Here is a 65,863-nt window from a genome sequence, read left to right as displayed (position 1 = left end):
GTCACCTTACTCTAGTGATTGCTTCCATGGAGAGCGTGGTTGGCTATGGGTTTTGTATCCCTAGCTTTGTTGTTTTGATGTTGACCTTTTTTTTGGCAGTTCTCTTGCTTTCTCTTTACCCAAACTATGGTGAGCCAGCATTGACGACATGTGTTTGAGGCTTGTGGTTGCGTTGATGGATGGTGGCGCAAGAGTATATTTGGAATGGACTCATAGCGCGGCCTCCCTAACGTTCTTTCAGCAATTTTTGAATACAGTATTTGAGAATTGGGACGAATAACTATTATGGTTTTCAGAAGCTAGTACGAGATCTGGGTTCGTTGAAATCTTGGTTGGCTATATTTTTATCATTGTTTACACTAATGGTATGATCAACGGTGACAGAAGACAACACAGTGTTGCCATGGTTATGATGGATGTGGTGGAGGTGAAGACTGCCAAATTTGATTGCTGACATGATATTTTCTGTTTTGGTTCTTATTTTTCTTAATGTATTTAGTAAATATGCCCATATGTTACAATAAAATATAGTGTACAACTTATTGCATCGTCTTCACAATAATTTCTGGCTCAGAGATTTAAACAATACATCATGAAATCAGAATTCATACAACGTTGCTAAACACGCGAAACGTGTAATTCTAACTTGTATGAGTAAAGTTATGAGTTTGGGTCACATATGGAGGGGCGTGAGGGTATTGAGGGAATTAAAACAAAATAGTTAAAAGACTCAATATCTCTTTTATATTAGGTATTTATAGATAGATTAGGTATGTTGTGATCTAACACTTAAATTGGATGATTTGTGCATTAAACTCACAAACACAATAATAGCTTTGACGGTGAAATCTTTATATATATCTAATATAAAGCTATGATCATAAGTTCAGTTTCTAATCTTTACATTAAAATTCTTATATTTTTCCTTTATTATAGAAAAGACATAGAGAAAAGAAAAACTAGAAAAAGAAGAGGAGAAAAAAAGGACAAGAGGATGAAAGAAATGAAAACAGACAAAGGGAGAAGGAAAATAGAAAAACCCGATAAAAAAGAGAAAAAAGGGCATACAACGAAAGAAATGAAAACAGACAAAGAGAAAGGAAAATAGAAAGACAACAGACAAAATGACGGTGACATAAAAATAGGAAATAAAATGATGCACATGGAAAATAAATAAAACAGAAATCTAACTAAACCCACAACATAAAAATGGTGCAGATGGAAATAAAACTTCACTTAAGCTTATCTGCCGAATCTGGTAGCCATTCAGCAGTATTTTTTGTCTTATAATAAATTAGTAAATAATACTTTCAGTCATAGTTTATTAGCCAAGTGAAGAGGATATGAACCCACAACATAAAAAATGATGCAATGAAAAATAAATAGTATGTAGGGCTGACAGATGTCCCATTGAACGTAAAAAATTATCCTATAGTTATAGGTTATAACTTCCAAAAGTAACCGTATGTTGTAAGAGGGAGAAATTATATTTTCCTCTTTCTATAATATTTAGTAAACTTGTCTTTGTATCTCTCTTTTTCTTCATGTTCGCGTGTCAATCAGAATTTAGCCACCACACTTTTCTTGTTTTTCTGCTGGTTTCTTCCATCGCTATGTCATCTCTTTGATAATTTTTGCAGTTGTTGTTACCTATCTTGTTGCAACACAAGTGACTATGGTTGTGCTCTACCAAGACATCAGAAAAGCGCACAATACGGCTAGAGCTATGGCCATGGGACATCCAGGGACTTGGGGTTGAGCGGCACGGTCCGTACCTTTAGTGCCACTAGCAAAGACATGCACAGGCCTATGAGTTCAGCGATTCAAGCCAGATAGCTCTAGCATCGCCATGTCCATGCCCGATAGTGCCTCAAACTCTCACTGCTTGTGTCTAGCGTGCGGACCGTTTTGGCACCTCGGACGAAGGTGATGGCCAACATGTGCCAACGAACAAGGGGTTCAGCACGATAGGCGCTCCTCCTCAGATCCCAGCCGTCCGAGCAATGTGCAGTAGCAGTGGTGCGAACAGTGGAGGTGGAGCTAGAGCTCACACGTGTCGGCGAAGTTGCTACACAGTATCTGGACTAGGCACTCGTGACAGCAGCGGGCCCCGTGGAGTATCTCAATTGATGAGACCTAACCATGGAATGATTCGGCGGTGAGATCCTCTTCCTCCTATTGAACCTGTAATGTAGCAACGGCCGCTGTAGCAAACAAATTTATTATGGAGTTGTAAGTATATGCGAGTTCAACTTTAGAAACATAAGCCAATCTTGTTTTGCATTTCAGACACAATTAGCCATTGTTTCTGAGTCAAAGAAAAATAATGGTGCAGAGGTTGTACTTGACTCATGTTCCTAAATAGATGTATTTGAGATTTAATCTTGGTTTAGAAGAAGTCTTACATCTTACATGTAATCTTGGTTTAGGAAAAGTCTTACATCTTACATGTAGATGAAAAAATCTTGACAAAAATTTTTGCCTCCTTATTATTAGGTATAGACAAATTGTTTAACTATATGCGAGAAAGAATTAATCCCATATAGAAAATTGATTGAAGATTAATTCAGCTTAATTAGATTATACTCCATTCGTCCACAAAAGAATGTAATTCTCACATTATGAGGAGTCAAACAATTCAAACTTTGACTCGAATTATATAAAAAAAGTACTAACATTTATGAAACACAATAAGTATCATTAGATTATTTATAGAATATATTTTTATAATAAATTTATTTAAAAATATAAATGCTAATATTTATTTTCTATAAACTTGATCAAACTTGAGTTAGTTTGACCGGCATGCTTTCTACAAATATGTTCTTTTATGAATGGAGGGAGTAGATGGCTATTGTGGGTAGTTACTGTGAGGTGGGGGAGAAAGGTGGAAGATGATCCACGAGCTCGTGTTGGGTGGTTCTCGCAGCTCCAAACGATTGAACCATATCAAGGGTGCAACGGACCGAGGGGAAGAAATTTTCGCTAAGAAAATATTAAATTAGAAAAAAAGATATTTGTTTGCTTTATATTCCAATCTTTTCTCGAAGATTGCATTAGAAAATAAAATCATCTAAAAAGTACGTGTGCAAATTTATCGGTTATCATATAATTTTCCTACACCACTAATGAAACCGATATCGACAAAGAAATGCCGCCTTCTGCGGTGACAAGATAATTTTAAATGCAAATCGAGACCGATCTCTCCCAACCTTCATCCGAAATGCTCCAGTTTTCTAGGTAGAGACCATCTGGTATTCACCTGTTCTCCGCGAACGAAACAACAAGGTGTCACTGCTACGAAGCCTTTGCTGAAGGAACAGCAGCACGGCCAGCAACGCTGCTCCGCACGGCACAACGATGTCCCATGCGACGCCAAACCGGTCGTCCAGAGGGCTCGCGTACACGTTCGACGGCTTCAAGCTCGGCACGTAACCCTGTCTCCTTATCACGTCGTAGACGTGGGGCATCGCGCGAACCACTGTGCCGCCGACGTAGAACCACGGCGAGACGGCTCTCACTTTGCCACCGGAGAACGCGTTCATGGCCACCTGAGGGAGAAGGAACCCGTCCAGCGCCAGCCCCGCGGACGAGGCGAGGTCCTCCCATAGCGTGGCCAGCTCTGGGCCGACGCGAACGGCGAGGGAATCCTCCTGTGCGGCGCGGCGGCTGTTCGCCATGTGGAGAACGACGGTCAGTGCCCCGCCGAGCAGGTACAACGGCAGGCATACCCAGAGCGCTCTCCTCTCGGCTGCCGCCGCCGCCGACGACGACGACGTCCCGTCCTTGCTCCGGCCGGCAGCTGAGCTCCGGGCAGACCAGGCTAGTTGAAGGAGGCGTAGCTGAAGCACGAACGCGATCAGCGTGGGCACCCTCAGCATCGCCTGCTTCAGCTCGTACGGCACTTTCCTCTGGAACGGCGCGTACTGAGTTCCCCTGCTCACGAACAGAGCCTCGGTGCTGATCACGAGTGGCGCAACGTAGCCCAGGGCCATGACGACGAGCATGGTGATGGACGTCGACGCGGACGCCTCGGTGCTCCTCTTGGCGTGGAGGATCTGCAGGGCCGTGAAGATGCACGGCAGCGTCGTGGAGGCCACCAGCATGACGCTCTCCAGGTCCATCCGCGAGATGGACGCGGACACCTGCTCGCGGTACCTCCCGAACAGAGCAATGTCCATCTTGCTGAAGAAGAGAGGGTCTGTCGTCTTGGCTCTCAGGCTGCCGATCACTCCCCTTCCACGGCCCTGCGCCTTGGCATCCAGCGAGGCGAAGTGCACGGTGATCAAGATCTGGCAGTCCGTTTCCGTGGAGCCTTCCAGCTCTTGGCAACCGATCATGCACAGGACACCCGTCTTCGGATCGTAAACACCCTCAGCTGTGATCAGGCGTTCTTCTATGGTAATTGGGGACGTCATGTTCATGAAATTCACACGTGGAGGAACATGGCGTGTGTATATGTCGTAGCTGACCTTCAGCAGCTCATGCTCCATGTCGACCTTGCCATGCCAGGAGCTGAAAGAACCGCCGGCTGGTAGCCTATCCCCGTCGACTATAGCTGAGCCAATCGTAACAGGATAGGCTTCTCCATGCTTCGACTGTGTGTTCATGTAGAAACGAAACTGGAAGTCATGGTAAGTGTAGTTGGCAGACGGGAACGGCCCCTTGTTAGCCTTGTTCTCATGGCTTCTCAGCACATCAGCGAAATAACGCTGCTTTGCCTCGTCGACCATGGTGTACGTGTAATTGACGTCTGAGAAGGTGTCTCTGTTGATGTCGAAGTCGATGCTCGACGCCGACACCGCACCTGCAGCGGCGGCGTTGCTTCCAGCAGTACCTTGGCTCGAATTCCAAAGCCTGCCGGCTACGATACTCCGGTCCCGAATCGTCCAGACGGCCGGGAACCAGAAGCTCATCCCGATGCTGCAGTCCTGCACCGCGACCGCAAGGGACGTCGGCCCCGAGCGCACCACCCGGCACGCCCTGAGGCAGAGCGTGCTCTGTGTCGAGTCCCAGCGCCCTTCGGCGACGACCGCTGCCTCCTTGACCACGAAGCCTGGCCGCAGGTACCGCACGCCCCACAGGTTCGTGTTGTTGGAGAAGGTCGCGTACAGGCGCACGGCGCCGTCCGCGGTGCACTGCACCTGGCCGACGTGCATGCGCGGCTCCGGCAGCGCAGGAGAGGTGCTCGAGCTCGACGCGGGCACGCCGCTGCCGCCGTGCTGCAGCTTGTACGAGCTCACGAGCTGCTCTCTGAGACGCGCGCACGAGAAGCGCGCCTGGAGCGCGCCTCTCACGGCTGGAGACGGCGGGCAGGACGCGATCTGGCCGTACTCGTAGGTGTCACCTTCGGCGTACGAGACGAGGGTGATGGCATCAAAGCCGGCGCCCTTGAGCTCGCCGGTGACGAAGGGGTCCTTGAGGGTAGGCGAGCTGGGGACGCGGAGGCGGAGGACGACGTCCGGAAGGTGCTTGGGCCAGCCGTCGCCCATAGAGTAGGTGCCGGAGCCGAGCATGCAAAGCTCCTCGGAGGTGGAGGAGTAGTAGCCGTCGAGGTGGAAGGAGACGGAGTGGGGACCATCCGCGAAGGGATCTCGCCGATGGGCCGCCACGGTGTGGAACGCGCGCGCGCGGCGGCCGGAGAGGGTTAACGTGGCGCCGACGTGCATGACGGTGGAATTGGTGGTGCTCTGGACTTGGAGTGGCAGTAAGGTGAACGAGGGGGGAAGATGCAACAGGCTGTCGTCGCTCTTATCGTCTTTAGCAAAGTGGATGTCTTCGCCGCCGAAGAAGTAGCCGGAGCTGAGCTGGAAGGAGTGGATGAGTGGCAGTGTGTCCTTGCCGGCGGACACATGGCCGGGCGCGGGGGAGGGGATGCTGCACAGGGGAGCGTCCGTGGCAGAGACGACTGATGAGGAGAGCGTGGCCATGGAGAGGAGGAGGAAGCAAAGCCGATAAGCGGCCGGGTGGCTGTGATTCTTGGCTGCCGCCATTTTGGTTGCGAGGAAGACCGTGGCGACGAGGTATCTCATCGGGATTCAGAGCAGCACCCGTGTCAGCGGTTTTTATAGAGAGACCGTGAAGAGGCGGACGGAATGTGTGCTGCACTGCTGCCGCCGCGCCGCCTGCTACTCAGATTGCGTACTACTCCCAAAACAGATGTTGTTCTTACTTCACGAGAAATCAGTTTTCTTTACTTTGATTAATTATATATAAAATAATATTAATATTTATAATATATAATAAATATTGTTAATAGATCATCAAATATATTTTTATAATAAACTTATTTAGAGATATAAATATTGTACGTATTTTTTTACAAATCTAGTCAAGTTAACAATTTTGATCTACACGCATCCCGTATTTACTTCTATTACGTGAGGGAAGAAGTACGTGGCTCTCGAGTCACATATTGAGATAAGCGATATTTATCTCGGTCTCTGTGTACCTTCTCCAGTATAATATAGAGTGTACTAGTCTGCCCAGGAATGAAAATAGTATGGATATTTTTCGATCGTATTCGAGACTAAATTCATTTAGTGAGGTTTTGATCTGTTCGTATTCGAGTCTGAATATTCAATATCCGATAGCGTATCCGTATCTGAATATTTAAATCGTATATTTATGATGTCGACATCTAATCGTATTTTATGCGACATGATTGACATTATCCGTATTCGAATCCGAATTCGACTATAAATATAAAAAAAATATGATATCGGTGATATCCGTCCGTATCTGATGTGTTTTTATTCCTAAGTCTGCCGATGACCCTTGACCACCTATAGGTTGTAGCCACTAATTTCTATCCACACGCTCTCCATGAATCTTCCTATCCGATTTCCCATCACCTGATGGACCTATGGCACGAGGAAATCCATGTATAGTAGATAAATTAAACGGCGTTGAAACTAAACCTGGTTTGGTCCAAACCAAATTTACTGGCTTGGTTGTGAACTGATCATAAATCTCCTTGTGGTGGAACCCGGGTTTAGGTCTTTGACTTGACAAGGGTGCTTGTATTTTTATAGATTTATTCTAGGATGTAACGACGCTATATTTTTAATGGTAGACAACGTGTCCATCGACAACGAGGTGCTTGTGATGACTTCGTCAATCTCGGGATTTGCTGGTCCAACTCGGTTTTTCCAGAGGTGCTTATAGGGGTAGGTGTGTGTGTTTACTGGGGTGAGTGCGTGCTTGTATTTGTGAACATCTGCGTCTGTAACTAGATCTCGTAAAAAAAGAATTTACTGGCTTGGTTTTATATTTGGGTTTGCATGGTTTAGGTGGAAATAGATTGAAAAGGCTAATGGTTTGATTCGGTTTAGGTAGTATATATATGTGAAGGAGATTGTAGATGTCATATTCTAACAAGAAGGAAAACTATAAATAATAAGGTAGGGCACATGATCCGGCTTTTGGACCATGCACCTTAGTCATCCTAACAGTTCAATAAGCTTATTAGTTTGTTTGAAAAGTTATAGTTAAAAATACTACTATTTATTAATTTGACGTAAAAAAATATTACTTAAATAATTAATAGATTTAATAAATAAACTTAAGGAAACAGATTATAAAATTATTACAAAAATTGAGGAAGCAGACAAAAAATGTTAGCCACACGAGGTCATGGCATGGGAACGACGCTTGCGGCAAGCAACGCAAAACCAGTCACATCAAAAACTCATGGATTGACTGACTTTGTTTAGTTTTCAGAAAATTTTACAAAACTTTTCACATTCTTTTTCACATTAATCTTGCAACACATACATAAAATATTAAATATAGATAAAAAATAACTAATTACACAGTTTGTCTGTAATTTACGAGACAAATCTTTTGAGCCTATTTAATCTATGATTGGACAATATTTATCACATACAAACAAAAGTGTTACGGTACCTATTTTTCAAAATATTTTGGAACTCCGTATATACCTACAAGGTTCAGAGAATTTATAGTGGCTGTGGTAGGAGGACGAGCAAAGTCATGGTCTACGGTACTCTCTACAAAAGAATGTAATTATGGAAAAAATATCAGCTAAACTAGCTTAACTTTAACCAAATTTATAGTAAATAATATTAGTATTTATGCCTTGAAACAAAATTATAATAAAAATATATCCTATAACTAATTTAATGATACTCATTTTGTTTCATAAGTGTTAGTATATTTTTATATAACTTTAGACAAAGTTGAATCTGTTTAACTTCTCAAAATGAAAGAATAGTATTTTTTTATGAAAGAGAGTATGATCTCTAATGTGGAACTAATCACATCAACAAAGTCATGGATTGACTGAGATAGATGTACTCCCATGCGCCTGCGGAGTACAAGGACTAAAGAGACCTATTCGTTTGACTATAATCCATAACTCAAAATATTATTCGTTGATTTATTATGAGAGAAAAGGACACGGAACGGACAAGTTTATGTGACTACAATTAACTAAATTCATTCACTAAACTAGAAAAGGAGAGAAAAATACAATAAAATCTATCTAGAACCACTATATTTGCTGAGATTGTCTAGAACTTAACAATAACTAGAAAATAAAAGGACCCACTGTACCATTAGATCTTATAATGGTTTAGATTAGAACAAATAATTCATGTCTATCATGTCTAATACTTCCCCTATTCTTAACTATAAGATCTTTTAACTTTTCTAGATACATTACTTTTGCTATAAATCTAGATATAGTGTATATCCAAATACATAGCAAAAGTTATCTACTTACAAAAGCCAAAATGACTTTTACAAGAGGACCTAAAAACTATGATATTAATTAGGAAAAGAAATAAAGCTTACAAAATTAGATCTTTTTATGATTTTTTATCTCTTATGATCCAAGTAGCCTAGATTACAGCAAAGAGTCCATGCCTAATACAATTAAGAATTATCACATTAATTAGGTTAAACCAAAGAATTCATGCCTAATTTAATTAAAACATCATAAATTCAAATAGTAAATTAAATAAAAATAGTAAATTGATTTTCATACGAGTTGGGAACAAAATATAAATATAGATTCCATATAAAATACATTAGTGAAAGAAATATTTGAACGGAAACTATAAGAGTTATATTTTGAGAAGAGAAAATATCTTCATAAATAGTCCGTTAAATCATCATTATTCTGAAGTAGCTCATTTCAAAATTTAAAATTACTTCGCCATGTTTGGACAACATCTAAATATAAATTAAGTGTAAAAAAGCCATCCTTTTCACCGCTACTACCGGTGCTATTTGTATACAACACCTCGCTGGTTTTTGAATGATTGCGATTCATCATGCATCACATCAAAACAAATTGGAGGAGAACATCAGCCATACATTTCAGACGCACCATATATATTGCTAACCTATGCCACGGTACTGGGTATCTAAGCTCAAATCAAACAAACCATTTTGGGTATTCAGTAAAACGAAAAACCATTTTGGTTCGTCCAAAGCAGAGTACCTGGCACACGAGTATTCAATCTAGCATAACGGCACACTGGAAACCATCCTGTACGCGCCTGACCTCCTCTTTGATGATGACGAGCACACGAACGCGCCCCGAAGCCGAACTCGCTGCTGCAGGAACAGCAGCACGGCCAGCAACGCCACCCCGAAGAGGACGCCGACGTCCAACGCGACGCCGCCGAAGAGATTACCGCGTGGACCCGCGTACACGTCGTACGCGTGAGGCGCCGCACGGATCACGGTGCCGCCGACGTAGAACCACGCCGAGAGCGCCCTCGCTTTGGAGCCCGAGAACGCGTTCGAGATCACCGGAAGTGCAGGAGCAAGCATGCCTGGAGTGCTTTCCTCTCGGCGGCGGCGGCGGATGGACCGTCGCCACCGCGTCCTGCTGGTTCCATTGGTCTCCTCCCCGACAAGGCCAGCTACCATTCCTGTCCTTGCTCAACACAGGTCACAGGCTGGGAAGCCTTCTGAGCTGAGCACATGCTGCCCGTCACGCACGGGCGTGACAGCGGTGGGCAGGAGGAGAAAGTCTCTGCAGTGCCTATGTCGGGATGGGAGTCGTCCCCGTACGTAGGCGACGAGGATGATGGCACCAAAGCCGGCGCCCTCGAGGTCGAGGCGGCCGGGAGAGGTTCGAAGGGTGAGGTAGGTGGAGACGGAGTCCATTAGTCCAACGTTCTGACAAGAGGACGTCAGTATCAGTGCCATCGTCTCTTAGGCCTTGTTTAGAATTCACCCTGAAAACCAAAAAGTTTTCAAAATTCTCCGTCACATTAAATCTTGTGGCATATGTATATATATATATATAGATGAAAACAAAAACTAATTACACAGTTTGTCTGTAAATCGCGAGATGAATCTTTTGATTCTTGATAATATTTGCCACAAACAAACGAAATTGCTACAGTAGCGAAATCCAAAAAAATTTCACATCTAAACAAGACCCATAAGAACCGGAGCCGATCATGCATAGCTCAGCGAAGGAAGTGGCAGTGGCAGTGGAGTAGTAGCCTTCGAGTTCAAAGGTGACTGAGTGGTGGTGTTCCCGACTCCTGCGACGCAAGGCGCGCGACGCCAAATCCCTCGAGGGCGAGCGTGCCAACGAGGCGAACGACGGTGGGATCAGTGGACAGTGGTAAGGGCCGAGTGGCGGGGAATGAAGGAGAAGGAGCGGAGGGCGTAGGATCGCTCAGGGGCGAAGAGAAGGTTGTCACCACCGGAGAAGTGCCCGGTTGAGATCCTCCGGAAGAGATTATTGCTCGTTGTCACTGTACTATGGGAGTGGTTGCCATTGTGGAGGTCAGGGGACGGGACGGGGAAGTGGCATAGCGAGGAGTACGACGAATATGATATGGCTGCGGCGGCCTAGTAGATGGTGACGAGGAGAAGGCAGAGGTGAGTGGAAGATTTAAAAATCTTGGGCCACACCATGGCGAAACTGCCGAAACAGGAATGCACGATATGCTTGCTAATGCTAGGTGCGGGGACGAGGGGGGGGGGGGGGGGGGGGGGGGGGGGTTGGTTGTCTGTCTGAGTGTTTATAGATGATCCAGCGCCGGTGTTGGCAAGCTGACAAAGAAGACTGATATACCAAGTAAGAAACATAATTTCAGAATGTGACAAGCAACATTGTTGTTTAACGGCTCAGATGCAATATGACAAGAGCAATGGCGACTGGGCCGGCACACATAATGTAGAGGGCAACACCAAATGAAAGGTTAATACTTAACTTGATAAGACAACTAAAAAACATTACAAATTTATTACTCAAACAAGGGAACAGATAGGTAGAGTATATAATTCATCCAGCCAAACTATACGTGCCGGCACAGCCGGAGTAGAGAACATACCACGATCCAGTATGTGGTATGTACCATCGTATTAGTATGGGTAATCGCAGACTAATACACATATAATTATGCTCTTCTCTCTCTCTCTCTCTGGGTGTGGATGTTCATTCCGTTCACTGCATTTGAATTGAGCGAACAATCATATGCTCCCATGACTTTCTTTATTTGGAAAAAACTAATATCTATAACTTTCCATTTTTAGAAAGTAACTAAGTTATACATATATGTTACGAGACATAACTTATTTCTACAATTTATGACAATATAACATTTTGCATAACAAAAATTATCACCATAATTTTTTTCATTACTTTTTGATATAGTTTTTTACGTAATTTAATAGACGAACAAGTTATACTATATAGTTATTTTCATACATAGTTTTCATATACGTTATGATATTAGTTGTACGTTTAAGTTCTTGAATATAACTCGTACGGTCTAACTTTATATTTAAGTCATTCATCAAGTTATATATCTAAGTTCTACAAACAAGTTATACATAAAAGTATTGTGTATAATTTTTATAGCTTCCTAAGAAATTATGTTGATAAATTTGTATCACAAAATATTATACATAAAAGTTATGTGTATAACTTTGTCATATAGTAAGTTAATATGTATAACTTTGTCACGTTGAAGATATAGGTCGAAGTCATGTGTATAAGTTTTATGTATAAGTTATACGAAGTTTGTTCTACAAATTATACGTAAAAGTTATGCGTATAACTTTGTAACTTTCTAAAGTAAAAGTCATAGATTTTTTTTTGCCAAAAATAGAAAAATTTTGGAAAAAAGAAAGTTACTGAACTTATTTTTTTCCAGAAATAGATAGTCGCAAGGGCTATCTGATCGGTGAAAGGCTATCTGATCGGTGAACGTTCGCCGGACTAAGACGCGTGTACAAAGGACAGGAACAAGAGCAGTAATGACAATGACAATGAAACTCGTTACCGCTGCTACTTGTTATAGACTTACAGTCTTACAAACTAATCATTACAACCTCTTGTTCGGTTCAATGTATAGATGGAATTGCAACTAAAAAAATGATGCATCCCTTGTTCTGATCTAATTCTCTGCAACCCAATTTGATGTAAATTGTCAAAAATGATGCATCCCTTGTTCTGATCTAATTCTCTGCAATCCAATTTGATGTAAATTGTCTTCTTCCCCATAACCTTCTTGAAACTTCTCTTTCACTAAAACTCCCATTAAATCAAGGATACAACCCACAACTAGGGTTTAGACAAAGGATTTGGGTCAAAGGGAGAGGAGAGAGGGGGAAGGAAGAGGGAATGGGACGGGCCACCCACCACCCTTGTCAAGGACGCCATAGAAACACTTGGGTCTTGTTTAGTTCCAAAATTTTTGGCAAAATGAGCACTGTAGCATTTTTGTTTGTATTTGATAAATATTGTCCAATCATGGACTAACTAGGCTCAAAAGATTCGTCTCGCAAATTATAGGCAAATTGTTTGTAATTAGTTATTGTTTTTATCTATATTTAATGCTCTATGCATATGGCACAAGATTCGATGTGATGGGAAATCTGAAAATTTTTGCAAAATTTTTTAGGAACTAAACAAGGCCCAAGTCGTCCGTGGGTGGGGTTGTTGATGTTGAGAAATTGACATTGGAGCATAGAAGAGCCAAAGAAGAGAGCAGAGAGGGAGAGGAAGATGTGAAGGGGTGTTATGCACGATAATCAAATAATACTGGGAGAGCAGCAGTAACGTTGTTGCAAAGGTTTGTATCTATTAACGTGGGAGCCAACTCTAGCCCAACTCAACTAAACAAGAAGTAATAAAATCCTATAGCAGTGTGAATATAGCATCGTGAACTGATAACTGGTCAAAATTAAAAAACCTCAACCAAACAGCACCATCGTCTCTCCTGCTATGCACATATCACTGTGCAAATCTAACGGTAACAACAGGAGAGCATGTGCCCTCGAGAACAAAATTTACTTTCTTAGTAATTGTGGAGGCCATCTCGTACTCGCCTGAGCCCGACCGTCTACTCTTCAAACAGCACAAGAACGCGCTGCCAAGCCTTTGAAGTAGATGGAGATCATATGATTACTACAAAGTGTGGCTAAAGATTGAATGTGACGAGACACACCATTTGACCAAACTCAAAGTTTGTTTTAGATTGATTGTTACCTTCTTGGCATTTCATTCTTTGTTGGGCACACATAAGGGCTCGTTCGGTTCTAGGAGTATTTTGGCATGGAACAATTCCTGCCTGGTTTGCTTGCATAATTTTATATAAGTTTTGATCATCTGGATTGATTCTTAGTGGAATCTAGAGTAACAGAACATGCCTAAAGCTTTTGTTGGATGAGATTTCACAGAAGTTCTCGCTCCTTGAGCCATTCTAGATCAGGTACTATTAAATATTGCAAGTTGGTGATGCTTATATGACGAGGTGAATGCTTATATGTGCGGATGCAACCTGGCCAAGGAACTATGGCAGCGCCTTAACATGTCATCGATGCTTGCCGTGGACATGGGCTCTATCCACACCGTCACCCCTCATGGCGGCATACCCTTAGATGAATTCCCGGCCTTCTTAGCTCTTGTCTGCTGGCACCTTTGGAAGGCGAGAAATGCCATGGTCTTCAGACATGAACTGCACTCTCTTGACCACGTTCTGGCTGCATGCAAGCAGGCGGCTGAACAATGGAAGTACAGACTCTCAAGGAAAAAGAAGCACCTAGTAGATGCTTGGTGCCAGATCTTCACGATGGCGTGACAGGGGCAAGGCTGATGCTCGCTCTCTCACTCTCACTCTGTCTACATTCTGTAATCTGTAGTCGCTCAGACATGTAAACTCTCTGTAAAACATAAGCACGGGCTGTTTTTGGGCCAAGAAATATAATACATACAAAATCAGGTGGGGGTCGTCTCCCCCCGTTGACAGTAAAAAAACTTCAAATAGTGATTGTTTCAGCAAAAAAGTATGAGTTGTAGTATTGTAACAATATTCCGCCAATGGAAGCCATTTGTTACATTGTCTAGGACAAGGATGCACTGTACTCCATATGAATGTTTCGAGACATTGATTCAATCTCTCTCAGTTTGTTCTTTTGTTTGTGGACGATATGATAAACTCATGCATAGCTAAGTACTATCTTCATCTCCAAAAGTATGCAATTTTAGCACATTATCATGTTTTAGTATCTTATAAGTTTGACCACTTATAAATAAAAAAAGTATCCATATTTATGATACCAAATAGATACCATCAGATGAGTTGCGAAATATATTTTTATAATAAATTAATTTAAAGTCATAAATGTAAATATTATTCACTGAAAAATTTATCAAATATGAACCACTTTTTATGGCAGTAGTTGCATTCTTTTTAGATGGAGATAGTACTATCTATCAACTTGAACAACTCCCGTCACGATCCAGTATGCTGTACTTGTACCATCATACTAGTATGGGTAATCGCAGACTAATAACTGCTTCCAAAAAAAAAAAACAAATGGCACGACAGTTGCACAATTTGCCTTCTTAAGACTCACGGTTACTAGGAGCTAATCGTGGTCGTGGAGACCATCTCGTACTCGCCCGAGCCCGACCGTCTGCTCTTCGAACAGCACAAGAACGCGCCCCCAAGCCGCTGCTGCAGGAACAGAAGCGCGGCGAGCAACGTAGCCCCGCATGGTATGGCGACGTCCCACGCGACGCCGAAGAGGTCGTCGCGAGGGCTCGCGTACACGTACGCCGTCGGCTTCCAGTTCCAGCCCGGCAGCACGTAGTTGTGCTTCCTGAACACGTCGTAGACGTGCGGCGCCGCGCGGATCACGGTGCCGCCGGCGTAGAACCACGGCGAGAGGGCCGTCACCCTGGAGCCCGAGAGCGCGTTGGAGACGACCTGGGGCAGCAGGAACCCGTCCAGGATCAGCCCCGCGTAGGCCGCGAGGTCGTCCACCAACGCCGGTCCCGACGGGGTAGAAAAAGCAGAGAACGAACTCGCTCGTGGGCCGTGGTGGTGACCATCGCTCATGTGCACGATCCAGACCACGACCGCACCGAGGACGTACAGCGGCAGACATATCCAGAGCGTGCTCCTCTCGGCGTCGGACGACGACGACGACGAGACCTCCTGCTTGCTCCCGACTTGATCCGTGGACCTCCGCGACGACAGGGCAAGCTGGAGGAGGCGCAGCTGCAGAACCAGGGCCAGCATGGTGCTGGCCCTGAGCATGAACTCGTTCAGATCCAGCGACCCGGCGCTCGTCAGCTGGAGGATGTACCGCCGCCTCCGGGTGTCCGTGTACATGTCCTCGAGGTCGAGCACGAGGGGGGTCACGTAGCCAAGGGCCAGGACGACGAGCATGGTGACCGACATGGCCGGGAGTGCCTCGGGTTGCTTGTTCGCATGACGCAGCTGCAGGGCGGTGAAGACGCAGGACAGCGTCATGGAGACCACCAGCATGATGCTCTCCATGTCCATCCTGGAGCTGGACTCCTCTATTTGCCGCACGGTCATCCCGTACGAGACGAAGTCCATTGCTTCGAAGAACAGAGGATCACTCTGCTTTCTCAGGCTCTTGATCGTCCCAACGCCACGCTCTCCCTCCACGGGGCTCACCGGCGCGAACTGGAAGGTCACCAGGACGTCGCAGTCGGACGAACCGTTGGTCACTTGGCGGCAGGCCACCAGGCACAGGGAGCCTGTCGTGATGTCATAGACACCCTCCGCGGAGACGCGTTGCAACTGAGGGGACATCTTCAGCGGCGAGACATTCGCAGATAAATTCCCCGAGGCAACCTGGTATTCCAAACTGTAGCTGACATTCAGCAGCCTCTGCTTGTTCGCCTCTGCTGCTACATGCTGAGAGAAGGCCGTGTCAGCCATCATCTCGTCCCCTTCAACCATGGCGGATCCAATGGTGACCGGCCAGGCATACCCGGGCAGTCCCTGTTTCACCAGCAAGAACGGGAACGTGAAGTCCCGATACGAGTAGTTACCCGGGAACCTGCCCTTGCGCTCCTTGCTCAACGCCGGGATGGAGTCGTAGTGCTTCTTGGCCTCCTCCACCCGGGTGTAGTTGTAGCTGACGCCGGAGAGGCTCCCCATGTAGCTCCCGGTTGTTGACACCGAGATCACGCCTGCCGTGTTGCCGGCGTCGCTGTTCCCGGTCGCGTTCCAGATCATCCCAGCCGCGATGCTCCGGTCCCGGATGGACCACACGGCCGGGAGCCAGAATCTGACCCCGATCCCGCACTCGCGGACTTGTAGGTCCGCGGGGGACTTGCTGCCGGAACTCGCCACCCGGCACGCCCGCAGGCAGAGCTGGCTCCGCGACGGATCCCAGAACCCGTCGGCGACGAGCGCCTCGTCTCCGATCACGAAGGTACGCCTCCCCACTGCCGTGTAGTTGCTGGATGGCGAGGCTACCGACTGATTGGCGTAGAACACCATGTACGCGCGCACGGCGCCGTCGAAGCCACAGCGCATCTGGTTCACGTACATAATCCCGTGCCGCAGCCGCAGCGGGAAGCTGCTGCTGCTAGCACCACCGTCGTGGTCGTGCTCATTGGGCCTGTACTCCAGGCTGTAGGAGCTTCGGAGCAGCGCCCTGAGGTGGTGGCACGAGTAGTGCCCCGAGCGGAGCGCCGGTCGCGCGGCACCGGCACGCACTGGGACGGGCGGCGGCGGGCAGGAGCCGGCCTTTCCGTACGCGTAGGCATCCTCGGCATAGGCGAGGAGGGCGATGGGATCGAAGCCGGCGCCCTCGACGCTGCCGGTGACGAAGGGCCGGGAGAGGTTGGACGGCTGGGGCAGGTGGAGGCGGAGCACGACGTCAGGGAGGAGGACGACACCGAAGCCATCTTCCCTGGCGTAAGAGCCGGAGCCGACCATGCAGAGCTCCGCCTCCGCGGTGGAAGCGGCGGTGGTGTAGTTGTAGTAGTAGCCGTCGAGGTCGAAAGACACGGAGTGGGGGCGGCCACTGTCGCGGTCGCGCCGGCCGAAGCGGGCGCGGGTGCCCTCGAGGGTGAGCGTGGCAGAGAGATGTTTAACGGCGGGGTCGGAGGTGGCCCTGGCCGAGCTGCCGCGCGGGTGGAAGGACAGAGCGCGGGTGTAGGGACGGTCGCGGGCGAAGTGGAGATCGCGGCCGCCGGAGAAGTGGCCGGCGGTGATGGAAGAAGGGATAGCGCGGTGTGCGCCGTGGGAGTGCTGCAGGTCGCGCGGGGGAGTGGATCCGCAGAGCGTGGAGAACGACGCGGCGTTGGCGGAGGGAAGCAGCAGGAGGAGGCCGAGGAGGAGAAGGAAGTGGTGAGCGGAGTCATCGTGCCTCTGAGGCCGCGCCATTCCGGCAAGTAGAGGCAGCAGGTTTACTACCGAGCAGCGTTGGTGCAGTTGTTTTAGTAGGGAAGAAGGGAGACAATGGTAAAGTTTGGGGTAAAGTGGGTCTCTTTGGTACAGCTCACAACAGATTGAGCTGTTTTTTTTGCCAAACACTTATTTCAAAACAATTTTATAGGTGAAGCTATTTTTCTCCTCCTCTCACAAAGACATAAGTTGAGATGAAGCTGAAAAAGTAGCTTATTGCAGCTCTCTCTCTCTCATTTTTCTCTCTCAACTATGCATGAAGTAGTTTGTGAAGCTATTTTGCCAAACACTTTTTCCAAAACAGCTCAGCTTCATCTAGAAAGTCACTCATGAAGCTATTTTCTAAAAAAACAGCTTTACTAGTGAAGTTGAACTGTGCCAAACAAGCCCTTTATTTTGTACCAAAGGGTTTGCGCGCAACGAGGAAGATGGTTTTTTTTTTCTTAAAGGCACACCCTCGCTCTTCCACCTATTGAATTCGTTTTGAGAAGTGTATAAACACGTATCTCAAAGTAGTTTCGTAATGAAATGTGTGTTTGAATATTTATCAAAACGAATTTAATGAGTGAGAGAGTAAGGATACATGAGAGCAAAATAAACTTTACCGTGCAACGAGTCGTCGACCGACTTGGTGCCTTGGTGGATACAAATTGTATCATTGTATCTCTGAGCTGCCTTTATGCATATGTACAATGAATCAATGATACAATCTCCTGCTTCCTGCATCGTCCTCATTCACGAACGTATTGTATGTATGCATAAATGCAGCTAAGAGATACTAAGGCCTTGTTTAGTTTAAAAAAAAAATTAAGATTCTTCGTCACATCGAATCTTGCGGCATATACATAGAGTATTTAATTGAGACAAAAACAAAAACTAATTATACAGTTTGCTTGTAAATCGCAAGATAAATCTTTTGACCCTAATTAATCCATGATTAGATAATATTTGCCACAAACAAACGAAAGTGCTACAGTACCCAAAATCCAAATTTTTTGCCAACTAAACAAGGCCTAATACGATTGTATATATGGTTTAGAATTTTAAGGGAGAGTGGAAGACCAAGACCTCAGTAAAACGTCAATTCTTATGGTTCCGGGAAAAAAATATTATGCAACATCTCAAGACTGGCCCGACATGTGTCCCCTGTGGCTGGCTTTTCTGTTTTTTCCGCAATAAGCTGAATCAACCAGTCATTTAATAGTATTTTTGTTTTTGACACAAATCAACCAACAATATTTTCTGCCAAACAAGGCAACCTCTGAAATGAAGATTGCCTTTGTAGGATACGTATCTGGTTCTCATGGTGTGGCTTTGTTCCCACACGGAAAAAACGCAACAGATAAATATGGCCAGTCACAAGGTGTCGCACGCCAGCACCTATGCGGAGTGCGGTGGAATTCATCACAGTTTAATCATTAATAATCTCCACTGAAGAACGAAGATTGCACCACTTAAAGTCGTCACTAAAGATGCCGGTCAGCACGGGCTGGAACTCTAGTGTTGACAGCATGAGTGCGCAACTGAGTAAGAATGGAGAGGTCACCGTTAACCATCTCCAGTCTCCACGAAACAAGACGCACGTTTCATAGGCATCTGGTGACTGAGATCCCAGTTTTCTTCAGTCAGCCTTTATCTTTGAACATTGGTGAGGCTAGCGTAGTTAAGGGCCTGTTTAGGCCCTGTTTAGTTTCCCATCCAAAATTTTTTCGTCCATTCCATCGAATCTTTGGACACATGCATAAACATTAAATGTACATAAAAAATAAACTAATTACACATAGTTTGATTGAAAAACGTGAGACGAATCTTTTAAGCCTAGTTACTCCATGATTAGCTTTAAGTGCTACAGTAACTCACATGTGCTAATGATAGATTAATTATGCTTAATAGATTTGTCTTGTAGTTTCCTGATGAGCTATGTAATTTGTTTTTTTATTAGTTTTTAAAAACCCCTCACGACATCCTTCCGACACATCCGATGTGACACCAAAAAATTTTCATCTCTTGGAGATGAAAATTTTTTGGGTTGGAGATGAAAATTTTTTGGGTGTCACATCGGATGTGTCGGAAGGATGTCGGAAGAGGTTTTTAAAAACTAATAAAAAAACAAATTACATAGCTCGTCTGGAAACTGCAAGACAAATCTATTACTGTAGCACTTAAGGCTAATCATAGACTAACTAGACTTAAAAGATTCGTCTCGCAATTTTTTACCAAACTGTGTAATTAGTTTATTTTTTATCTACATTTAATATTCCATGCATGTGTCCAAAGTTTCGATGGGATGGAAGAAAAAATTTTGGATGGGGAACTAAACAGGGCCTAAGGCGATGATAGCAGGCCCAACGGTGAGCACAGGAAGCAAGGGTGCACACTGCAAAGTTTTTTTTTTTTGACTTAGGCCTTGTTTAGTTCCAACAAAATTCAAAATTTTCCATCACATCGAATTTTACGGCATATGTATAGAGTATTAAATATAAACAAAAATAAAAATTAATTACACAGTTTATTTGTAATTTGCGAGATAAATCTTTCGAGTCTAATTTGTTCATAATTGGACAATAATTATCAAATACAAATAAACATGCTTAGTACCTAAAATCCAAAAAATTTGCCAACTGAACAAGGTCTTACTTGCTTTGTATTAATCTCAGCCGGCTGAAGCCTCAGAGTACACAAGATCACTCACACACGCCGGAGTTACATGCCACCTCTCCAAGCAATGTGTACTAGTGACTGCTTAGCTAAAACATAGGCTATCTTATTACAATATCTATTAACAGGGGCGAAGCTATGTTGTAATTAAGGGGTGCAAATGCACCCCCAAAAAATTCTAAAAATAGTGAATAAATCTAAAATTTCATCATATATGTACCCTTGTAGAAAATGTCTATGCACCCACAAGTTAAATGCACTCACTCTAGTTTACTCTAGCTTCGCCACTATCTATTAACATAAGCTAAATAGAATTCATCAACAGCACGCTAAGATCTATCTCTTGTAGAACTGGGCCAACAGAAGAGCGTTGGTTCTCCTTTCTCCTCCACAGCTGGTGCACACTGCAAACTTGGGGTGTGTGTGTGCGCGCACGCGCGCGCGGAGAATAAGCCGATACCTAGGATCCAAGGAAGAAGACATCCACACGTCCATAGACCACGAGCCTTTAGATGCCCCAGATGGATGGTGCTTGGCGGCAACCACAGCATCGACTGAAGAAAAACAAATTCAGCCACCTGAGGGATCACGGATGCTGCTATCACCCGAACTTAACAATTTCTGAGGGTCTTCTGGTTGTGTCGAGTCGAGTGCGCTGTGGCTGGAAAATGTAACCGTGCAGAAGCAAACAACCAGTCTGAAACAGGCAGAGACACAAACGCCCGGCGCGATGGCTCATAGCCGAGCGCCCGAGCTAGCTCCACCGGCAACATCCATCCTTGCCGGCTTTACACCATCTCCACTGGTGCTCCGACACCATCCGGCACGCCCATCTTTTGGAGGCAGAGGACAGAACAACCTACTACATGACAGGCATAAGCTGACAGGGCTCGCTGAGATTGCCAAGAAGGGAACAAGGCAATGACCCAGGCGCGTTTGGATTCATTCAGCCTGTTGCTAAACCGGGCAGCCGGCCAAAATTCAGCCCGCTCCGATTTGGGCGCACAGAGGAAGAAAAACGAACAGCAAGTTGCCAGCACTAGCTGGATTGCTGCTGGAGCAAGCCAAAATGCCAAATAGTAGCAGCAAACCAAACGCAGCTCCTTCCCAGGGTCAACGACTGAAATTTGGATTTGCTGCTACCGGCGTCCAACGAAGGTTTGGGTGCATGTTTAACCATTTCGATCCACATGTGTTGGAGTGGATTAAAATAAAATTTAGTTTAATTTCTCCACCAATTCACTTCAACACATGTGGATGAGATAGACCAATTCACTTCAACACATGTGGATGAAATAGATACATGTGCACCCAAACAAGACCATGCCAGCGCCAGCCTGACAGAGAGCGTTGTCGCTGATCCGGCTCGTCTGTAAATGGCAAGAGCAATGCGGACACAAAACCGGCCGGCAGATAAAGGTGCACAGGAGTAACACCACGCAGAAGATACACATGGGTAACACCAGACGGATTGTAAATAAGTACTGTTTCTAGATAGAATAAGCCACGTGCAACTTGTGTCTAGAAAACAATGGCAGACTGGGAGGATTTATACAGAAACTAACGACCAAAAAAGCAAGGGGTCAGTTAGTTGCACATGGTTTATTGTGGGCCTTGTGCCCCCAAACACCCTTCTGGGGATAGAACCCAACTTTGCCCATCCCTAGAAGCAAAATCTGTCAATCCTCCTGTTGCGAAGCAAAATCTGTGAATTGTCAACCTCCCTACTTTTGAACTTCCATTGCTTGCTGTGCTATAACTTCAGTATGGTGTCTGCTTCAATGTTAGTACCTCCAGGATTCCGGAATTCATCACAGTTGACTCCTATATTGGTGAATTCCTTCAGTAGGTCCTCGAATAATGGCTTAAGTGAGGCCTTGAAGTTGTTGGAGCAACTTTTGTCACCCTCGTCAACATCCTGCACGCCGTCTCCGACAAGGCAACCAACTTGGGCACCAGCCATGTATGACTTGCATCCTTTCAGGATTTTGCGCCCATAATTGCGGAAATGGCCAATAATGAAGTCCTCAAAATGCTGAAAAGGGGAACACACTTCAGATTTGGAAGCATTAAGACGATGTTAACCCTTTTTCATATAAGGGCTCATTCTTAGGTTTCTCAATCTACTCAATGAAGTCCTCAAAATGCTGAAAAGGGGAACACACTTCAGATTTGGAAGCATTAAGACGATGTTAACCCTTTTTCATATAAAGGGCTCATTCTTAGGTTTCTCAATCTACTCCACAAAGGTGCAAACGTGTCAATAGCATGGTGGTACGTCCTCGGGTTGGGAGGCAGCCCGCAAGGGTTCAAATCCTAGGTTGCATGAAAATAAAAGTCCGTTGCTGTGTGACTGTTTACAGAGGTTTACGTGTTGTAGGTGCATCCTGGGCAGCCAGTTTTCAGGGCCTTTTGTTGACCTTGCAGTTCAAGGAAATTTCACTTCGGGGAGATCGCGGATCTAACATTCTAATATCTATCCGAGAGTTCTACATTGTTTGTGGAGAAAGAGTGGTTACTTAAGAAAACAGAGATAGATGTATCCAAAAAAAGTTGTACTCCCTCCATATAGGATTTAGAAGTCGTTTTGGACAAGGTTTGAGTCAAACATTGGGAATATAAATCATCAATAACTTTTAAATTATTGAGTTTGCAAATGTGAAAATTATATGAATAGATTTGTCTTAAAAAATACTTATATAAAAAAATTCTAAATATTTTTATAAAAATAAGAGTTGTGTTTTGGAGACCGTGTCACTGTCCTAAACGACTTCTAAATCCTGTACGGAGGGAGTATAGCAAGCAAAATCATAAACATGTCATGCATCTCCATACCTTTGGTGGATTCCGAAGAGAGTACTGCATTGTTCTGCAGGACAGCAGAAACGTTTCTTCATTGTACGCCATTGATTGCTTCTCGCCTTGAGAAGTGTTAGCATGCATTGCATACCCAGGTTCATTGAAATAAGGTTTGGAATTCAACACTAAGGCCTGAATAGAGACCAGGACTTGCAACATGGTTGAATTAGATGGGTTCCACATCTCGCATCCAGTACCAGACCAGGTGTTTAAGAGGCTAAGGCAGACTTTACCACACTCATAGAGATTTGGGTTAAGCCGCAATCCCCCAGATCGGTAATTCACTAGCTGAAAGAACAGTCGTATCTATTGTCAAGCATATTCTTATAAATGGAGAACAAAGGAAAAAGCTTCCATAGATACATAGGGCATCAAAATATTCCTCACCGGAGGTTTACTTGGATATCGAGAAGGGAAATAGACATCAAAGAAGAAAAGCCCATCATGATATGGAGTGCCTGCTGGTCCAACGATGACAGCTCTAAGCAAGTCCATTCTATCCTCATAAACTCGTACATATATTGTCTCTGTTCGATTTAGAAGAAAGTATCAGTAAGTACATTTAAATATTGCACTACGCATGAAAACAATTTGCATCCATGGCATTTTCTGATTAAAATTGAACTAGAAGTCATTTTAGACACACGTGAGAATTTTTAAAGATTGACACGTCTACTCAACTGTTGAGCATGTAGAAAAGAGTAAATGACAACATTATGTGATCAATCTGTATTTAACAAACCTGTAACATCTTAATAAAATTAGACCATGAATAAAAAACAATAGCCACTTACCTGGCAAATCCTTCTCTAAGACTTTCCACTCATGTTGAATCCGCTTCACCCAGGCCTTTGATGGCTGTTTATAAACCAACTTGATATTAAATTGTGAGGAAATAAAGTGAAGATAGAGCATGTCCAAAGTTTAAATAGCTACCTTCTTAACAGCATGAACATTCCTTTGGCCTGTCAATGCGTAGAAATTGTCACTGTAGTCACTAACAGTATCAAACTGTTTAAATGTCTTATACTTTTCATCAATTTCAGTATTGACAACCTTAGTTTGACTGGGCTGATGTGGCATCTCAGTTGAAGGCATGTACCCCCATGGTAAAACTGCTCCCGCACCAGGTGGAAGTGGAAGATCCATGTAATTATTCGCACCAGAGTTAAAGCTGCTACCACTTTCCATCAGTGAAGTGCTATAATTATAGTATTTATTACTGTGGTCCTCTCCAGGTGCCCCAACAAACTCATTAGAATAAATTGGGGGTGAATAAATTGGGGGTAACAGTGCACCTCCATGATACGCTCCTAGGCCATCCCAAGGATAAAAATTTGTGGCAGGAATAACACTTGGACCAGCAACATTGTTGTGATGACCTCCCTGCCATGGGAACGCATCTATGACAGGAATAACACTTGGGCCAGCCAAATTTGTAGACATACCGCTCTGTAGTTCCTGAACAGAAAAGGAAAAATAAATCACTGGCATAGTATATAACCAAGGGAATAAAAAACAAGTACACGAAATACAACACCGTTGTATGCTCTGGCCAATCCATATGAACAACTTCTTGCTCATTCTTCTGATTTGATATCTTCTCACCAATTATCATAACTCCATCAGGATCATCATCATCAAGTTCAATTATGTCAGAAGGAATAACCTATATGTCGGACATGTAACATATTTAGAACAGATAGGTTTTGTGGCACCATAACAACATGTTGGCACATTTAAAAAACCAAACTTAGATAATCAAGATTCATGTACCAATCATAAGCCTGAACAAAGCCAAAACCAAACTCATGAATAATCTCATTTCCAGAAACAAAGAACAGCTCATGGATACTATGTTAGTTTTGAAAGAAACAAGCTGTCTTTTCAAGTTTTCATAAGAAATTGATGCTCACATATTACCATGTACATCCAGAAAGTAAAAACAGAGAAATATAACAAGTTAAGAATCATTTTAGATTTGCAGTCTACAAAGAAAGGATTCACCAAAAGAAAAGTTGCAAACCCTGTTACAGCATAAGACAATCACATGAATTGTAAATAGAAATCTTACTAAAGGAAATAATAGTGTTGCAGTGGTCACAGTTATCTATAGAGGAAGAGAGAGGGGCACTGAAGAAGGGTGTCATCATTTGGAAATCATGGTGATCAAAGTCTTCGGAAAACCAGGATGGCGACAACAAAGAAGGATAGAGGCTTAAGTTTTCCTTAGTTTAGTGTCGGCTCCCTGTTGAGTGTTGCCTTTTGTTTGGGTTCCATTTTGCGGAGTTTGGTCTAAGAACCCAATAGTTGTATTGGATGGCTATACTCATTCACTCATGGATGTTGGTGGTAACCGGAATGCTTTTTATTCCTGAATCTAAGAAATAATAATAAGGTAGCCCCAAACATTCCGTAAATCGATCACTAAAATACAAACTGATTACTCCAATGTCGTTCGCAGTGGATAGAGGAAGGAAAATTCAATAACTGCATGACAACATGAAAATGCCATACCAATACTTGACATGCAGGTGACTGACATGTGGTACGTTTGCTTTGAAGGAATTTTTTTTGCTTTCAGGAGAGGATTTACAAAACTAGCATGCAGCTATGGTAAATAAATACTCTGCAGAAAGTAAAATGTGAGAAGCAGGACACTAAAAAATAAGTTGTCTATCCAGATTATCATAGACCGTGATGGGGCTGAGGTATATTCTGATCTCCCTTGATGTAGATACATAACTACATGCATGTCATCAGGCCTATCGCAGCTTTCCATTGATCATCCAAATGCTGACAAGGAAAGGCCTAGAACAGAACAGACCACGACCACAAGGAATTCCTCATAGTAATCACTACAACATCCAAATGGGCAGTAAACAACAGCAGACTGCAAGAACAGACACCTGCTTAAAGTTACAATATCAATAATGCAAACACGATTCAGATAACAAAAGGGTGCAGGACAAAACGCATCATAATCCAGCACCAGTAAGTTTAGATTAAATTCGTTCAATTCAAATCGCCCCGATACTAAACGCAGTTGCCAACCCAATTCAACCCCCCTCATATACTCACGTGAGCACTACCAAACCACGGGGCGCGCACCACTGATGAGCATACGGGACCCAAAAAGTTGTAAACCTTATTCTCACAAATCGCCACACCCCAGTCGCGCATTAGAACTTCTCTACCGAGCACCAAACAGCCCACGGACGCGGAATAAAAAAAACGATGGTTTGAAAACAGAGAGTGAGAGAAACGCGTTTCCAGTTTCCACCTGGGGCAGCTTCAGCTTCTTGCGACGGGAACGGGAAGAGCTCCATTCAACGGCAGTCTCCGCCGACACCTCGACGACGTCGGGGTCGTGGAGCACCAATCTCCACCCGTCCCCGGAGCCGGATGGGTAACCCCTGCAACCAGAACCAGCCACCAAACAAAACACGCGTGAGACATTCAAAACTCGCCCCCAAACCACCCCCCACAAAGGCGCGAAACGGCGCGCGAAAGGATCGCAGGAGGCCGGCGCGCTCACCTGGAAGAGCCCTCCGCCATCGACCCTGGAGTCGCGGGCGCCGCCAATGCGATCGCTCGCGGCGAGGCGACGGCGGAGCCCGTGGGGCGGTCCAGGGGTTTGGGTGCGGACTGAGGGGGAAATTGATTGTGCAGAAGAGTAGATGTGAGAGCGGAAAGGGGGGGCGAGAGAAGAAGCGAAAGCAAGGAAAGGGTCAAAAGGGTCTCCGAATTTTGGCGTTTGCTCAGTCTATCCTACTTCCGGGGCCAGATAGAGGGGCCCGCGTCTGACGCGGCTCTGGCTTCTGGCCTTCTGGGGATGTGGGGGCAGTGGAGTACACCTGTCGCTCACCGTAGAGCAGCGGTGTGGCTGGCACAGCGGCCAGGGGCACGGTGTGGTGGACGGCGGCTCTTTCCGTGATTTCCGTGGCTATTTTTTATTATTAAATAATATTACCAACTCTACATGATTTTGTAAATATCTGTATTTTTAGTATCCGTAGATTTCTCTAGTATTCCCTTCGTCCTTTTTAATTATTACTTGCGCTCCTTAAAAAACAAGTGTCGACAATTATATATTAAAAAATATTAATATTTATAATACATAATTAGTATCATTAGAAAGATTTTTGAATTTAGTTTTTTAACAAATTTATTTGAAGATATAAATATTATAGTATTTTCTGTAGATCGAGACAAACTTGTGGCACGCACATCAACGATGACAATTAAAAAGGGACAGAGAGAGTACTTTACTAGTTGTAAGAGTAGTGAATAATGTCAAGTCTAAGAGCGTGTTTGCTAGTGGGCGTGGAGGGTGACCCGAATTCCCCAACTGCAGCAGCCCGTGTTTGATGTCACTGGCCCAGCCTCGAAGTTCACCCCGTCCAAAGCTTAAAGCACTTAGGCCAGGTCCCAGAAAAACGAAAACGATGGGGGACATCATTTTTTCAAAGCCAGGCTAGATTGAGCGATTGTCTAGCCCAATGGATAGAGTAGGTGGCCTTCCTATCCTCTTACCTCCTATTTGGTCCAACAAACAAACACAGACGCTATTGGGTCGGGCTTACCACCAAACAAGGGGGCTTGCACCGCATTAGTCTGGCTATGGCTAGTCTAGGCCTAGCCACGGGGCCTGGCTGCCCTTCATGTAGTGCTGCAAACACGCCCTAGATTACTCTGTCCCTTCACCCTGCAATAAAGTGTATTGTGACTTCTAAAATTTGTATTGAAATACAATGCATTTATACGTAATGACTATGTTTTGATTTCGCAAGGTTTGTTAAAAAGAAAGTTATGATTTAAGAAGAAACTCTATAATTAGAATAATCTATGGGTACATAAGTTATTTGAGTTTTCCCTTAAATTGTGTTACCTTTTTTAAAACACTTTGCATTATAGGAAAAATGGAGTATTTTCTAGCTCTCTGTGTTCAACTATAGTAGTAATTAATGTTGCCAACTTTGAGATTTTTTGTCTGAAAATATTACATCATTGTATTACTCAGAGCGTGTTCGTTTGTCTAGAAAGCAATGGTTGAAAGTATTATTCGTTGATTTGTTATGAGAGAAAAACACTATTGACAGATTCTGCAGATAAGCTCAAGTGAACAGTTATACCTCACTATATATAGTAGCAGTAATTAATATTGCCAACTTAATTGATTTGTGAATCTCCACGCTCACTATCTGTAGTGGTAATTAAAAATACCAACTTTAGATGATTATTATGTAAATATTTGTCCTTAGTTTTTTCCTCTATCTTCTCTTTTTTCTTTTGACAATTTTAGAGAACAGTCGAAGTTTGAGGTAGCAGAATAAGTATTGTGTATCAGCTCCTTGTGGCCTTCTTTTAGAAGTTTACATTTTTCTCTCTATGCTTTAGAAAAAAATTGCTTCGTTTTATGAATACTATTGTTGCAACGTTAGGGAAGCAAGTCAAATGCACACAGGTTGCAAACCATGCATGAGTCGAATTGGAAAAATAATTTACCCTAACAATCCGGAGGCTCACGCTGGGCAGGCATTCAGGCCACGTCGCCGTAAATTTTCCTATTGGTTCATGTCAGCGACAGACCAGCTCCGCGTCCGCTCATTGGTAATATTGAACAAAGCTAAGCGATGTGTTCCAAAAATACAAGTCAATGACTCATCGAGGACATCGAAGTGATCTAAAATGTGACGATTTTACTGGTATTTGCTATGAAAATGTATTATTGCACAGAAAAATAACTATATAATATGAAACTACTTCTCATGATGAACCTAGCTAACGACCCATTTTTCAATCTACATAGATTTTTCTGTTCAAAGCTATAGAAAATTCTTTTGAACCATGATAGACAAGATAATATTGAATAGTTTAGACTTTACAGGGTGTGTTTATAGATTCCATTCCATTGGGTTCGATTTAAGATCTGCTTCCATAACCATCGTCTATAAGTGTAACACCCTAAAAAAATTGTTTTCTGGAAAATAGAGCTAAAATGATTTAATTATGAATTTTTGTGCTCATGAAACATAGGAAAATAATATTTTTCATTAAACTAAAATTCATCATAAGGCTAGCAACATGCTTTTACATTCATGCTGAGACATATTTTCTTTTGTGTTGATTTCTGTTGGTTAGAAATAATTTGTGCTTTCAAAATTCTATTTGGAAAGGATTTGGAAAAAAAAACAGAAAAGAAATAAAAAAAAAAGAAGAGAAAGCTCCTGGAATCCAAGCCGAGGCCCAACTCCCCGGCCCAACCGCGCGCGGCCCGCTTCCCTTCCCTCCCTTCTCCTATCGCTGACAGCACGGGCCCGCTTGGCAGCGACTCCTTTCCCCCTCCTTTCTTCTCCAACGTGACCGAGCCGGGTTTCTCGTTGGTCTCCAAACGGAAATCCCAGAATCTCGGGATTCCTTGCTACCCTTGCCAAATCCGCGCGGTATGCCCCTATAAGACTCCTAAATCAACCCCGCATGCCCCTTTTCGTCCCCAAGCTTTTTAATCCGAGCCCTAGACGCCTCTGTCACGTTCTTTCGGATCTCGCCGAGCTCAAATCCTAGCGCCACCGCGGCAAGCTCTCCTTGCTCCACCTCGGGCCGAACCAAGTGCATAGGTGAAGTCGCGGTGAGCTGCTCGTCATCCCAGAGTTTTTCTTTCGTGAAACGGTGCTCGGAATCGAGAAGCCCGTCGACGCCGACGAGCTCCTTCCGTCCGGCAATGGAATCCACCGTGCCGGAGTTTCTGTAGCTAGCCGGCTCTCTCCATCTCACCTCTCTGGTTTGATTCTGTGCCATCCGATCCTAAATCAATGGCCCAGATTAGAAGATACCTCTTCGTGGCAATTTTCCTAAAGAGTCCCTGCGATCTTTACAAATCAACCCGCGGTCCAAAGCGCATAGATGGAATACGCCTTTCAGTTTTGAAAACGTAAACTGCCTGGCTTGATTCAAAATACGCTTCCTGATATTTACAAGTTTGCCACTGATTTTATAATGCTCATAAAATAATCATTTTAACTCCGTTTTTGTCCATTCAAATTGCGTTAGGTTCGTAATTACATGCTCTACATGTTAGAAATATTAGTTTACTGTTTTGAAACTTTTTATTTCTGCAGTAGCATTTAATTAATTATTTACCTATAGGAAATCTTAGAAAATTCATATCTTACTCGTTTCAATTCCGATTTTCGTGAACTTTACGTTTGTGTGATCGTAGCGCTGCGTAGAATATTATCATAAACTTTTATATTTGTTTTACCACTGTTTGGTGTATTGTTCTAATTATATCTTGTTTGCTTCGTGTATGATTGTCTACATTGGATTGCGTGTTGTTGATTGATGATTGGAATTAGACGGTGAGCTGTACGTTGGTGATCAAGACCAAACTTTTGAAGACCAGCGGGCTCAGGAGAGCTTTGGTCAAGGCAAGTATAACTTGGGACCATCCTTGTTACCTATTCACTTATAACCACATATATATCATATGCATGCTTCCACCTTGTCGACCTTAGCAAAATCATAGATGATTGTTACCTGTATTCCTTGCCTACCTACTTGATGTGCATTTGTTGTAGATGTGCTAGTGCTTGATATAATCCATGATCTTGTAAGATGATTAATAGCTATGCAATGAACATAAAAGAATGACACATATAACTGTATGAGATCTTGTCTGTAAGTGATCACCGGGACAACAGTGCAACCATGAGGGCTATAATGGCTCTGGCTTTAGCTCAGTATGAAGCACTTTTCTAGCTTGTTAGAGGTTACTCGAAAGAGCAGAGGGGCTGAACCGTTTTGGGTATAGTGCGAGCCCCTGTCCCTATGTGTATAGGCTGCGCGTCATTGTGCCATTCGGAAGGGGGGTATCTATATCTGCGCGCAAAGGAAACCTTGCGGCCCTAACATGTTAGACGAACTTTTGAAAGGCTTCATAGTGATCCCTGCCGACCTCCCTAGGAAGGGGGTTAAGAGATTAGCTACCTCGGGCGAAAGGGTAAATCATGACTCATGGGTAAAGATGTACAACCTCTGCAGAGTGTAAAACTGGTATACTAGCCGTGCTCACGGTTATGAGCGGCCTTGGGGGTTCTTGCTGCGACGACGATGAGCTTATTAAGTTGTTATGTTCATTTGATTATCGTTTATGCTATGAGATTAATTATGCTTACACATGATTATGGGATTAATGGATTATTTATGCTTCCTTGACAATTGCTATTTAATTATGAACATGCTATCCACTATTAAAAGCTAAATACAGTCAAACCAGTGTCAGCTATTTGAGCCTCATGAACCCCTGGTTATACTTGTTGAGTACGATATGTGCTCACTCTTGCAATTTCCCCCACACTTCAGGAGATGTTAGGCTTGTGCTCAACCAGTCAGTTGGATCCTGTGGAGAGAAGTTAATACCCGAAGTTTGATGTTGTCTATCCGCTGTTTGCTATCAAAGGTTATATCTTTTATACTACGTTCGTTATATAATTTATGCATTGTCTTTTGATATTACCCCTTATTTTGTAGCTATATGTGAGATTTGGCTTTTAAAACTCACATATGGTGTATATCTGGTTTTGTCCTTAAAATCGGGTATTACAAAGTGGTATCAAAGCAATGCTGACTGTAGGACGCAAGCCTAGTTAGAAATTGGTCATCTTAAAGTTTTGGAATTGTCATAAAATCCTTGCTCTATAAACCTTGATATTTTCATCCATACTATATCCCTATCCTTGCTATTTCTCTACCTTGTTGCTTATTTTAAGAGTACTTGCTCTCACCTTCACTCCTTGCTTTGAATATGCTTTTAGAACCTTCTCTTACCACCTGCTTACATAGTTGAAAGAGAATTTTAGGAATCTTTGCCCTTAATAGGAAGAGAACGATAGTACCACAAGTTGAGTTAAATGCTTGAAGTGTGAACCTTTGATGCTTGGTTTGGTTTGTTATTATGCTTATGATTGATTTGGATCTTTGTAATGAGTGCAATGATCTTGTGGGTTTTCTCCACGATATCATTTAGTTTATAGGCCTAAGGCATAAGGAGTAGTGAAATAAGTAGTTGGGTTTGGTTATATCCTGTTTCTATCCTTTGCTGTTTTCTGAAGCAGACTGCAATAATTCTGGTGTATCTCAAGTTCTGATCATGCAACGTCTATCAAATTTTTCTGGGAACAACTAGACTTCAAGATATTTCTCTGACCGCAAGGATCACCCTCATATCTATTATGGTTTGGAAGTTACAAAAATCACAAGATGATACATATGTGCTGTCAGGAATCTGGATCAGTTCGGTTGCCTACTGTTCTAGACAAATATAACTATAGAATTTGGAAAAGTGTTCTATAGAAGAGTTGTAGACAATTTTCTAAGCTTTCCAACGGTGTAAGCTAGAACTTATTTGGATAAGTAGAACCTGAGATATGACAGATGCAATTGGATGTTTCTGTTCTATTTCAAAGTCTGGACAGTCCTAGTATTTCCTAATTTCAGCCAAATTAACTTCATAATCTGGGAAAAAGTTGTATACAAAAGTTTCAGAGGATTTCATAAGCTTTTCAACATTGTAAGGATCGTCATTATATGGTTTCTATGGCTCATGATATGACTGTTTCAAGATGCTGTGTCTGTGTTGTCAAACTTCCTGGACAGATTTTATGTTGGCTTATCAAACCTTATTTTAACGCCCGAATATGGGGAAGTGATCAACAAGAAAGTTGTGGAGAATTTGATAAGATTTCCAGCAGTGTAGACCATAACTCTATCAGGTTGACGGAACATTAGTTGTAGCTGGTTTACTAAGTTGTTGTTTTTCATCTTGCGAGGAATTTCTGATTTCTTGTTCTTGTCTATGTATATGAGTTCTCTTGGATATAAGAAGCTCTTTTATGGTAGTTAACCTACTCATAAGAATGTTCAAGCCATCCTTGGTATCCCCTAGCTGATCTCATCTTAAGGGGGGTAGCCAAGCTATAGAAGTTGCAAGACAAAGGTTTTATGTGTTCAAGTATTTTATTTGGAAGATCTGTTATTCCTTTGGTGGACAACTCCCTATCAACCACAAATATCTTTGCTCAAGAGTGGTTACTCTTTGCACCAATGAGTTCAGGTATTCGTCAAGATTGGTCTCCACATTGAGCTATTATCAAATGGAGGTTCAACTTCCAACATGCCCAAGACAAGATGACATTAATGATATTGGAAAGAGATATCGAACATCTACGGATGATTCTTCAGAGAGTTATGAAACCTTATTATTTCACCATGCATGGCTAGTAAGTTTTGAGTGAACTAAGTTCTCTAAATTGAATATGTTGTCTCTAGTGGTGGGATTATGGAGAAGTATATGTCGATGCCAAAGCTCTTATCATAAAGAGTGTGCTAGGAAAAGTTTGGACAACACCTAGATTTGAGGATTTGTGTGCGGAGGTTGAGTGATATTACTAACGCTACAAATTTGGAAATTAATAGGGCTCACTTTGGAAGAAGGAGAAGGATGATTGTGAAATGGGACGATGAAAGTAATAAGGAGAAAGTTGAGTATATCATGGTTGGAAATGCATCAGGTTTTAAATGGATGGGCAAGGAACATATACCCCAGATAAGCTATGAGTAAAAAAAAAACCTTATCTATACGAATTACATTGCTGAACTCTTGGGAACCATTGATGGAGATGTTCGGAGTGACAAAGGCCATAGAATGGTTACTAAGAAAGAGCTACTCAAGGAAGTGAACAAGGTTCAAAAGCGGAGTATCTACATCTCTTTGATCACCATCTTCCGAATCTCGAGGACGAGATTCATCTTAAGGGGGGTAGATTTGTAACACCCTAAAAAAATTGTTTTCTGGGAAATAGAGCTAAAATGATTTAATTATGAATTTTTGTGCTCATGAAACATAGGAAAATAATATTTTTCATTAAACTAAAATTCATCATAAGGCTAGCAACATGCTTTTGCATTCATGCTGAGACATATTTTCTTTTGTGTTGATTTCTGTTGGTTAGAAATAATTTGTGCTTTCAAAATTCTATTTGGAAAGGATTTGGAAAAAGAAACAGAAAAGAAATAAAAAAAAAAGAAGAGAAAGCTCCTGGAATCCAAGCCGAGGCCCAACTCCCCGGCCCAACCGCGCGCGGCCCGCTTCCCTTCCCTCCCTTCTCCTATCGGTGACAGCACGGGCCCGCTTGGCAGCGACTCCTTTCCCCCTCCTTTCTTCTCCAACGTGACCGAGCCGGGTTTCTCGTTGGTCTCCAAACGGAAATCCCAGAATCTCGGGATTCCTTGCTACCCTTGCCAAATCCGCGCGGTATGCCCCTATAAGACTCCTAAATCAACCCCGCATGCCCCTTTTCGTCCCCAAGCTTTTTAATCCGAGCCCTAGACGCCTCTGTCACGTTCTTTCGGATCTCGCCGAGCTCAAATCCTAGCGCCACCGCGGCAAGCTCTCCTTGCTCCACCTCGGGCCGAACCAAGTGCATAGGTGAAGTCGCGGTGAGCTGCTCGTCATCCCAGAGTTTTTCTTTCGCGAAACGGTGCTCGGAATCGAGAAGCCCGTCGACGCCGACGAGCTCCTTCCGTCCGGCAATGGAATCCACTGTGCCGGAGTTTCTGTAGCTAGCCGGCTCTCTCCATCTCACCTCTCTGGTTTGATTCTGTGCCATCCGATCCTAAATCAATGGCCCAGATTAGAAGATACCTCTTCGTGGCAATTTTCCTAAAGAGTCCCTGCGATCTTTACAAATCAACCCGCGGTCCAAAGCGCATAGATGGAATACGCCTTTCAGTTTTGAAAACGTAAACTGCCTGGCTTGATTCAAAATACGCTTCCTGATATTTACAAGTTTGCCACTGATTTTATAATGCTCATAAAATAATCATTTTAACTCCGTTTTTGTCCATTCAAATTGCGTTAGGTTCGTAATTACATGCTCTACATGTTAGAAATATTAGTTTACTGTTTTGAAACTTTTTATTTCTGCAGTAGCATTTAATTAATTATTTACCTATAGGAAATCTTAGAAAATTCATATCTTACTCGTTTCAATTCCGATTTTCGTGAACTTTACGTTTGTGTGATCGTAGCGCTGCGTAGAATATTATCATAAACTTTTATATTTGTTTTACCACTGTTTGGTGTATTGTTCTAATTATATCTTGTTTGCTTCGTGTATGATTGTCTACATTGGATTGCGTGTTGTTGATTGATGATTGGAATTAGACGGTGAGCTGTACGTTGGTGATCAAGACCAAGCTTTTGAAGACCAGCGGGCTCAGGAGAGCTTTGGTCAAGGCAAGTATAACTTGGGACCATCCTTGTTACCTATTCACTTATAACCACATATATATCATATGCATGCTTCCACCTTATCGACCTTAGCAAAATCATAGATGATTGTTACCTGTATTCCTTGCCTACCTACTTGATGTGCATTTGTTGTAGATGTGCTAGTGCTTGATATAATCCATGATCTTGTAAGATGATTAATAGCTATGCAATGAACATAAAAGAATGACACATATAACTGTATGAGATCTTGTCTGTAAGTGATCACCGGGACAACAGTGCAACCATGAGGGCTATAATGGCTCTGGCTTTAGCTCAGTATGAAGCACTTTTCTAGCTTGTTAGAGGTTACTCGAAAGAGCAGAGGGGCTGAACCGTTTTGGGTATAGTGCGAGCCCCTGTCCCTATGTGTATAGGCTGCGCGTCATTGTGCCATTCGAAAGGGGGGTATCTATATCTGCGCGCAAAGGAAACCTTGCGGCCCTAACATGTTAGACGAACTTTTGAAAGGCTTCATAGTGATCCCTGCCGACCTCCCTAGGAAGGGGGTTAAGAGATTAGCTACCTCGGGCGAAAGGGTAAATCATGACTCATGGGTAAAGATGTACAACCTCTGCAGAGTGTAAAACTGGTATACTAGCCGTGCTCACGGTTATGAGCGGCCTTGGGGGTTCTTGCTGCGACGACGATGAGCTTATTAAGTTGTTATGTTCATTTGATTATCGTTTATGCTATGAGATTAATTATGCTTACACATGATCATGGGATTAATGGATTATTTATGCTTCCTTGACAATTGCTATTTAATTATGAACATGCTATCCACTATTAAAAGCTAAATACAGTCAAACCAGTGTCAGCTATTTGAGCCTCATGAACCCCTGGTTATACTTGTTGAGTACGATATGTGCTCACTCTTGCAATTTCCCCCACACTTCAGGAGATGTTAGGCTTGTGCTCAACCAGTCAGTTGGATCCTGTGGAGAGAAGTTAATACCCGAAGTTTGATGTTGTCTATCCGCTGTTTGCTATCAAAGGTTATATCTTTTATACTACGTTCGTTATATAATTTATGCATTGTCTTTTGATATTACCCCTTATTTTGTAGCTATATGTGAGATTTGGCTTTTAAAACTCACATATGGTGTATATCTGGTTTTGTCCTTAAAATCGGGTATTACAATAAGGATGTCTTCCTCTCTAGCGAAAATATTGAGGCTTTAGGGTTGGAAGAATTTGTGGTCTCCATCTATAGGGTGCAGTGGTGGCTGATAGAGCCATGGAAGATCAAGCACTCTATGACGGAGGTCACAGTTGCAATAGAGATTGGATCTTTAGGTGAACTTCATTGGTGCCTAGGATGACTAAGACAAGGTGCTTGGATGTAGTGCATACGTCAAAATAGACTAGATGCGATTGCGATGGGAAATGGGATAAGGAACACAAAGTTGAAAGGGCTTGATGTTGATCCACATATATATAAGCAAGTAGCTACATCTAGGCCATTCATTTCCTATCTAGTGGTCATAAATTTAACAAAATGGAGGCCTCCAAATTTATCAACACATAACCATATTTTATTGAAACTTAACTTTATTTGCATGTCGTTTAGAGTGGTATAGGATATCGTGCCTCCTATCAAAAATTTCATTTTCATGGTACTATTTTGTTGGCACAATAAATCACTTAGATGATTGCGGTTGATAGCCCCTTTTTTTGATTAATCAAACTTAACAAGGAGTTATTTTTTTATTTTGGTTAATCCAATGGTGGCACTCACCAAAAAAACCTTTTTGGAGCTATTTTCTCTCAATATATTGATATTCAGTTGATAATATCAATAGCTTCAAGCAACAAAAGCAAGAAAATGTACATGCTATGATTTGATGCTTAAATATTCATGTGAATGAAATCAATGATCTAGGTCTAAAGCAAATTGGAGATGATGAGTATGTCTCAATGACCATTCAATCTCTTCGTAAGCCAAGAGTACAACTTGACAATCCCAATTCTCCATGAGAATAATCTTGATGAGATGATATATATACCCAACCAAGCTAGCAGCAAGGTAATCACCTATGAGCCGGCATGGGCATCATCACCAACTCTTGTTCACCTATACCATGTGTCAAGAGCTTAGCTGCCACAAGCAAGCATACATGTAAGAACAAGCCTCAGCCGCAAGAATGAGGCTCAAGTGAAGAAGAAAAGAGCAACGATGAAGCAAAAGTTGAATGCAACGTCATTCCCTTCTAGATATGTCAATCGTTGTGGAATTAGATAAACTCTTTAGATGGTTTTTTCTTTATAAGTGTATAAGAGCAACTCCAGCAGTGACACCCAAATCAGGGCTCCTACTTTTGATTTGGGTGTTGCCACCTATTTTTGTTGGCTCAGATTTTTTATTCCACTCCAACTGCGCCCCCCAAATTGAGGCCCCCAAACTTATTCCACTTGAGAATGATAGATGGGACCCACTTGTCATTGTCTCTTCTTCCTTTGTACAAAGAGCTCGCCGAAGATGGATTCGACTTGAGCTTGCAAGTCGCCTTGCGGAGTAGGGGCTCGTGCGGTAGGGGGCAGCGCGACGCGCAGCGAGGGGCGTCATGTCTGCGGGGCAGAGTAGGGGCTCCCATGGTGCGACAGCACGATTGCGGGCGAGGGGCGGTGCGACCGGTGAAGTCACGAGGAAGAGAGCTCGCTGGCCAAGGGAGGTGTGCTGCTGTGCCAGACGTGAAGCGGATGGCCACGCTCACCGGATAGGAGGGAGGCGCTCGCCGTAGGGGAGGGAGATAGCCCGAGCAGGGGAGGCCGTACAACAGAGGGAGGAACGAGCGGATGGGGGCCCGTCTGTTGGGCCAAGAAAAATTGGGGTCCCAACCAAATATAGGATCTTAAGTAGGGGCCTGCTGGAGCACGATTTTTGGCTTGGGCATCCATATTTAGCTATGGGGGCTCAAGTAGGGGCCCTACTGAAGTTGCTCTAAGATAAGATAAGATATAATGGCATGTTATTATTATATTCATTGTTTATGGTGACTATTAGGGGGTGTATCCAATGTGGATGAAAGGGGCTCATGCCCCCCTCCACTCATGTTCTCTCATTTCTTTTGGGGGTTTTGAATTTATAATTTTTAGTGGGACTAATTTTTTTTGAAAGCATTTATGTTTTTTTATTTGGTTATATGTTGTGGTACTTACATGTTTATAGTAACCTAACAGAATTTCTAATGCCACTATCATACTTGTGTTCTTAATTACTAGATCATGGATTCTTCTTGCAAGTTATAAGCCGCCCATGCCTTATGTCCAAGCTAGGCTAGGGCGTCCTAGATTGTCTTTTTTTGAAAGATCCGGCAACGCCAACATTGATTAATAAGAGGAGCAAGAGAACATCAACGTTTTACACGCGCGAGCTGCGCTACCTACACTGCCTAAGCCGTGTGGGGCTTATTACATAGCTGGCTACTTTCGCTAAGGGTTGAATCAACCATACGAGGCCTCAGGGCCTTACAACCTGCTAAAGACCACTACAACGTTGTTTTCTTTATCTCACAGCCACAGTCATCTGGGATGTCTTCGTGCTCCTTCTGAAAATTTTGTCATTTCTCTAGTTCCAGATACTCACTCCAGAGGGTTAAGATTACCAAGGTTTGACATTTCTTTTCATTGCTTCTGAAGGCTTGGCCACCAACCCAGCTGTTTGGGTTGAAAGTGATGCAAGCACTCCATGTGGCTACCAATTGCTAGATCATCTGCGAGCACGAGCATTTGAAAACAGGTGCAACGCTGTCTCCAAACTGCGTTCACAAAGAGCACAAAAATAGTTATTTTCCCACCCGTACAACTGTAGTTGCGCCGTCGTCCAAAGTCTGTTCTGGAGAAGCAACCAGGTGAAAAATTTGCACTTTGCCGGAGTCCACACCTTCCAGATCAGGGATGGATAGTTTGAAGAAATTTGACCTACAAACTGTGCTACATAGGTTGACTTTAGAGTATACTCCAGAGCTCTCAAGTGTCCAGGTTATCATGTTATCTCTGCTCTCATCATGATCAAAACCAACCTTCTTAATAGCTGCCCGTAGTCTAAAGTACTCACTTAGAAGATCATGATTTAGATCGTAGGCTACATCTCGGACCTAATTCTGGCTTGTGAGTGCATCTCTAACCGAACATTTTTTTCTCCTGCTATGTTTGTACAACAACAGGTAGAGTTTTGCAGGTGGTCGACCATCCAGCCAACTAGAGTGTCAGAAAGAAGTTTTAAGTCCATTCCGGACCGTAACCGTAGTGGCAGCTGCAAAGAGGGCCATATCCACTGAATCTACTGGCAATGTTGAGCCACTCCAAGATTGTTCTGGGTTCGTCCATTGGAACCACACCCGTCTGAGACGCAAAGCTCTACTAAACTTTTCTAGCTCAATGAGACCCGGTCCTCCAAAGTCAATTGGTTTGGCTACTGACGTGCATGCCACCTTGCACTTCCCCCGATGAGTTCCGTGTCGCCAGCCCACCTGGATTGGTTTTATGTAGCAGAAAAGATACGTTAAGAATGGAAGTGCGAATACCTAGGAGAGACTAAATAGAGAACTTGAGATCGATGAAATTATCAGACTCTTAAGATTGGAAGTGCAAGTACCTAGGAGAGACTAAACTGTTTATCATCATCATCAACCGGAAAGATGTTTATATTTGTAAACAGTTTGTCCACCCCCAAACTAACATATGCAACAATCCTGTCTTCGCGTCAGTCCAGGAACATCATCCTTCCAGTTGATCCTGTTTCCACTAATTGTCTGGCACATAAGATCGTCACGAGCCCATGATGCCCAATTAAGAAAGAAATAGAGTTTTATGTACAATGGCACCCATGGTGCCCAAGAACAGCAGTCAGAGGACCAAAACACAAAGGCCACTGCTCACTTGTTTTTTCAATCCAATTTATAAACCATTTTTTCCATTTCTATATATGTACATCTTTTCAGTATTTCCGAGGGGAAAACAAAAGTGTAAGATGCCAAAGGTGGTTCATTCATTCCTTTAAAAAAAAAAAGGTGGTTCATTCATTGTTGAAGCTGTGAACTCCGACAGTTCGTCCATGGATGTTGTCGATTCTTTCGCAAGAAATACTATCAAGTATTTCTCCGTCCAACTCAACTATTTTGCGTCAGCTTTGTAACGTGCCAGTTGGTCGATGGGATCTTCAGCAAGCTGGTTTCAGAACTACACCTGGCTGTCCCTATCCAACTGAAACTTTGAGGCTCTACCGGAAGGACAGGCCGTCGTTGCGCAAGGGTTCTGAACCAGCACCAGTAGCGGTTGCGCAGAACAGCCTGAACCACTCCTCTGCAAAATTGCAAGACATCAGATCGATATGCATTAGCGGTTGTGCATGAACTTTTTTTTTTGAGAGGTCACTTGTGCCCACCACTCCAACATGCCATTGATCCGAGACTAGACCTTTGAAATCGGCTGCGTTCATCTCCTGTTTCGTCAGGAAGAACAGAGTGAGATGTTTCAGTCTTTGATTGATGTGCAGACTGAGCTGTGCGAGTGCTAGGAGGAAACTTGATGAAATTAAACTTACCACACTGTAAATAGGAGGCATGGTGATCTCCCATGCTGATTTCATAAGGGGTATGGCAGGCAGATGAAGTGATGCTTCAGGGATTCTGAAGTTCCATCTGAAAAAGAAAAAAAAAAGTAACGAAACTGAATTTACATCCCTTTTTTGAACACAGGAGGTCGTTTTGCTTACTGTCAGCTCATGATCTTGACTCACCCAATGTACATGAAGATGCAGAACTGTACCCACTCACGCACTAACACGCGAAACCAGTAGTTATCTGGTGTGTCGTCGGCCCTCATGTAGACCTGGAACCACAATGTCAGAACTCAGAAGCACTTCCAAACCGAGCTGATCATACCACGGAACAGTGCTGTGTGCTACGTCTCGTACCATGATGAATGCCACTGCGGCCACCTGCATCGTTCCCTGAAATCTCCTGAAGAGAAACGAGAGCCGGAGCTTAACAACACAGCAATTCTAAGAGTTTTGGATCAGGAAAATGCTTTCAAGAGGCAATCAGAAATGAAACAGTTGGGCTTACTTGAACATTGTGTACTTTGTGTTCAGCGCGCCGTGCAACGAATGGATGTCTTCCTCTTCTATGAAACTGAGCTGCTCCTGTAAAACTATAAGGTTCTGGGATGTACGCCGGAATATGATGTAAAATGACGCGAAATAGTTGATCAGAAGAATGACCTGCATGTACCAAGTCACAGGAACATTAAAAAAAACAGCAACCGATCGAGCATTCCTCTACACAAGTTCAGACAAACTATTGCGATGTTACGGACATTAATTGCTTCAGGTTCAGTAAGCGCTTACTGTGAAATAAGGAACTGCAGCCTTGTAGCCGATGAGGCTGAGGTACAGAAGGCACCCGAGAGCGGCCGTGGTTCGTCTCTCCCGGATGGAGAGGCGCTCGCACATGATGCAGTAGCCGTGGGAGATGAGCACGAAGGAGACGAAGGAGGCCGTCTGGAAGAGGATCCCCGTCACGTACGCGCCGAACGACATCCACAGCGAGCATGTCTGAAGGTGCACGCACGAGTACCTGGGGCAGCGTATCGATTTAGAACTTGCTAAGATTTCGCGAAAAAGGACCTGGGCAACCAACCGCAGCTAACAGCGCCAGTTTACAGGTGTTCAGGGACAGATACATTGAGCACTGCTCACCAGAATAGGAACGAGAGTGCCATTTGGAGCGCTTTGATCAGCGGGACCAGGGACAGGATCCATTGTAGGTTATTCGCCTGCGCAGAGGAAACAAAGATTACTGCATGAGAACCGCACTATCACGTCCTGGCAACTAAGACTGACAGACACATTCCCAACGGGATTTCCACGGCATCAGACTCTTCCATTGTACTAGAGGTCACTTGCTTTCTTCAGAACCGAAATTTCAGAAATTTCGTAAGAACCAGCTAGTAATTGGCAAACCACAAACAAACAAATGAAATCATGTCAAATGAAAACTCTGGGTCGACGATGGCCTCTGCCCTCTGCTACTGCTAGTACCTGGTAATGGCGGTTCCTCCATGTGCTGAAGGCCCAGGAGAAACCAGAGGCCGCCCATATGGCCAGGAACCCCAGGTACAGCGACGGGAGCGGCTGGTAGCCGTTGCTCAGCGCCGGGAGCGGAGACGTCGCCTCCTGCTGCATCTTCCTCCTCCTTGCACAGGCACCGGAGACGCGCGAACAGGACAGGGCCCCCTGCCTCCTTGGTAACCGAAGGGGATGGGGGATCACAGTGCTGATGCGCCGAGAGCAGCCAGCGCCCACCGATCGATGCAGGAACACAAGATCATGGAGCGGTAGCGGTGACCATGCATATAAAGAGGATGGAGTCCGGTTCTTATTTTATCGCAAAATCTCGCGATTGAGCGATGGTTGTATTGGGTTTGGCATCTGCGGCCTGCTGGGAGGAGTACGTGCGCGGTGTGCCCCCTTTTTTTCTCACCAGAAGCGTTAGCGGAGTGTAGGAGTAGTTCGGGTTGGTTGCTTATTGGAGGGAAAATATATATGCTATGGCAACGGCTCCCTCTCCCTGTGTCCAGAATCACAGTTTCTTTACTTCAAACAAAATATATAATAATAACACTGGTAATCAGGGGGAGAAACCTGTCACTGTTCGTTTAATTTTCTCCCTGTGTTCGTTTTGACTCGTGCGCTCGTGCCTCTCACGTACGTACTATACATACATTACATATGTTTACATACGTCACGTCATGTTTATTACATGAATAACCCGACTAGTAGTTAGAGTATCTCTTTTATCAGTAAGTAACACAATGTATTAAGCCCGTGGTCAACGGAGGAAAATGTACAGTATGTCAGTACGCCACGGTCTGGGCGACGGATCGACGAGGAAGAGGAAGAAAGATCATGTCGCGGGTTTGCAGGGCTGAAATGTTTTAACGAAAAAAACTTGCAAGGCACGCGAAACCAATTGCTTAACAGTCTACTAGCACCGTGCTCTGCTACTGCGTACTCCTACATATATAGCTACGGATTAACCTAGTTCTAGTTAGTCCAGAAACCAATTGCATAGACGCATATCATGCAATTAGCTTAGATTAGGCCGAGTCAACACATAATTAAACTAGCCTCCTGTCCCTGCCTCCGGAAGCATCTCAACCTATCTAGAATTCTAGACTAAACACAGGACAGGAGTATAATAATTTTTGAGGAATCCAGGAGTATAATAATTAGTGAAGATTAATTGATTAATCACGCGTACTTGCACAATCGCAGCACGGAGCCTGACCTGGGTTAATACAAGCGCGGGAGATGCACGGAGTGAAGTGAATTGAGGGCAAGGAGGAGCAGTTGGTGCCGTGGTAGCTCACTGATTCCACATGCTTGTGCGTTCTCAAGAAGGCCGCTTTGACTGGAAGTCTGGAACAGGTGCACAGGGGGGAGGAGATTTTAGGTGCGCAAGGCCAGAGCATTAGGTAAACCAACCCTTCACACGGGAGTGGAATGGATGGATCCATCCCTCGTTAGTCGTTGCCATGCACCACGAAAAAAAAAGCATTCGACTACACGGGACAGGCGGCTATTATTCTGAACTGTTGTTCCTTTTAAGAGGAAATCAATATATCCATACTCAATTGCAGATTATATCGGATGATTAAAATCATTTATTACTTTCTACGAGGTAATAGGTTAAATAAAGAAAGTTTTAGATATAAAGATCATTTTTTGAATCTAATTGATGCACACATGATCTATTAGATATGGTGAATCTTTTTATTTTGAAACTTTGAATACAACATTAGAATAAACTACCTATTTTTTGATGCATTTGTAACTCAGGCACGCAACCAGATTTAAATGTGTGTGTATGCACACGTCGATTATGTACCGTGTTGGCGCGTAACATGTATTAAATTGCTAAAGTTCACAACTCAATTAATGTGCTAGATGTTGATATTTTTCATATATGTAACATATGTTTCTTAGTCCAGTATAAAACATGACCACACCTTTTAACATAACTTAATATTATAAAAAAAATGATCACTTTTAATTAAAGAAAATATTATGCACACGGAAGAATACAGCGAGAGTCATGAAAGGAAGAATACGGTCATGCACATGAGCAAGGAAAGGGTTTGGGTGCCCACCGGCGTCTCCGTGATTAGAGGGATTTGAGGATATTTTTTATTTTCTAGATTTATTATTCATTTAAAAATCTAAAAAATTAATGGCTTAGATTTATTTGAGATATTACCTCTTAATAAGTAATTAGTGTACTGTAGCATTGCCCTTAGAGGATACCTATTTATTAGGGCGTCATGGATCTTTAGGACTGCGAAAAGCCATATCCATACTTAATTGCAGATTACGCTTGTTCATGAGCTTTTAAGAAACAAAAATGCTGAAGACAAATGTCCTTTAAAGTTTGTAGGAAGACACACGTTTCTTATTTTTGCCTGAGTCGGTTAAAGAAACATTTCGGAGTCTAGGTGTTTTTAGATTAGGATGGCAATTGAACCAAGTTCTAGATAGATATTTGGTTGAGTGTTCATCCTCTAAAAATCCAATACCTAATACTGTGTAACATAGCACGCTAGAACACATCCAAAGGCAACCGATGTCCTAAGCACAATACCACAATAATGTTTCCTAATAGTCTTTGCATAATTTAGTTTCAGAGTTTGTTCTAGGTTAAGATCTTATTGCTGGTTTAGATCATGTTCTTTTATAGTTTCTTATATCAGCCCTCCATCCGTTGCCATCCTGTATCACAATCGCTTTGCATCTTATGTCCATATAAAACTCTGATTCAGAAGTGACGCCATTTTTCATCTGGTTCAGCCATCAATTAAACACTGCAAGGCAGTCTTTCGAAGGGAATTTGCTCAAGTTATACTTAGAGCAAAGCGAAGCTTAGCACCATTGTTTAGTCAATGGCTAGAAGTATTTGTAATCTTTCAGATTTTTTTTGTTTCTTGTCTCAGTCTTTCGAAGAGAATTTGCTCAAGTTATACTTAGAGCAAAGCGAAGCTTAGCACCATTGTTTAGTCAATGGCTAGAAGTATTTGTAATCTTTGAGATTTTTTTGTTTCTTGCCTCTTGATTATCGTTGTAAGGATTGTTCTCTTTTTTTAATAAAAACACAGTAGGTGGCGCATCCCTCTTGTTTCCTTAAAAAAAAACTTTTGCATCTAGACTCAAAATAGGAGAACTCTAGAAACTTTTAGATCTATTTCATCCATAGCTAGGTTCGTAAAAAATAAATTTGCAAAATTTGATCATATTTGATCTAGGTGGGCGAGGTTGATGCTTGTCGTGGAAACCTTTCGCACGTCATCCTCCGTACACCTCACGGACTTGCTGCCGCAGCTTGACCTCTAGGGAATTGACGTGTGGTTCTCCGAAGACGAGATCTACACAACTGTGAAGGAGTTACCGTCAGATCGGGCGCTGGGTCCTAACAGTTGCACCGGCCAGTTCTACAAGGTCGCTTGGTAGACAATCAAGGGCGACATAGTGTGTGCCTTCAACGCCATCTGGTCGCTAGACACGTGCAATTTCCATCTGCTAAACGATGTGGTGATGATACTTCTGCACAAAAAAGAGACCCCACGTAATTGAAGGACTATAGACCGATAAGTTTGATACACAGTTTCAGCAAACTGTTTGCTAAGTGTCTGTCAAGGAGATTGGCACCTAGGCTACAGGACATGGTCGCAATGAACCAGAGTGCGTTCATCAGAGGTAGATCGATTCACGACAACTATCTGGCTATACAACTGGCATGTCGTTGGATGCACTGTAAGCGTCTGTCCTCCTTGATGCTCAAGATCGACATTGCCAAAGCATTTGACTCGGTGTCCTGGCCTTTTCTCTTAGAAGACTTGCGCCATATTGGCTTCTTTGACAAATGGACGAATTAGATATCCATGTTGTTATGTATAGCTAACACCAAGATGTTGGTCAATGGCAGAACCGGAAGACAGATAGCTCTCGCGCGCGGCCTCAGGCAAGGAGATACAATCTCGCCGATGCTTTTCGTTCTAGTTATGGAGGTGCTCAACTCACTCATCAAAGAGGCTGATCGCCATAGAAATGTCCATGATTGGAGAGCTTAGTTACTTCCTTGGTCTTCAAATCAAGCAGATGAAGAATGGCACTTTTGTAAGTCAAGGAAAGTACATCAAGGACATGATCAAGAAGTTTGGGTTGCAAGAAGCTAAACCAATGAGCACACCTATGGGCACAAATGATCAATTAGGTAGTGATGCAAGTGGAAACATGGTAGATCAAAAGTTATACCGGTCCATGATTGGAAGTTTGCTCTATGTCACCGCATCAAGGCCGGATGTAATGTTTAGTGTGTGCAAATGTGTAAGATACCAAGCTTCACCTAGAGAGAGTCACTTGAAGGCAACCAAAAGAATATTGAGGTATCTCAAGGGCACTCATGATGTTGGATTATGGTATCCCAAGGGATCAAACTTTGAGTTGATTGGATATTCGGACTCCGACTATGGTGGATGCAAGATTGATAGAATGAGCACAAGTGGCACTTGTCAATTGCTAGGAAGGTCTCTAGTCTCATGGTCATCAAAGAAACAAAATAGTGTTGCACTATCAACCGCCGAGGCCGAATACATTAGTGCCGGTAGTTGTTGTGCACAATTGCTTTGGATGAAAGCTACTTTGAATGACTTTGGAATCAAATTCAAGAATGTGCCCTTGCTATGTGACAATGAGAGTGCAATCAAGATGACACAAAATCCGGTTCAACATTCAAGAACCAAGCACATTGACATAAGGCACCATTTCATAAGGGACCATCAACAAAAGGGTGATATTAGCATTGAAAGCATTGGCACCGAAGATCAACTAGCCGACATCTTCACAAAGCCACTTGATGAGAAAAGATTTTGCAAGCTGAGGAATGAATTGAACATACTTGACTTCTCCAACTTGAGATGAGTGCACCCCCACATTTATATATGACATGCCTCTCCTCCAACAAAGCAAGGTAAAGATTGGTTGACATAGCATTCATACTTTGCTAAGGACATGACTAGAACATATAGACATGCTTGCATGACAATAAGCTCATTCATGAAAATCAAAAGGATTTGATGTATGTATGGTACCACTATTGTTTCTATGGTTGATTGATCTAGTGGTAGCATATGACATGTTTGTGAGCTTGCAAACCTAGTGTTGAATCTAGAATATGAGCTTATGATGTGTAATTCAACATGGTCAAGATAACCCTTATACTTCATGAGGTGTGAAAAAGCTTGTCCTTGGATCAAACCGAATTACATATTCTAGGCAAGTGATCTAGATTAAACCATATTTTGACCCTCACATTGATTGACTTAATTCTCACTAAAATTTGAACCTTTGTGGTCATTGATGACAAAGGGGGAGAGAAACAAAGATAAAGTCAAAAAGAGGGAAGAGAAACAAAGATAGGGAGAGAAAACACCTTTAAACTTGAGCACACATTTAGGGGGAGCAAGCTCATGAACCATTTGTTGCATTTGAATGTGCACTAACATAATGATGTGTTGCTTTGCAAGGTTAAATTCACCACTCTTGTTTGTTTGGTGCTTGCTAGAAATAGAACTTGAATGATGCTTTGAATTCTAGCATAGAGTTTTATTTTCTTATGGTATCTAAACATATAGTGTGATCTCACAAGGTATCTTGAGTTTTTGATGTATGTCTAGCTACATTGATGCTAAGGATGGTATATTGGCAACTCCGATTGGTATCACGCTTCAAAGGTCCATTCTATATACCTTAGCATCATTTTGGTAGTAATAAATCTCTCAAAATTCCAATTCATGCATATGTGCAAACTTGAACCAAACTCATGGAAGCACATATGTAGGGGGAGCTAGTACTACCAAAACCAAAATTGAAATGTTTGTCCAACCTTGTCTCATGGTTAAAATGCTTTGGACAAGCAATTCAAGTTCATTATGATTTCATTTCATATCTTTGTGACGGTTGTCATCAATTACCAAAAAGGGGGAGATTGAAAGCCCAAGTTTGGTTTTGGTAATTAATGACACCAAGTTGCTAATGCCTTGTATCTAAGTGATTTGAGTTAGGCATAGCAACACATGTGATGAAGGTGCATGGTGGCATGGAAAGGTGGCCACATGATCACAAAGGGATGAAGCATGAAGTGAAGATCATGGTGATAGACGAGGAGCAAAGTTATCAAGGCAAAGGTATAAACATAGGGTTTTACTTTTGCCGGTCTAAGATGAGTAGAGAAGTGATTGACCGGGTTTAGGATAGATAGCTGACTATCAAGAGGGGAAATCACGGTCATCTCTCGAATCAAGTGCTACTAGGTCCATATCTTGAGCATATGCATTAGGATCTAGTAAAGTGCTAACTTAACTTCTTTGGTAAAAATGTTTGTGAAAAGCTAACACACATGCTCTTTGGCGGTGGACACTTGTTGGTGTTAGCACATTTACAAAGGAGGTGGTTTTCCTAGGGTTGAGAGGGGTGTGGGTTCCTCTCTCCCTCCCGCCGAGCTTGCGAGGCGGGATTTGGCGCTTTTGAGAAAAATAAATGTATATTTTCTATTGCGCCGGTGGGAAATTTGGAGAAGTCGCGGGAGTGTTTTCTCTCTGAGAAACACTCACCGGATGCTGAGTGCAGAGGCACCGGACGCTGGCCTCAGAGTCCGGTGTGCTTGACCCTACTAGGGTAGAGCACCGGACGCACTCTGAGAGCGTCCGGTGGTTAGCGTCCGGTGTGAGGGGTTTTTGTAACCCTCTCTGCGCACGAGTCCGGTGAGCACTGGACCGTCCGGTGCCTAGCGTCCGGTGAGGTCGCGAGTTTGACAAACTCTCTGCGCATGAGTCCGGTGTGCACCGGACGCGTCCGGTGTGGACTTGCAGAGCGTCCGGTGTGTTGCAGGTAGCCGTTAGAATCTGACACGCGAGATTCAAAGAGGACGCGTGGCCTATCCCTGAGCACCGGACGCTGGGGGTCGAGCGTCCGGTGATCACTTAGTAGCGTCCGGTGCCCCCGTTTTCAGCCCAGTGAAAACAGCCAACGGCTAGTTTCTTTGAGGGGCTTATAAATAGAAGGTGGCCGGCTTTGGGAGGTTCTCTCTTTGCACATTTGATTACTTGAGGCATACTTTGAGCTAGAGAACACTCCCTCCACTCATCTCCTTGCTTGATTGCTAATCCTAGTGAGATTGAGTGAGATTCAAGTGCATTGCTTTGAGAGTTGCATTCAGTGGCACTTGATTCTTGAGTTTGCTGCGGATTTCTTGTTACTCTTGGGTGTTTCCCGACGCCCTAGACGGCTTGGAGCAGCGGTGGTGTTGAGCTCGTGATTGGAGATTGTTTCGAGCCTCACCAAGTGATTTGTGAGGGGTTCTTGAGCCTTCCCCGCGGGAGATCGCAATTGGCTACTCTAGTGGATTGCTCGTGGCTTGGAGGATCCCCATCTTGTGAGTGGATGTGCGGCACCCGCTGAGGGTTTGGCTTTGGATTGCCAATTAGCTCGTGATCCATCAAGTGGGTGTATCGCCACAACGAGGACTAGCTTGCCGGGAAGCAAGTGAACCTCGGTAAAAAATCTTGTGTCATCTCTTGCCGAGGATTCTCTTATGATTGTGAGTGATTGATTGGATATATCTCTACTCTACAACGTTGGTATAAAAATCACTCTCCACTCCTTTACTTTCTTGTATATCTTGCTAGTTGCTTAGCTTGTTTAGGAGTGTAACAAGTTTGTAGTTGTGCTTTCTTGTTGTAACTTGTGTTTAGCTTTCTTGCTAGACTTGTGTAGGTGGCTTGCATAGCTTAGTCGTGCTAGTGCTAGAATAGCTTCGCCTTTTGTTTTACTAATCAACTTGTCTAGTTGAAGTTTGTAGAATTTTAAATAGGCTATTCACCCCCCCCCCTCTAGCCTTTTGGACCTTTCAGCTGGGAATGGCTACGTCGGACCAAACCGTAGCGATCTTGGGCCGGTCTTCCAGGGCACAGTGAGGGCACGATCAGGGCAATGGCGGACATCATCTTGTCCATTGTGCCCCGGGATGGAGCGTCGGCTATGTTCTGGACCGATGCCTGGTCACCGGTCAGACCTTTAAGGGCTTTTGTGCCGCACCTATTTGCAGTGATATCAAGAGAGGGTCGCCGTCGGACTTTGTTCAACGCCACACAGAACAACCGTTAGGTGAGGGACATTGTTGGTGCTACAACTGTACAGGTCATTTGCCAGTTCTTGTGAGTCTGGGAGCTAACTCGCCGCGTCGCGCTGGATCCCTTCCAAGCTGACCGCTTCATCTGGAAGTGGTCCACTGATGGGCGCTACTCGGCATCATCGACATATCGAGTATTCTTCTCTAGCTCCACCTCGCTGCTAGGAGCATGGGAGCTTTGGCGCGCGCGGGTGCCACCAAAGATAAAGTTCTTCGGCTGGCTAGCCTTGCACAACAAGCTATGGACCTCGGCTAGGCGCAAGCGAAATGGCCTGCAGGACATGGACGACTACGCCCTATGCGCGCAGGTGACGGAGTCCATCGGCCATTTGTTCCTGGGATGCACGCTTGCGAGGTAGCTTTGGCATGCGCTGGTTTCACCACTCGCCTTGGGAGCGCTGGTTCCTAAACAAGAGGACATAGCTGGATGGTGGCTGCGCCAGCACAAGAGGGTGGACAAGGGGTCAAGGCCTTCAGCAGACTCAATCTTCCTGCTCATTGCTTGGAATCTCTGGAAGTACAGGAACACCTTGGTTTTTGGTTGCCATTCCTCGCCGGATCTAGACAGACTACGTGACGACACCGTTCGTGAAGCAGAGGAGTGGGTGCAGGTCGGGTACTCATCACTAGCCGCTACCTCACACGCTTGGTCGTGTATTGGCGTTCCAATGTAATCAGTTGGTTATTTTTGCTTGCAAGTAGCTAGGTTGCTTTGGTCTATTGGCTGCTAGCCGGTAGCATAAAAACTCTGTAATACGTTGTTATACTCCTTTTAATGAAATATGGGTTAACTATCCGATCAAGAAAAAAATGTCTGCTGAGACAATTATATTCGCTTGTAACCGGTTGAAACACCCGTAATTTTAGTAGTTGAACCAACCATCCAAACAGTATTTTTCTAATTCTATCGTATAATTTTACAAATCTGAATTTTACAATGGTATTTAGGCCCAAACCAGCCATCTAAACATGCCCTTAGCGGTTGTTTTGTTTCCTAGATACGATGTACGATGGCAAATGCTGGTATAGGCAACGTAGTAGACAGTAGTACAGCCTACTGTAGCCGTACACCAGCACACACAATTTGCGAAAACCCGGCCACGGCAGTACACAGTGTGTCACGCTTTCTCCTGCCGGCCACGGTTGACGGGACTACGAGACCTCCTAGCTGCCCCCAACCCCGCCACGGGCGCGCACGCGCGCACTACGCCGCGGTCGTGTGCACGCGCGACCCCGAATTCCGGGTCCCGCGGCCGACGTGCAGGCCGGGCTTTGGTAAACACGAGCCGCTCTGTACTTTTCGCCGATCGGTCCCATGCACGCCTTCCACTAATCATCATCACAAGGATTGAGGAAGCTTAACTTTAACCACATTGGAACTTTGCCAAGAGAGAAATGGCGAACTCATCAGCCATTACAGCATGATGATGATCTTTCAGCCTGTCAGCATAGCAGAGAGTTTGCAGAGACCGACGATGCTAGTATTTGTTGGCCAAGGACAGCACGCAGTAGCAGCAGCAGTACATGAGCTCCTCTTCAATCTTCATGAACAAAGGATCATCATCAGTCAGGAAAAGAAAAAAATAAGAAGAAAAATAAGAGAAATGATCAGTTCAATATAACTTGATATGCACGTGTGACACGTGTCTGTTCGCCTTGCAGGTTAAGCGAGAACGGAACCGATTCTACCAAACACAGCGCCGAACGCTTTTGCTACGAAAGAGTGTCGCAACACCCTTTCAAAAAGAGTGTTTGTCTGGGCATTTGTGGTAGGGCCTAGTTTTGGCAATCCTGATCAAGCGGAAAGCCTCATGACGGGGAGCATGTTTGCCGGAAGCTAGGGGCAGTAGCATAGCATCCTGACACAACTTTTACCGGCCGGTTCGTCCAAAAGCGCTTTATTAGCGGGCCTTAACCTCAGTGTTTCATCAAGTTGTTGCATGCCACGCCGATCGAACATGCATGGCTAATTCTTGTTTATCTGCAAGTCAAATCATCACTTGCTTGACACTAGCACTAGCACTAGCATTAGCTCTATTTATAAGGGGCCAAGAAGGGGGGCTCTTAGCTTCGCATTACACACACCAGAGCACTCCACCTGTGATCTGTGATCCTCTGCACTGCACCCACACAAATCCAAGGTCCTACTAGACGCTGATAGACAGGTAATCACTTATCCTCTCCCCCATCATGATTTCCCCTTCTTAGCCGATAATCTTACTTCGCCCTGTTTTTTTATTATTATTATTTCACAGTAGAAGCTAGAAGAACAAAATAAGCTGACAAACCGGCTGCCTTCTACGTACTCTGTACAGCCGAACAGCGAACAGAGCAGCAGAAATGGAGCCCGCCGTGGTGCGGCTGCCGCCGCAGTACATCGTCTTCGACCTCTCCGGCGCGGGCCTCCGATGCTTCGGTCGTCCACCACCTCCGGCAGCCGAACACGTCGGCGTTCCGTTTGGCACCCAGGCCATGGGCTTGGAGGCGCTTCACCGGACACGGCTGTCTCGCGCGGACCTCGCGACGACGAGTGTTCACGCGGAGACCAGTGATCCGGACACCGTGTCTGACGCAGGCACGTCTGGTGTTCAGGTGGCCGAGGAGTCCGACGACGAAGTGGATAGCTTCGATGCGTTTCTCCGTCAAGAGACCTTTGCGAGAAAGATCGAGGCGCTGGCTGAGCTGGTTGGTATAAAGGGCGCCTACGAACCTGTGGCTGTCCTGGGTGAAGTTGTTAAGGTGATCCAATCGATCGATACGAAGAGGGAGTGTTCCCTACGAGCCACTGGGGGTGCATTTGATATAGGCCGTGTTTAGTTGGTGAGCTGAAAAATTTCGCGATATTGTAGCACTTTCGTTTGTATTTGACAGATATTGTCCAATCATAAACTAACTAGGCTCAAAAGATTCGTCTCGTCAATTCCGACCAAACTGTGCAATTACTTTTTATTTTCGTCTATATTTAATACTTCATGCATGTGTCTAAAGATTTGATGTAACGAAGAATCTGAAAAATTTTGCAAAACTTTTTGGTAACTAAACAAGGCCTAGACATTTTGCTTTCCGAAATGGAGTGCGCGCGCTGAAGTCGCAATGTTTTCCATTTTGTAACTTATATAGATGTAATTTCTTTTTTTTAATCCTATTCCCTCATAGACACTAGAGAATGTTAAAGTCACTTTTTTCCTAAAGAGAAGGGATTATATTAAGATTCGACATTGAACATCTCCAAATCACATATGAAAAAAAAATCTAAAATAAAAATTACATAATATTCTATCTAGATTTTTTCATCGTCTTCTTCCTCGATAGCTTTCCTTAATGCAAATGATGCTCTGGATGAATAAAGTTTTGTCGAATACTAGAGCTAAGTACGACCAATCTCAAAACATTTGATATGCCACAAGATCCAAAACGTATCTGAATCGATGAAAGAATATCGATAGTTATATTGTCAGGTGCAGCAAAGGATGCAGATTCGTCATCATCACCACTAATTCTTGATTTCCTCTCCTCAACAATTGACGATGAGATCAATGGCCCAAAGTACTTCCTTGTTGGGAGTGCCTAGGAGCACCCCTTACTTTGCAGATAATGGCCACAAATTGGTTATCTGTCAATATAATCGACGCATGCAAGGCTGCTACAATGATCTCGTTGTGGCAATCACCAAAGTCATCATAGGAAAAAAGATCCCGATCTAAAATCATATAATTTCGCTAGTTGATTTTTGTACTAAACGCAAACAACTAGATATAAAAATTGCGAAAAAGAGAGATAGGTCTCATCTCCTCCTTATCACCGGCAGACGCACCGAAGAGGAAAAAGAGAGGAGCCCTAGTGTGGGGGTATAAACCCCTATACCCTCATGGGCCTATATGGGCCGCACCATCAGAGGTGGCTCGACCCACAGGATGAAGACATGCGGCGCACAACTGATCGGCGTGCACCGCAAGGCTACAAGATATTGTACCAAATAGGATACTTTGCTTATAACTCTGTCCCTTCAGGATATATAAGGAGGGGCAGGGGTCCCCTAGAGGACAAGTCATATATCATATTCTCTCAACACAAATCAATACAACCAGACGCAGGACGTAGGTATTACGCCAACTCGGCGGCCGAACCTGGATAAAAAGCTTGTCCGTGTCTTGCGTCACCATCGAGTTCGTAGTTTGCGCACCGTCTACCGATAAACTACTACCGTGGGTATACCCCAAGGTAGACTGCCGACCAGCTTTCGTCGACAGTGGCGCGCCAGGTAGGGGGTGTGCGTACAGCTCTCCCGACGAACAAGATGGCCATCATCCCCGACTTCGCGGTCATGGCGGGCGGCTTCATGTTCACCGTCAGCTTCAACAGCTTCACCACCACGACCGCGAAGGAGGCGTAGATCCAATCTGTGCCGATCACTTCTTCACCGACGTCGGCTGCAGCTCCAACCACGCTGGCTACGACTTCGACCACACCAGCAACGTTTCCGACCACGCCGACAACGCGTCGCACGCTTCCCTGCTACAAAGGGAGGCAGATCGACAACACTGACCTGCTCGGGCCATCGACCAAATTGTTTGGCCTACTTGCTCTGACCACCAGTCGCAATAATAATCGCCGCGAAGAACGACCCTATGACAACAGCGACCACCGTCATGACAAGTCGAAAAGCTCGAGGGCCACACAATTCTGTCACCACCGACCAGACTTTCGTCCAAAGATAAGTACACTTCTAATATTTTATTTATTTTTGGCATAATATTTATTATTATTCTTCAAAACAACTTTTTTAGCCGACTAGTTTTTTCTCCTACACGAGCTTTCCAGAGCCGGTACTGTCTCCGACTCCTCCCTACACGTGCACGAGATCCGGCCTCTGCGTTCCGGGTGGTCGGCAGTACCTCTCTGACGTGGCTGACAATCCTACGCGTGCCTAGGTTCCGCACCTCATGCTGATTGTTGGCTAGACCAGAGCTGGTACAAGCTCTAGGATGAATTAACAACTCGTGCTAATTTTATAACAAAAAATCTAAAACTTATCTCAGTACTGATTTTTTATCTAAAGTTTATTTATACATCATGTACTACCTATTTTTTATATTTATGTTTCAGGAGTTTGGCCCAGTCGACAAGCTACGCTCGGGGACTCGTCGACTATTCCTTACGCTGTGCCCGGGGACTGCTCCGAGCACGTTTACGTTCCCAACCACGCTCGGGGACTTGTCGACTAGTCTCTATGTTGTGCTCGAAGACTGTGCCGACCACCGAGCACTATACGCTCGGGGACTGGTCGACCAGCTCACCAATTTGAGAGTTTGGGGATTGCACCGACCACCGAGCACTATACGCTCGGGGACTGGTCGACCAGCTCACCAATTTGAGAGTTTGGGGATTGCACCGACCACCGAGCACTATACGCTCGGGGACTGGTCGACCAGCCCACCAATTTGAGAATTCGGGGACTGTACCGACCACCGAGCGTTATATGCTCGGGGACTGGTCGATTAGTCTATTCAATTGCAGACGAGCATGATATGCTCGGGGACTGATAAATTCAATTTTTTAGACCATGCTACAAGGCTCATACTTCGCCTTCCAGCAAGCTCGGGGACTACATCGGTACGATGCATCTGTCGATGCATCTCAGTTTTAGAATTTCTATGATTTTCTTTTTAGACCCTGGCACCACGTGCCTACGTCACCTACTACCAGGCTCGGGGACTAAGTGGGCACACTTTACCTTGCGGTGAATATGCTTGCTTTTTTGAGGTCTATACTTTTCAGAAAAGTAAAGTGGGCACACTTCATCAGGAAAGAAATCTTTTTTAATTAAGAGCACCATGCATTCTTCGAACAACCTGCTTCTTCGATGTCAATGTTGATCAACTGTCTTTTGAGTTGGTCAAAATACCGTTGCAACTGTTTGGGCGACTTTCCTACTTATTGAAGACGTCAAGCCTCACTGATCGAAGAAGCTCAAGACGGCGTGTTACATCACAATACATGGTGCTCGGGGACTAGCTGTGGGGGTATAAACCCCTATACCCTCATGGGCCTATATGGGCCGCACCATCAGAGGTGGCTCGACCCACAGGATGAAGACATGCGGCGCACAACTGATCGGCGTGCACCGCAAGGCTACAAGATATTGTACCAAATAGGATACTTTGCTTGTAACTCTGTCCCTTCAGGATATATAAGGAGGGGCAGGGGTCCCCTAGAGGACAAGTCATATATCATATTCTCTCAACACAAATCAATACAACCAGACGCAGGACGTAGGTATTACGCCAACTCGGCGGCCGAACCTGGATAAAAAGCTTGTCCGTGTCTTGCGTCACCATCGAGTTCGTAGTTTGCGCACCGTCTACCGATAAACTACTACCGTGGGTATACCCCAAGGTAGACTGCCGACCAGCTTTCGTCGACACCTAGGCGGCAGCGCAGAGCATGAGCTACGGTGGGCGGCATTTTCCTGTTTCTTGGGTGCTGCTACTAATGCTAAAGTCACTATGCCTGTCTACTAGGCCGAAGACGACGAGGTAAGAGGCCCATGAAGGCAAGGCGAATTCACTAGCTTGGAGATCAAGACATTTCGAGGATATCCAACACCGCCATATCAAGGCGATAGAATAGAATGATTATGTTAACTACCCCGGACTATATAAGGAGGGTAGGGGCCCTCAATCGGGATCCCATCTCCCACATTCTAATGCATAGCTACACACAATAGCCCCTATAACTGAGCATATGGATACAGAGAAAAGCTATTTCAAACTGGATGTAGGGCACCACGTGCAACCAGTATAATCCCTATGTCTTATATGCTACCCATTTGATTCATCTTACACGAATAGCTGCTAGATGTTGCCGGAGCTAATTCTTTCGATACGGTCTATCTCTCTTCTTTCCATTAGATAATCTTTCAACGTAAAATATCAGCGTGCCAAAACAAAATGGTGCAAAGGAGGATTGTCTATAAATGGAAGGTAAATTTTCATAGATAACAAAAGAGTAGAAATTGGTACAACTTTTCCTAATCTACTAGAGCCCTCTAAACTCTCATAATGATAGTCTTTTGGTAGTCTGCTATCATGTAGTCGAAACTCCAAACCCTAACACTCAATAAAAAAACTCATATGGAAGACAAATGATTGTCGTATGAAGAACTAAATGATTGTTCTAATCTTTTTACTCACATTTTGTCTTAGATAACCACTTTATAAAATCACTATACAAATGATAACCATTTGGAGAACTTCTTTGGAATCAAAGAGGAGCTGCTCTAAGAGCTCCATAAAAAGGATCGAGTTAGACATTTATTCATCAAAAGGACTTTGAGTGGAAGTAACATGTGAACAAACTTATATATCAAGGAGTGATAACATAGACCACTACCTTTTGATGCTTGTTCCGGTATTTGGAAAGAGAAGTACATGGAACAAAGATAATCTAGAGGTAAAGTGCACTAAATTTTATTATGTTTGGATGTATATCGATGATCTAGATCTCCTTCCCTCTTTATAACCTTATTCTTAAAATGGCAAGAATAAGGCAACAACTATTGCATATATTTTATATTATAATTATAATTGCATTTTTAGTTTGTTCTAATTTCTATAGACATAATCTGTAATTCTTTTATTCCGAAAATATAAAAACTCGTTAGGAACCATAAATTCAACAAAATCTAATCTATGTTGGCACAAAGACAATTTAACAATTGTTTCTATAGTTATACAAGGACAAAATTTTGATATATTATGACATAAAGACAAATAACAAATCACGAAAGTAATAGTTTACTTATACTAGTTGGTAATACAAGAGCGTTGCCAGAAATAGTGAAATATCGTCTTAAAATTCAGAAATATAGGAAAAGTGCATCATTATGTATATATATACCACAACAGATACATTTGTACTTTCTCCGTCCCTGTTGTTCTTCCTTGTTATTGGAAGGCTAACACTACTAATAACCGGACGATGACGACGCCACATTAATTTGGATCGCTGGTACTTAATCTGAGTCGATCCATATATCCCTGTACTAAACATATGTTTTGCCCCCAAATATTAGGGAGCACCTTACCACGTGATTGCAAAATTAACGGAGAAAACAAACAAAATCCGATGCACAGGCATGCCCTGAGCCACTGCCGTACGTTCTCCTACTATGCGGTCGTCAGAGAGGGCTAGCTACTCCGGTGGACACGTACGTATATTCTCGTGCCAAACGCGACGACGGACATACACCTCCGATCGAGCCGCCTTCTCTTCTCACTTGTGTACCTTCACCCACGCGGCCTTGCTCGGCACGCCTTTCGCGATGACGTACAGCATGTAGTAGCCGGGCGGCGCGAGCTCAGGCTTTCCCGGAGCGTCGACCGTTACCGTGTGTCTCTGCCCGTCGGCAGTGAAGGTGGTAACGGACAGCACCAGCAGCCGCTGGTTCATGGAGTAGCCGTGCGTCGTGAACGGCGGCGCGTACAGGGTCACCTTCACGTCGTCCTGGACCACGGCCTGCCCCGGCGTGGAGAACTGGAGCGTGAACTTGGCCCCGTACGCCATCCCGTCCCCGGGTACTGTCCCCACGTCGATCACGGGCCGGTTCGCCGCGAGCTCCGGCGAGAGGTACGGCGGGGTGAACCGCTCGACGCGCACCTCGGTCTGGAAGTCGACGCCGCTGAAGTTGTAGGCGGAGTTGGTGTTGCTGCCGGCGACGATCACGGTGGCGTCGGGGAGCACCGCGCTGGAGGCGTGGTACATGCGCGGGATGGTCGTGGGTGCCAGCGCCCGGAACCGCGAGCCCCGCTTCAGCCGCGGAGTGTACAGGAGCGGGCTCAGCACGGGCTGCCGCCCGAAACCCCAGCCGGAGCAGCCCTTGGCGGCGCCGTTGAGCATGAGCAGGTCGCCGGTGGGAAGGACCAGCAGGTCGCCCATGGTCCGGGGCACGGGCATCTGGTCGGTCGCCCACCGAGCGCCGGGCTTCAACGGGTTGATGCGCGCGCAGTCCTTGAGAGCGGCGTTGAAAGTGTTGGCCTCGCCGAGCTTGAAGGCGTTCTTGGGGGCGCCGCCGCAGACGATGACCTCGGGACTGAGGACGTCCCCGCGGCGGAGGTCGAGCGGGAGGAGCGCCGACATGCCGGAGGCAGGGTAGTTGCGGCCACCGCCAGGGAGGACCGGGAGCTCGCGGACGACCTGGCCGTTCCTGGGGTCGAACAGGATGGAGCGGTCGTTGGCGAAGATGAAGAGAGTCCCGTCGGGAAGGAGGTGCACGAACGGGTACAGGTTGTTCTCCACGTCGTCGGTGGTGTCACGAAGTATCTGCAGGGGATTGGCTTGCGCGTTCGACTGCCCTTCCGCCGGAACGAATTCGTAGCTGAACGCACGCCGGCCACCGAGCACGATGGAGCGCCCGTCCGGAAGTATCTGCTGCGTCCCGTACCATCTTCCTTCGGCCAGGCTCCCCGGGAACTCCCTCCAGTCGCAGTTGCCGCATGGGCTCAGGTACCTCACAACCTTCTCCCCTTCGAAGTAGCCGCCGGTCTGCACCAGGTTGCCCTCGGCGTCGAGCGCGCCCGATGAGCACCACACGTCCGTTAAGATCTGCATGCACGCAGCACGCGCACAGTGGCCGTGTCGCGGCTCGTGCGTGATTTTTGTCCTTTTGGAACCATGCAACAAACCGAGAGAGACGATGGAAAAGGACGACGAAGCGTCAGGCAGAGCACGAACCTTGAGGGCCCTGACCCCGTTCGTGGCGTAGTCAAACTCGACGGCGTGCGCGGCGCAGTCCTGGGCGCCGACCTCCTTGCTCCGGAGGTCGAGGCGGCAGTTCCCCTTGGGCAGCCTCAGCAGCGACGGGCCCGTGGTGACCGTGTCGAACATGATGGCCTTGTCGCTGTGCATGATCACCATGTGCATCGCGGACACGCCGGCGTTCTCGCTGATCATGGACCACGCGCCGGGGAACCCCGCGGCGTTGTCCACGGGGAGCACCACCGTGTCCTGCGCCACGGCGGTGGGCGCGGACCGGGGCGGCACGTTCATGAGGCCGGTCGAGCTCACGGGCGCCGTGATGAGGTTCTGCTGGTCGCTGGCCCGGGGCATCACGTCCTCCTCCTGCCCCTGGTTCGCGTTGTGGAAGTAGTCGTGCTCGTTCCGCGGCTTGAAGATGTTGAGGAAATCGCTGGCGCTGTGCGCCTCGCCGCCCACGGCGGCGAGGGCGAGCAGCGCGACGGAGAGCACGGCGGCGCGGAGGAGAGGACCCATTGTCGACGGAGAGAACCTCGAGGCTGCCCCAAGTGGTTTCCTGGACCCTGGCCGGCGGCCTCCTATAAGCTATAAGCCGGAGGAGGACCCCGTTGCATGCTCGCCATTGTCCATACATCGCAACCTCGTAATAATTGTATGGTGGGCGTGTGCTTGTTTGGGTACGGAGAAGCATGAGTAACGGTGGTCGTTTAAATATAGCTAACAGTATCTTGTGGTTTCCGCGAAAAGCAGGAAATAAGCTTCTCTAGTCCACTCTCTTCAGTCCTGCTCCTGCAACTTTGTAAATTGATGGACCAGGACAGTGGGCGACCTTGTAGTTGCAGGCCTAGTCGATTTGTGTTCCATCAAATCCACCTACATCATATCGAAATATTGTCAAAACCTCAATCTATAATCAAGATTAAGTCACTGGTTTGTGTCGACCTAAGTTCACTTTTTGGTTGGTTGTGCGTGGCAGGTGATGTTTCGCCCATGTGACTTGAAATTCTTTAAAAATGAAAACAACAACTTTAGTCGCCATCTCCATATATGTTTTTTCCAGTATATTCGATTTACTTGTAAGCTTTACTGGGTATGCCTTATATACCGCTTTTGGACAACCCTCTCAACAAGTAAGAGATCCATTCGAAGAACATGGAAACTAATTGAAGTGGAGGACTTCTTACTTTAATTAATTTTCTTTCTTTCCTTCTATTAAATTATTTCATTTCTTAGTCAGAACCTTAGGTGGTTCTCGGAAGAATATAGCGAAAAATAACCCTAAAGTCAAAACTAAAAGGAATGTATAAACTAATGCTTCCATAGATTCAATCCTGATTTATTTACAATTATAACTTTTAGACCTATTCACTTGTCATTTGGAATCATTTTTCATATTATATAAAAGAGAAAAGGAGTCAAAGAAGGACATGAGATGTTCCTCTTATCAAATCAAACAAAAAGAGAGCGAAAGACGTCTATGTTCCCTTTTTTTCTTCAACGGGAACATGATTTATTTTCTTTTTACCATTTTAACATCATATGTTCCATGAAAGTCTTCATCATGGAACATTTTGCAGCTTTATCATCACAATAACAAAAGTATTTGGCTCTACCGAAAAAAACCGTTGTACCAAGAAAAAACAAATGTTCTAGCAAAATTAAAAAAAACACTATTTTACCTCCTTAAACTTTCATTGTAGTATGAATTTCCTCCTTGAACTCTAAAATTAGACATTGCACACCTTGAACTCTCAAAACTGTTTAAATTAACTTCCTAGGCTGAAGTGGTTTTGAAGACGACTTTGTCCTTTTTTTAGTTTATTTAAAATATCATAAATGCTTAAAAAAATTAAACCACAAAAAATGACTCTACGCTTCTAAAATTCTAAGAAAATTGTAGAAATAGATTGGGATGTGAAGAATCCTAACAAAAATTTAGAGCTCGTGAAAATAGCTTCTAAGATTTAGCTTTCGGAAAATATAGAAAACTAAAAAAAATTCCAAATATTTTAATCGTGTCTTAACACATTTTAAAAAATTTATGCCAGAAATGCCAAATGCAACATACATTAATAATGAATGCATTCATGCTATACATTTGTGTTGATTGTGTCTTACACTTTTTCGTTATGGAAAGTTTTAAAAACATGTTTAAACATAAATTATAATGTTTTGGGTTTTTTCTACAATTTTTGGTATAATTTTCTTCTTTCCTATAGATAAATATAATTTTTGTAAGTTTCTCGAGGTATTTTCACAAGCTCTAAATATTATATTTGCATTTGCTGTATCCAAATATATTTGTATGATTTTCTATGGAACTTTTAGAAACCTAGAAGTGTTTTCTACGGTTTAAAAACCTTACCAAGTACTAACTATTTATCATAATATGTTTTAAATAAAAAAAGATAGAACTGTATTCAAAAGCACTTGAAACTTGGTGTGGTGGTAACTTGAGCAATTTTGGGAGTTCAGGGGTGTGATATCTGGTTTTATAGTTCGAGAAGAAAATTTAGATTACAGCAGTAATTTAATAAGATAAAATAGATTCTTTTGCTAAAGAAGAAAAGAAAAGGAATCGCGAGGCATGTGCGGCAACGGATTCTAGCAGCAACTGGACTTGCACGAGGCCCATTATGTCCATTAGTCTCTCCTGGGTTGGAGGTTCTCGAACTATATATCTTTGGAGGCCCACATCATGCCCTCCAGCACTTATCCGGCCTAAGCTATCGCCCGCAACTAGATCCCCGCCACAAAAGATCCTGGCCTGATTCGGTCCAGTAATATTTTTTTTTGCACTAAAGAAATCACTGATGCGATGCGCCGTCTCGCTAGCACGGGAACTGGCAGTGGCACGTCGGCGGCGGCGCCCGAAAGATGGAGAAGCAGGGTCGAGTCGCCGATTCGCCACCGAATCGAGCATGCATGCTTGGTGAGGTGAGGAGGAACGCGCCGTGCGCAACAGCACGCCCGCCCCAAGTTGGGTCACGGCCGGCGGCGGGCTCGCTAGCTCCCTGCCGTGCAGAAATTTAGGTGCGCATGCTAACCTTTGTGCTCGTGCATGTATTCGAGGACTACGTACTGTGACTACATACACGTGCGATCGCGCGCCGCCATATATCAGGATTGTTTTGTTTTACCGCACTGGTTAAAAATGCGAATTAATCCATCGAAGGGAGCCACGTCGGCGTACACAGGTACAGTATAGCTAAAATCCTGCACTAATAAATCAGACTTAGCAAACTTAGGGCCTGTTTGGTACAGCTCACAACAGCTTCATGAGCTGTTGTGAGCTGTTTTTTTTGCCAAACACTTATTTCCAAAACAGCTTCATGTGTGAAGCTGTTTTTCTCCTCCTCTCATAAAGACATAAGTTGGATGAAGCTGGAAAAAAGTAGCTTATTGCAGCTTCTCCCTCATTTCTCTCTCTCAACTATGTATGAAGTAGTTGGTGAAGCTATTTTGCCAAACACTTTTTCCAAAACAGCTCAGCTTCATCTAGAAAGTCACTCATGAAGCTATTTTCTAAAAAAAACAGCTTTACTAGTGAAGTTGAGCTGTGTCAAACAAGCCCTTAGAGCGTGTGTGTTATCTGGGTACGTGTAGTTATACTGACAAATTGGGCCACGCATTATCTACATATATAAATAATTGGCATTAGCCATGATCAAGCATGCATCACATGATCGATGGGCCTGAATGCCTGATGCTTCCGAATATATTAACTCATCCGCTGCGTTATCACCAAGAGAACATCAGCTGGTATATATGTGTGGTCTGAAATCAAATCTATGTAAGCACACGGCCCCCTTGTCTAATCGCGGCCGGCCGGCCGGCCTTTGAGTGGCCGTGCGCTTTTGCTCTGTCAAATCGGCACCACATCCGCCATCTCGTTGACACAGCACTATATCCAGCTCTGAAACCAGCGAGCTCTAGCTATATAAAGTGGCAATACTGGACCTATGGAGCTGAGTGATCGGCCCTTACGTAAATTAGAGAATTCACCTGATCCACTTTTGGCCAACATTAGGTGTACCCACGTAATTAAGCTAACTAAGTCCGTCTCTGATTGCATTTCTTTAACAACTTATTATATAATAGAGACATCACATAGTAGCTAGCAACTGTAATTCTAACGATCTGGCTTAATTTTTGAGCTCTCAAAAGCTAGCAATCCAAAACTAGCCAAGAGATCAAACAAATAGAGTCTTATGTCTTATATACGCGATGGTTTCTTCCTACTACTCCTAATTATGCATATATGGTTGTACCATGTACGTACAACTATACAGTGCATATATAATTAATGTACATACAATTGATCAACTGGCATTTATATCTCCAGTTGCACCATCAAGTAGCACTGCATCCAACTGCTGCATGTTGGTACTGCAGTTGTGCAAACTAATGACATTCCCTCCGAAACAAACACTACAAGGCCTTTAATTTACTGGAAGGTGAGATGATCAGCAGCTAATAAGCACACACCACTAGCTGCAAGTTGCTCCAGCCGTAACGTGCGTCCTATGCATATATACTTCTAGCTCTTGCATGCCCTGTGGATGATGGTGGACGTATAAAATATAATATGCCATTAATCATCGATCTCCTAAGTATATCAACTTGCACCATGCATGTTTTCCTCAGATCGACCGAACGATTATGTGTGTGCAGGCAGCCAGCAGGCAGGCAATGCAGCGTGCGTTTTAAAAATGCAGAGCGGGCATATGCATGCGATGATGAACTGAAAAGGTCGGATTAGAAAAGTACCATTTGGGATTTGGTGCAATTCGCATCCGATCGAAGCTGATACGCCTTTGGGGGGACAGCGAGGACTCGTCATATGACAGGATGAGTAGGATCTTTCCAGGAAGATTCGTACACGCTTATTAGATGGAGATTGAGATCGAGGATGATATGGTTTGATTATGTCCATACATAATCTATATATACTTTTTTTCGATTAGTCTGTCATGCAATGTCTCCGTAAAGGTGTGCATATATGATGTGTGTATGAGATAGATTAATCTTTGTATCAAATAAAGGTCATCTTGAATCATTTGGGGGGAGAAACATACGTACTGCCAGTAATTGAATGCTGCATCTCACGCCTAGCTAATTCTTCTTCACACAATAGATGCCAGCTAGGCAATTATGCTCTTGGAGTCTTGGTGTTATTTATGTGTACAGTATACATATACTTCTGCATTATTGGTTAGTGCCATGCATGGCCGGTGTTATATATAGTACATTCTCCATTAGAAAACAAGGATAAATTTGCTAATAGAGATTGCAACCTGATATGTCTGTACTTGTTTTTTTTTAGAAAAGGGATGTCT

General features: G+C 44.3%; 4 protein-coding genes across 6 annotated transcripts; 1 reads left to right on the top strand and 3 right to left on the bottom strand.

Annotated features, from left to right (window-relative positions):
• On the bottom strand, nt 14,649-26,931 carry LOC8061856. The gene is made up of 10 exons (XM_021456289.1): nt 26,734-26,931; nt 26,479-26,611; nt 24,736-24,864; nt 24,132-24,656; nt 23,990-24,053; nt 23,583-23,722; nt 23,172-23,483; nt 22,091-22,371; nt 20,915-20,997; nt 14,649-17,683 (listed from the first exon to the last, which is right to left on the bottom strand). The coding sequence occupies exons 1-10, from the start codon at nt 26,751-26,753 to the stop codon at nt 14,865-14,867; spliced, it is 4,506 nt and encodes a 1,501-aa protein (XP_021311964.1). The 5' UTR covers nt 26,754-26,931; the 3' UTR covers nt 14,649-14,864.
• LOC8068013 lies at nt 40,411-42,950 on the bottom strand. Its single transcript, XM_002456086.2, is given in 10 exon segments — nt 40,411-40,778; nt 40,780-40,833; nt 40,916-40,972; nt 41,075-41,171; nt 41,270-41,361; nt 41,447-41,492; nt 41,598-41,752; nt 41,879-42,107; nt 42,230-42,306; nt 42,572-42,950. Coding segments are annotated over 10 exon segments (1,089 nt in total). The 5' UTR covers nt 42,716-42,950; the 3' UTR covers nt 40,411-40,640.
• LOC8061855 lies at nt 52,575-53,685 on the top strand. Of its 3 annotated transcripts, none has more exons than XM_021457875.1 (2): nt 52,575-52,936; nt 53,030-53,685. In XM_021457875.1, the coding sequence occupies exon 2, from the start codon at nt 53,112-53,114 to the stop codon at nt 53,586-53,588; it is 477 nt and encodes a 158-aa protein (XP_021313550.1). In that variant the 5' UTR covers nt 52,575-52,936; nt 53,030-53,111; the 3' UTR covers nt 53,589-53,685. The 3 variants fall into 3 exon arrangements, with proteins under 3 accessions (XP_021313550.1, XP_021313549.1, XP_021313548.1); XM_021457874.1 differs by having other exon boundaries at nt 52,576-52,936; nt 53,087-53,685; XM_021457873.1 differs by having other exon boundaries at nt 52,577-52,936; nt 53,027-53,685.
• On the bottom strand, nt 58,608-63,870 carry LOC8061854 (aldehyde oxidase GLOX1). The gene is made up of 2 exons (XM_002456085.2): nt 60,504-63,870; nt 58,608-60,374 (listed from the first exon to the last, which is right to left on the bottom strand). Exons 1-2 carry the CDS (start codon nt 61,038-61,040, stop codon nt 59,046-59,048), a joined length of 1,866 nt encoding a protein of 621 aa, XP_002456130.1. The 5' UTR covers nt 61,041-63,870; the 3' UTR covers nt 58,608-59,045.

The sequence above is a fragment of the Sorghum bicolor genome, chromosome 3 (assembly GCF_000003195.3).
Source record: "Sorghum bicolor cultivar BTx623 chromosome 3, Sorghum_bicolor_NCBIv3, whole genome shotgun sequence".
Classification (NCBI taxonomy): Eukaryota; Viridiplantae; Streptophyta; class Magnoliopsida; order Poales; family Poaceae; genus Sorghum; species Sorghum bicolor.
Note: the sequence above shows the minus strand (reverse complement) of the source record. Positions and strands in the feature narration are given on the sequence as shown.

Excerpts from the sequence above, each read along its gene's own strand:
- LOC8061855 (XM_021457875.1), top strand. The coding sequence starts at position 53,112 with ATGGAGCCCGCCGTGGTGCGGCTGCCGCCGCAGTACATCGTCTTCGAC.
- LOC8061854 (XM_002456085.2), bottom strand. The coding sequence starts at position 61,040 with ATGGGTCCTCTCCTCCGCGCCGCCGTGCTCTCCGTCGCGCTGCTCGCC. Across the intron at positions 60,375-60,503 it reads ACGGGGTCAGGGCCCTCAAG|ATCTTAACGGACGTGTGGTG; the intron begins GTTCGTGCTCTG and ends GCGTGCATGCAG.
- LOC8061856 (XM_021456289.1), bottom strand. The coding sequence starts at position 26,753 with ATGGCGGAGGGCTCTTCCAG. Across the intron at positions 24,865-26,478 it reads AGAAGCTGAAGCTGCCCCAG|GTTATTCCTTCTGACATAAT; the intron begins GTGGAAACTGGA and ends TCCGACATATAG. Across the intron at positions 17,684-20,914 it reads CAGCATCCGTGATCCCTCAG|TAAACCTGCTGCCTCTACTT; the intron begins GTGGCTGAATTT and ends GCTGCTCGGTAG.